The sequence below is a fragment of the Dipodomys spectabilis genome, unplaced genomic scaffold, assembly GCF_019054845.1.
Source record: "Dipodomys spectabilis isolate Male_0828 unplaced genomic scaffold, ASM1905484v1 ptg000301l, whole genome shotgun sequence".
Classification (NCBI taxonomy): Eukaryota; Metazoa; Chordata; class Mammalia; order Rodentia; family Heteromyidae; genus Dipodomys; species Dipodomys spectabilis.
The window spans coordinates 7,829,121-7,901,209 of NW_024870978.1; the positions used below are offsets into that span (position 1 = coordinate 7,829,121).

The window sequence follows — 72,089 nt, forward strand, 5'->3', positions numbered from 1 at the left end:
GATCATGTCATCTGCAAAGAGGGAGAGTTTTACGTCATCTTTCCCTATTTGGATCCCTTTTATGTTTGCATCTTGTCTTATTGCTGTAGCTAGGCATTCTAATGCTAAAATGAAGAGAAATGGAGAGGGTGGACATCCTTGTCTTATTCATGAGTTAGGAGGAAATGGCTTTAGTTTTTCACCATTAAGTTTTATGCTGGCTGTATGTTTGTAAGTTTGTCATACACAGCCTTTATTGTATTGAGGAATGTTCCCTAGATTCCTAATTTTTCCAGAACCCTCATAACAAAGGGTTATTGAACCTTGTGAAATGTTTTTTCTGCAACTATTGAGATAACCATGTGGTTCTTACCCTTGCTGTTTGTGATGTGATGAATTATACCAGATTATTTGGTTATATTGAACCAACTTTGCATCCCTGAAATGAATCCTGTTTGATGCTGGTGTATGATTTTGGGGATGAATTGTTCAAGTCAATTGGCCAAAATTTTGTTGAGAAGTTTTGCATCAATACTCATCAAAGAAAGAGAACAAAGAAATGGGTCTATAGTTCTCTTTCTTTGATGAGTCCCTGCCTGGTTTGGGGATGAGGGTTATGATGGCTTCATAGAATGAGTTCGGTAGTGAACTTTCTCCTTCAATTTCATTGAAGATTTGAAGGAGTATTGGTGTGAGCTCTGACATGAAGGCCTTGTAGAATTCCGCTGTAAATCCATCTGGTCCTGGGCTTTTCTGAGATGGGAGGTCTCTTATTAGTGTTTCTATTTCAATATTGATATGGGCCTGTTAAGCTGGTTTAACTCATCTTGGTTTACTTTCAGCATTACAATATTTGCTAGGAAAATGTCCATTTCTGCCAGGTTCTCTAACTTACTAGTATAAAGGTTTGAGAAATATTCCGTTATAATGTTCTGAAGCTTAGTTGTTTCTGTGGTGATGTTTCCATTCTCATCTCTGAGTTTATTTATTTGAGTGTATTCTCTTCTTTTTCTCATAAGATTTGCTAAGGGTCTGTCAAATTTGTTAATTTTTCAAAGTACCAATTCTTTATCCTTTTGGTTCTTTCTGTTTTCATATTTGGATGCTAATTTGTTTAATTCTGACTTAATTTTAATGATTTCTTTCCATCTACTGTATTGGCGTTTATCTTGCTCCTCTTTTTCAAGGTGGTTCAGATGTTGTTGGTTTCAGATCTCTCCAATTTGTTGATGTAGGAACTCAGAGCTATAAACTTGCCTCTGAGTACTGCCTTTGCTGTGTCCCAGAGGAGCTGGTAATTTATGTGCTCATTTTTGTTGAATATCATGAACATTTTAATTTCCTTTCTCATCTCTTCCATGATCCACTGGTGATTCAACAGTGTGTTGTTCAGCCTTCATGTGTTACAGGAAGTTCTTTGGTGGATTTTGGTGTTGAGTTCTAACTTTATTCCTTTGTGGTCTGGGAGAATGAATGGTATAAATTTAATATTTCTGAATTTGGACAAGTTTGTTTTTTGACCTAAAATGTGGTCTGTTTGGAAAATATTTTGTGTGCTGCTGAAAAAAAGGTGTATTCTGATGCTGCTGGGTGATATATTCAGTAGATATCTGTTAAATCTAGCTGATCTATGCAGTTGTTTAGATGTGCAGTTTCTCTACTGAGTTTTTGACGTGTTGATCTACATAGTCAGGATAGTGGTTTGTTAATGTCGCCAGCAATTGATGTCTTTGCATCTATGTGAGATATGAGGGAAAGCAGTGTTTCTTGGATAAATTCTCGTGTTCTCTTCTTTGGCAAATATATATTTAGAATTGTAATAATCTCCTGGAGGGGAGATCCCCTAATTATTATGTAGCGACTTTGGTAATCTCTTCTCATTAATTTTAACTTGAAGTCTATTTCATCTGATATTTGGATTGAAACACCTACGTATTTATCGGAGTCATTTGCTTGGTAGATTTTGTTCGGGCCTTTCACTTTCAAAAGTTGTTTGTTTTTATGGGCAAGGTGTTACTCCTGAAGGCAGCAGATAGAGGAATCTTGCTTTTTAATCCAACTAGACAGTCTATGTTGCTTAATTGGAGAGTTAAGTCCATTAATGTTCAGAGTTAGGACTAAGTGGTATTTGGGAGTATCAGGATACAACTGTAACATCATTATGGATGTTGACACTGGCATGGAATTCATTTCCTTTTTTATCTGACAAATGAATATACAAAATAACATAACTTTAACTAAATATCAAGACCTAACTAAACATATTACCAGAAAAGTCATCATGCAAGCCTTATTGCAACTAGGGTAAAAGAAAAATCTGTCATACTCATTCTGTATTTCTTTTACATGTTGATTTTTTTCTTAAATTATTTACTTTAGCTCGCATCTTAAAAACATTGTGTTAAATGATGTATATTTTGGTAATTAATTTTGGATGCCTCCTTAAATTTTGTTTTGAGTATAATGTCTCACTTCATTTACTAACTCATGAAATGATGCTGATTACAAAACAAATGCTAATAACCACTGTTTATAATACACAAAATCTCATAAGCAAGATTTCATGAAGCATTGGTTAACATTTTGATTTCATGGTCTCATGATGATGAGGCCTATCTGCAGGAGTACAGTTGTACCTAGATTCCTCAGCCTAAATTTAGCCACAGTTAAAAAATGTTTATATCTTTATCTGTCATCCATCAGAGATTAAACTTAAGTATAAAACCTAAGAAAATGGTAAGGTAAGAATTTAGCTTTTCTGGACATAAAGTAAACAATATGCCTCATAGAGTAACTCATTAGTTTAAAGTCAAGCTGTTTCTCCAAAACCTTCTAAATACTTCCTTACAATGTATATTATTCTAAAGAATGGAATGGGGAATGTGAGAAGAAGACTAACCAAGTATTGTCTTCAAATATACATAATTTGCATTTACCTCCTTCTTTTCGTTATAAGCATTTTTGATAAAACTCTTTGAATAATTGTTTTCCTGGTCTGCTATAATATGTCTTAGTTGCATATACCAACTACATTCAGAAAATGATATGTAGTAATTAGGTAAGGAAAAGATATTCAATAAATTGCAAAAAGTATATACCTATAGGGATAATATTTTGAAGAGTGCATTTGAAACATTCTAATATAATTATTAATTTGATTGTACAATTTCACATTGACAGTAATGAAGTAGATTACTTTAATGCTAATTGGACAAGATTGTCTTTCTAAATGAGCAAAACCAATATCTCCTTCTACTTTATCAAGGAAACAACTGAGCAAAAAATGGAAATTAACATATGAATCTATAACATCTTGAATGAATTTTTGTTTATTAACAAATATTAATTTCACAAAGTATTTTATTGTGTTATATACATCTGTCCATATAATGTAGCTTGGTAAATTATATTCCTTTTATTAATTTCATTATCCTATTTTTATACTCACGTTTTATTCTGTCATCATACTAACATAAAATATTTGAATATATATACTCCACAATATTTCTCTTCATCTCGTCTCTTACTTTTTTCCAAATTTAATCCTTTCCAACTTTTACACCTGAGACATTCATTTTATTTTCTGAGTCTAGAGTCTGCATATGAGAAATCTAGTATTTGTTTTTCACACTATGGCATATTGCTTTAATATGAAGGTTTCCAGTTCTAACTATTTTCTTGAAGATGAAATGATTTCCTTATTATGTGTGGCTAAATAATATATCATTGTGCATATATGCATATATATTATAATTTCTTTAGTCAATCAGTGATTAAGGAACATGTAGGTTGATTCTGTAGTTATTTATGTTTTTTATGTGGGAGAAGGAAGGATGGAAATAATGATGTTTGGACTGAGATACATGCTCTTTAGGCAGGCACTCTAGTATTTGAAACATCTTTCCGCTGCTCTTTCATTAGTATTTCAGTAATGCATTATATTCAAAAAGTAAAATTTAATTACATTTGCAAAGGAGTTCTTTTTCAGTATCAATATTATTTTTTATTACAGTTTTACATTTAGTATGTCATATGAGTATGGGGGTGTATGTGAGCATGAAAATGCATGCATGTTTGTACATGTAGCTGACTCTAAGGAAATGGACACTGTGAGAAACAGGATTCAAATAAAAGTTTGAGACCTGTAAGTTGATAAATTAGTGTATAAGTCCAGTTTGTGGAATGTGATTTCAAGATCATATTTTTTAGGCTTCATACCAACAACGTAGATGTTTCTAATCAAAAATCATAAGGAATAAAAAGCTACTCTGTTTCATAATCATTGTCTTAGTACTCTAGACATTTTTTATTAGTGAAAAATATGATTGGTCAGTAGTAAGCCTTTAGAAACTCTACATTTTCCCCAAAATCTTCAGATGTACTATTTGGAAATAAATTACAAATATATTTATAAACATACAGATACAATATGATTTTATATATCTAAATATATGTATATAATATAAAAGTATCATATATTTAGTTATGATTTAAATGTGTATCTTAAATATTTATTTAATTTTAAATGTAATTCATTTCATCATATATATATATGATGAAATGAATTACATTTAAAAATAAATATATATATATATATATATATATATATATATATATATATATATATGTCCACATATTTTTTTGGTAAGTCATGTGGCTTGAACTCTGGGCTTAAGTGCTATCCCTGTGCTCTTCAGCTCAAGGCAAGAGCTCTACTGCTTGAGACGTAGGTCTACTTCCAGTTTTCTGGTGGTTTATTGGGGATAAGAATGTCAAGATAAGTATTCAAATGTTTTCCCCCCTTGGTATTATTTCTAACATATTTATATGATGTTTTCTTTGTTGCTTTGTATGTCCTTCCCCCACGGCATAACCCCTGCTTTCATTGTAGTTTATGTTGGTATAATTTGTGGAGGGGAATGGAAAAAAACAACTTGTTTAAATAGGGATACAGGGGGACTCATTGCAACAATGAAATATGCAAGGTGTTATATCGAAAAATGAACTTTACAACTTTGGCCGGGAGGTGGGGGTAGATGGGAAGGGATGGGAAGGTGAAACAAAGGAGCAAGCAACAACGCTTGATAAGAAATGCACTCATTACCTTGCCCATGTAACTGTAACCTCTCTGTATGGTACTTTCACAATTTAAAAACAAAACAAAAATAAAACCTGAGAGAGTCCAGGACAAAGATTCCAGAAGCAGCAGGAGAGCAGATTCTGCCCAACACCAGCAAGAACTGACAAGGAACAGATATCTTCATCCTGCAGATCACTGAACAGAGACAGGCCAGGAACCAAGACTGTGGTGTGAGTAGAACCCTGACATCCTTACTCCTCAGCGAGCAAAGGAGGGAAGGCCACCTCTCCCCCACCACCAGAGATCTCCATTTTTGATCCTGACGAAGCCCCACTGAGCAACTACCACCAACTCAGGCCTTGGTCGAAAACAAAAGAGTCATTTAACTGCTCACAGGAACCTGACCTGACCTGCCAGGCTCAACTCCACCCAGGGCAAAGTCACACATCCCAAGCAGAGATTGCTTGGCCTCCAGAGGAGTGACTTTCTACATTGGGTAAACAGAGTCAGTGGTTGCCTCTCCCTACAGCAGACTAGATAATCAATTGAAATTTATTAAACAAAAAACCTAAGAATGTCTCTAGGCTGAGCTCTGTGAGTGTCTCAGGAGCTAACCCTTCACGAAAAACCCTTCAGGCCTCAACCCTACCCAGAACCTAGCCTCATCACAGCATCTCCAAACCAGAGGAAACAGCCATCTCCCTCTTTTGTGATACTCAAAGCAGATTTCCCTCACACTGAACTAGCATGGGAGGCAGATCACAAAATCCTGGGTAATGCAGAGCATTTTTCTGCCTGCTCAAACAAACTAACTTAAGAAACAAATCAAGCCAGTGGAAAAACAACCACCACAAGCAGACCAGAGACTCTACCAAGAGACTGGCTAGGGACCCAGTGGGGATACAGGATTTTCCGATTCCCACCAAAAAGAAATCAAAGAACTCTTTTTTTAACTTTTTTAATTTTAATTTTTTTGAAAAATATTTTTTCTATTAATCTATTTTTTTCCTCTCATAAATTTTTAGGTGTGTGTGTGTGTGTGTGTGTGTGTGTGTGTGTGTGTGTGTGTGTGTGTGTATGTTTTTTATTTTTTTGACCTTTTAGTCCTTTTTTAATTCTTTACATTTTTTTTCTATTTCTTCCTTTTTTACATGACTTAATTGCTGTTCTGCTCATCCCCAGATATATACCTGCCATTGACTATTAGACCTTATGCCCCATTGTGTACATACTTAATCCAGAAGATTATCACTCAATTGACAACCTCAGGCTTAACTTCTTCATTAGCAGTATTATATCTTTATACCTATATAATTTTCAAGTAATTAATTTTAGGAAATTTTATTTTTTAGTTTTCATACCTCTTTCTATCTCTCCCCTCTTCTCATCCTATCCTTTTCTTCTCTCAATATCACTTCTTTAAACTTATATAATTTTTACCTGTTTCATTTTTAAATTTAAATTTTTGTTTTTCCATTTTTTCTTGTTTTTTTGTTTGTTTGTTTTACTCACTCTCCTATCATTCTGTCAAATCCATTTCCCTCTCTGCGATTAGGATTTGGTTAAATTCACTCTTTTTTTTAACCTCTCCACATCCCTCTAATCCTATTTTTCAACACATTTCTCCTTAAACCTAAAAATTTCTCGTTTGCCAAATTTATATTTGCTGTTTTTAGCCCATAAATCCATAGTTGTTTGATGTGGAATAGATCGTATCTGATGAACTAGATTGTATCTGCAGCCATTTTGGTACAGTACTTTGCTTGTTGCTTGGCTTAAAACAGTGTTCTAGCACAAAATTGGTGTTACTTTCATACAAAATGGGCAGAACAAGCCAGAAAAACACAAGAAAAATGGCAGGTCCGGGTATCTCAAGTCCCACTCATGACATCTGGTAACAGAACAATTCATGAATAATCCAGAGCAGAGTTCCTAAAGAGATCTAGAAATACTAATGGTGAACATGGTGAATGAAAAGATTGAAAATCTGCAAAGGACTCAGTATGAACATGATAAGGAGAGAGAGGAGGCAAAGCAAAGGTTAATACAGGAATCTCGTGAACATGAGGAAGCTACTCAAAGATTGATACAGGACTTGAGTGAACAGGTTTAGAACAGTCAAAGAGAAATTAAGGAATTGTGTGAACAGGCTGAGAACAGTCAAAGAGAAAGACAAGAATTGCATGAGGAGACTGAGAACAGTCAAAGAGAACTACAGGAATTGTGTGAAGATGAGGAAGCTAATAAAAGAGTAATACAGGCATTGTGAGAGTGGGATGAGACTAGACAAAGATCAATAGAAGCATTCATGGAATCCACAAACAGACAGCTGAAGGAATTCACGGAGATCACAAATGGAATGCTGAATGGAGCCCGACAGAAGGAATGGCAATCCAAGGAAACATAGCCAATCAACTAAGTGATTTGAGAATAAACTCTGAACACCAAATTAAGGAAGTAAAAAAGTTTATACAAGATCTAAAACAAAGCTCCAACAATAAATTTGAAGACATCAAAGCTGACCAATTAGAAGGAAAAGAAATAAAAACCAAAGTAGAAAGCCTTGACAGTAGATTTGATCATGTAGAAGATACAATCAAGGGGATTGAAGATAGCCTAGATATTATAGTGAAACAACATACAACTATGCAAGACAAATCCAAGTAATATAACAGATCTATTCAACATTTTGAAGACACCATCAAAAGTCCTAATCTGAGGATAATGGGTATAGAAGAGCCCATAGGGACAGAAGTTAATGGTTTAGGAAATTCATTTAACAGGATGCTAGCAGAGAACTTCCCAAACATGCAAAAAGTTAGGCCTTTTCAGATACAAGAAGATTTTAGAACCCCAAATAGACCAGACCATAACAATACATGCCACCATGACATTAAAATCCACAGAGGATCAATTCAGACCAAGGAAAAGATCCTTAAAGCTGTCAAGGAGAAAAGATCAACCACTTATAAATGGAAACCAATCAGAATAATCTCTGCTTTGTCAGCAGAGACAATTAAAGCAAGAAGAGCCTGGAATGATGTATACCATGCCCTAAAGACAAACAACTATCAACCAAGATACTGTACCCAGCTATACTCTCCTTCATAACCTAAGGTCAAATAATAATTTGCCATAGCAAAGAAAAGCTGACATAATATATCTCCACTAAGCCAGCCCTACAAAAGATACTTAAAGATTTCCTCACATAGAAAACCAACAAGACCACAATAAGAGCAAAGATACCGCACAAAAAGTGAGAATCCATGAACCATAAGAAGAACACAGTTGCCTCAGCGCCCAAGAAGTTCGATAACATGGCAGGAACTCCCAAAAACCTCTCAGTCATATCTTTCAACATTAATGGGCTTAACTCTCCAAATAAGCCACATAGATTATCTAACTGGTTTACAAAGCAAGATTATTCTATCTGCTACCTTCAGGAGTCACACCTTGCCCATAAAAACAAACATATTTTGAAAGTGAAAGACTAGAACAAAATGTACCAAGCATTCTTTGTGGTGAGGTGGTATCACAAAGTTGTTTTGATTTGCATTTCTTTTATGGCTAGGGAGGTTTAGCATTCCTTCATGTGTCTACTGGCCATCCTTCTTTCCTCTTCAGAGAAGTTTCTCTTTAAGTCTTTCGCCCATTTATTTATTGTACAGTTGTTTCTTTGAGGATTTGTTGGGGATTTAATTTTTTGAGTTCCAGGTATATTTTAGATATGAGACCCTTGTTCATTGTATGGATAGTAAATATCTTCTCTCAATCCGTGGGCTTTCTATTGATCTTGCGAGCTATATCCTTTGCCGAGAAGAAGCTCTGCAATTTCATGCAAACCAGTTTGTCCAAACTTTCATTGATTTGTTGTGTTTCTGGGTCTCTATTAAGAAAATTTCAACCTGTGCCAAGGAGACTTAGGGTTTGTCCTATTCCATCCTGTAATATTTTCAGAGTATCTGCTTGACTCCGAGGTCTTTGATCCATTTGGAGTTGATTCTGGTCAGGGTGATATATAAGGATATAGCTTTAGTTTTTTTACAAGTGATTAACCAATTTTGCTACATCATTTACTGAAGAGGCTCTTTCTTCCATTTTATATTTTGACCTCCCTTATCTAAGATTAGATGGCTATAGGTCTGTGGGTTCATTTCTGGGTTTTCAATTCTATTCCATTGGTCCTGAGGTCTGTTCTTGCGACAGTACCAAGCTGTTTTGATTACTATAAATTTGTAGGAGGGTTTATAATTTGGTATTGATATTTCTCCAGCACTGTTCTTTCTGTTAAGGATTGTTTTTGTTATTTGGGGTCTTTAATTGTTCCATATGAATTTTTGGATTTCCTCTACTATTTCCTTGTAGAATGAGATTGGAATATTGATAGGTATCACATTGAATTTGTAGATAGTCTTGGGGAGTATTGCCATTTTCACGATGTTGATCTTTCTATTCAAAGAGCATAGGAGGTTTTCCCACTTTCTAATATCCGTTTTCATTTCCTTTTTCAGATTTTTAAAGTTTTCATCATAGAGGCCCTTCACTTCTTTCGTTACTTTAATTCCTAGGCATTTGAGTTTTTGTGGGGTTATTACAAATGGAGTTGCTTTCCTTATTCAGTCACACTTTTCTCATTGTTGGCATACAGAAAAACCATTGATTTTTGAGGGATAATTTTATATCCTGTTATTTTGCCAAAGTTTTGAAGATGCTGGAGGGGATTTGAACAGAATGGAAAATTACTGCAATGTTTGTGGGAGTGTAAACTTGTTCATCTACTTTGGAAAATGCTATGGATATTCCTCAAAAGACTCCACATAGAGCTCCCGTGTGACCCAGCAATCCTACTTTTGGGCATTTAAGAATATGATCACAAACGAGACCATACTAAAACTACCAGCACAACTATGTTTATTGAACATTATTTACCATAGCTAAGATATGGAACCAACCCCGATGCTCCTCAGTAGATGAATGGATCAAGAAAATGTGGTATACATACACAATGGAATTCTATGCCTCCATCAGAAAGAATGGCATTGACTCATTTGTTAGGAAATGGAATGACTTGGAAAAATTATATTAAGTGAAGTAAGCCATTCCCAAAGAAATATAGGTCCCACGGTTTCCCTTATTTGCAATAACTACTATATGTGTGAGACAAACAGAAACTGTCAGACAACTTGATGTTAGGTTAAATGAACCACATGTTAAGGATTCAATTTTTTTAATTTCCTGTGATTGTTTCTAAGATGTTTATAAGATGATTTCTTTGTTGCTTTGTATGTATCTCCCCCAGAGTATAAGCCCTGCTTTCACTGTATTTGGTGTTGATATATTTTGTGGAGGGAAACGGAAAAAAACAACAACTGTTTAAATAGGCTTACAGGTGGACCCATTACAATTATAAGATGAACAAGAAGTTATATTTGTAAATGTACTTTACAACTTCAGTGGGGTGGGAGGTGGATGGGTGGGGATGGGGCGGTAGGGGCCTGTAGGGGTGGGGGTGTGGAAATGGGAAGGGATGTTATGGGGAAACAAAGGATGAGGCAACAATGCTTGATAAGAAATTTACTCACTATCTTGCCCATGTAATTGTCAACCCTCTGTATAATATTTTCATAATAAAACAAAACCAAACAAAACAAACAAAAAATCTACCAAGCAAATGGCCCCCATAAACAGGCGGATGTTACAATCCTAATATCTGAAAAAATTGAATGCAAATTAAAATTAGTCACAAGAGATTAAAAAAAAGTTTATTATATACTAATTAAGGGTTTCTCCTTCAGGAGGATATTACAATTCTGAATATCTATTCACCAAACAACGGAGAACCCAAATTTATGCAAGAAACACTACTTTCTCTCAAAGATCACATAGATACAAAGACATTAAATGTTGGGGGATTTAACACACTACTATCACTACTAGATAGATCAACTCTTCAAAAACTCAATAGAGAAACTGCACATCTAAACAACTGCATAGATCAACTAGTTTTAACTGACATCTACTGAGTATTTCAACCAGCAGCATCAGAATACATGTTTTTCTCAGCAGCACGTGGAACATTTTTCAAAATGGACCACATTCTACGTAACAAATCAAACTTGTCTAAATTCACAAATATTGAAGTAATACCTTGCATTCTTTTAGAATACAAGGGAATAAAATTAGAATTCCACACCAAAAGCCACCAAAGAGAGTCCTGTAAGACATGGAGGCTGAACAACACACTGTTGAATCACCAGTGGGTCATGGAAGAGATGAGAAAGGTAATTAAAATGTTCATGATATTCAACAAAAATGAGCACACAAATTACCAGCTCCTCTGGGACACAGCAAAGGCAGTACTCAGAGGCAAGTTTATAGCTCTGAGTTCCTACATCAACAAATTGGAGAGATCTGAAACCAACAACATCTGAACCACCTTGAAAAAGAGGAGCAAGATAAACGCCAATACAGTAGATGGAAAGAAATCATTAAAATTAAGTCAGAATTAAACAAATTAGCATCCAAATATGAAAACAGAAAGAACCAAAAAGATAAAGAATTGGTACTTTGAAAAATTAACAAATTTGACAGACCCTTAGCAAATCTTATGAGAAAAAGAAGAGAATACACTCAAATAAATAAACTCAGAGATGAGAATGGAAACATCACCACAGAAACAACTAAGCTTCAGAACATTATAACGGAATATTTCTCAAACCTTTATACTAGTAAGTTAGAGAACCTGGCAGAAATGGACATTTTCCTAGCAAATATTGTAATGCTGAAAGTAAACCAAGATGAGTTAAACCAGCTTAACAGGCCCATATCAATATTGAAATAGAAACACTAATAAGAGACCTCCCATCTCAGAAAAGCCCAGGACCAGATGGATTTACAGCGGAATTCTACAAGGCCTTCATGTCAGAGCTCACACCAATACTCCTTCAAATCTTCAATGAAATTGAAGGAGAAAGTTCACTACCGAACTCATTCTATGAAGCCATCATAACCCTCATCCCCAAACCAGGCAGGGACTCATCAAAGAAAGAGAACTATAGACCCATTTCTTTGTTCTCTTTCTTTGATGAGTATTGATGCAAAACTTCTCAACAAAATTTTGGCCAATTGACTTGAACAATTCATCCCCAAAATCATACACCAGCATCAAACAGGATTCATTTCAGGGATGCAAAGTTGGTTCAATATAACCAAATAATCTGGTATAATTCATCACATCACAAACAGCAAGGGTAAGAACCACATGGTTATCTCAATAGTTGCAGAAGAAACATTTGACAAGATCCAACATCCCTTTGTGATGAGGGTTCTGGAAAAATTAGGAATCCAGAGAACATTCCTCAATAGAATAAAGGCTGTATGTGACAAAAACCTACAGCCAGCATAAAATTTAATGGTGAAAAACTAAAGCCATTTCCTCTTAACTCAGGCACAAGACAAGGATGTCCACTCTCTCCACTTCTCTTCAATTTAGTATTAGAATGACTAGCTACAGCAACAAGAAAATAGGCAAATATAAAAATGATCCAAATAGGGAAAGATGAAATAAAACTCTTCCTCTTTGCAGATGACATTAGCTTGTGTTTAATGAATACCACAGTCTCCACTCCCAAATAACTCAAGCTGATTCTAAACTTTGGCAATGTAACATGGTATAAAATTAACCCTCAAAAATTCAATGGCTTTTCTCTATGCCAACAATGAGAAAAGTGTGGCTGAAATCAGGAAAGCAACTCCATTTGTAATAGCCCCACAACAATAAAATACCTAGGAATTAACTTAACCAAAGAAGCTAAGGATCTCTGTGATGAAAATTTTAAAAACTTGAAAAAGGAAATCAAAACATAAATTCGATAGTGGAAAAATCTCCCATGTTCCTGGATTGGAAGGATAAACATCGTGAAAATGGCAATACTTCCCAAGGTTATCTACTAATTGATTGCAATACCTATTGATATTCCTACCAGATGCTTCAAGGAAATAGAAGACGCAATGCAAAAATTCATACGGAAAAATTAAAGGACCCAAATAGCAAAAACAATCCTTAATAGAAAGAACAGTGCTGGAAGAATATCAATACCAAATTTCAAACTCTACTACAAAGCTATAATATTCAAAACAACTTGTTACGGGCACAAGAACTGACCTCAGGACCAATGGAATAGAATTGAAAACCCAGAAATGAATCCACAGACCTATAACACTGTAATCTTCAATGAAGAAGCTAAAAACTATAATGAAAGAAAGACAGCCCCTTCAGTAAATGGTGCTTGCAAAATTGGTAAATTACTTGTAGAAAACGAAATCTATATCCTTATATATCACCCTGCACCAGAATCATCTCCAAATTGATCAAATACCTCGGAGTCAAAGCAGACACTCTGAAAACTTTAAAGAATGGAGTAAGAGAAACCCTAGGTTTCCTTTGCATAGACCAATATTTTCTTTAAAGATACCCAGAAACAGAACAAAACAAAGAAAGGATGGACAAATGGGATTGCAATAAATTGCATAACTTCTGCATGTCAAACACATAGCTAGCAAGATCAATAGAAAGCCCATGGATTGGGAGATTTTCACTAGCCATACAAAGAACAAGGGCCTCATATCTAAAGTATACCTGGATCTCAAAAACATTAGATCCCCCAACAACAAATCCTCAAAGAAACAACTTCCCAATAAATCAGTGGACTAAAGACTTAAAGAGAAACTTCTGTGAATAGGAAAGAAGGATGGCCAGTAGACACATGAAGAAACGCACAACCTTCTTAGCCAGAAAAGAAATGCAAATCAAAACCACATCGTGATACCTCCTCACCCAAGATACAATGGCTATAATCAAGATCTCTAATAACAACAGATGCTGGAAGGGATCAGGACAGAAGGGAACCTTACTGCATTGTTGGTGGGAGTGTAAACTTTTTCAGCCACTTTGGAAATTAGTAGGGAGGCTTCTCAAAGACTTTACATAGAGCTATCCAATGACTCAGCCATCAGATTTTTGGGCATTTACCCAAGAGATCACAAACAAAACCATACTAAAGCTACCATCATAACTATGTTTATTGCAGCATTATTTACCATAGCTAAGATATTGAATCAAACAAGATGCCCCTCAGTAGATGAATGGATCAAGAAAATGTGGACTATATACCCAATGGAATTCTATGCTTCCATCAGAAATAATGACATTGCCACATTTGTTAGGAAACACAAAGAATCGGAAAAAGTATATTAGATGAAGTAATCCGAGCCCAAAGAAACATAGTTCCCTTGGTTTCCCTTACTTGCAATCCCTAGTATATGTCTGAGACAAGCGGAAACATTCAGATAAGTTGATGTTTGGCGAAATGTACCCCAAAGTAAGGATTCAAATGTTTTTCTTTCTTATGATTGTTTCTAACACATTTATAAGATGATTTCTTTCTTGCTTTGTATGTCCCTTCCACAAGGTATAACCCCTGCTTTCACTGTATTTTATGTTGGTATAATTTGTGAAGGGGAAGGGAAAAAACAAATGTGGATTCATTGCAGCAATGAGATGTACAAGATTTATGTCGAAAAACGAACTTTACATCTTTGGCTGGGGGGGGGATTAAAGGGGAGGGGGAGTGGGGAATGGGAAGGAATGGGAAGGGGAAACAAAGGAGGAGGCAAAAAAGCTTGATGAGAAATATACTCATTCCCTTGCACATGTAATTGGACCCACTGTTTACTATATTTTCACAATAAAAATTATCTGAAAAAATTGTATGAATGGATAGTGCATATGATTTTATTTTTCATTACAAACATAGAATGTAGTAAAAATTTTCATAGCAATTACACTGCACTAGGTTGAGGTCAGATTCAAATGTAAATAATATACTGTGTTCATGTACAGAATTTGAGCATCAAAAATTTTAATATGCCTGTGGTCCTAAAACCAATACCTTACTGATATTGTGTGACAAATACAATTTCCTATAAGTACAGAAATTTTCCTTGTATCTTTTTAATACATATTTTTTATTGTAAATGTCCTGTGCACAGGGTTTAGAGTTACATAAATAAGGTAATGAGTACATTTCTTACTGAATTTTTATCCTCTCCTTGTTTTTTCCCATACCGTCCCTTCCCTCCACACCCCCCATCCCTTCCCTCCACCCCCCCCGCATCTGATAGAATGTCTTGTACATCTCATTGTTACAATGGGTCACCTTGTATCCATTCCTTGTATCTTAAATGAAGAAATGCTGGCTTGATTTATGCTGATTCTACTTGTATAGATACACCTAAAATCACTCGCCATGTCCAAGAGCACATAAATCATATGCACATCACTTTTTTTCATTTTGTTATAATTGTGTTATACACATTTATTGACAGGTTACAAATTATTCTCAAATTTTAATGCATTAAAATACTTTCTTTTTTTCTTTTTTTCTTAGCTAGGAAATCAGCAAGACCTCAGTAAGTATTCCTCACATAGGACTTTTCAAATGGGTTGGTGAAATGTTTAGTTGAGCTCCCATCTTCTGAGGACTCACACTTCTGCTTAGGAATTGATGCTGGCTATTGGAAAAGAGCTCAAGGAAGAATGTCATTTAAAGACTTATAACTTTATTCTGCACCAGGGTATTTTCTTGCTACTTTGTTTGTTGAGAGTGTCTACAAGAACAAGCATTCCCTGGGGAGCAGGGAGATGCCCTATGAGGTTTTCTTACTGAGATTTCTGAGTGACTTGCTATCACTTGTACTGCATTTTGCAAATCAAATCTGTCAAAACCGTTTTAAGAGATAAGAGGAGTGGTAAAAGAACTTATAGAGATAAATACTTCTTCAACATATTTGGTTCCAAGCATTCTGTCTAAGGCATATTCAACAACTAGTGAAACTTGTGTTGTCTGTAGCTATGTGTCATTCTCTATGTGTGCATTTATACATGTGTATAGGTATGTGTGTATTTTTGTGTACAGTAACATGCATGTCTACATATAGATGGGCATATACACACATATATTCATATACAAATAAATATACATATATAAATATATGTGCATATATATATATATATATATATCAGTTGTTCATTGATTCAATCTATAGTTCCCAGCATATTGCCATTCTCACAAAGTGTACATGGTAAACTGCTCTGAGGATATTTGTTCTATGATAGGCATCTTTTGTACTCACTTCCCCCATTAACCTTGTTTTTCATCCCTGAATATCTTTTGTCTACTTTCCATAGGTTAGCATTGTTTTCATTATATGTATTCACTGATAATAGAAGAAAAAATTTGTTCGTAAAAGAAAAAGAACTTTTAGGTCAGAGGTTAAAAGTATCCTAACGTCTCAATGATTCCTATGAGATAAAATTTGTAATAGTAGTAAAAGTGAAAAGGAATTCCTAGATCTGTTGTTTTGCCATTTAGAATAGGAAAGAATAACATCATGTCACTGTAATAACTCTTAAAGAATGCAAGGGTAACTGATGGTCGCTATCATGTTTCCACAACACCAGTGGATTCTGAAGGATAACAGTAGACCAGCAGAAATTCTAATTACCAGATATGGAGCTTGAAAGAAAAAGAGAGGAAATGAGACAGTGAAAGAGAAAGAGAAATATCACAATACTGAAAGTGCATAACAGATAAACAAGAGCTGCATGAGAATATTCATACTGCTATCTTTAGACTCTACATCTACATTTGGAGATATTTGATGTATGATAACCCATCAACATGAAATATAAAGTTATTTTGATAAAAATAAAAATGATTCAGAAGAAATTATAAATGCAAAAACAATCTTCACAGAAGCAAATTCTCAGAAATATTTCATCACTTTGAAAAGGATAAAGTGGCTGAAGTTAGTAGTATGACAATTCACAAAGACATAAAAAGATATTAATATATTTCATTATATATCCCAAAGAAGAAAGCAATTATTGTTTAGATGATTTTTTAAAACACAGTCTCTCAGGTGTTGGGAAGGTGGCTCAGTGGTAGAGTGCCTGCCTTGCGTGCACTGGGTTTGATTCCTCAGCATGACATAAGCAGAAAAAGATGGAAGTGTGTTGTGGCTCAAGTGGTAGCGCTAGCTTGGAGCTGAGAGAGAGCAGCTAGGACCCAGAGTTCAAGCCCCATGACCAGAAAAATCAAAATATAAAACAAAACACAGTCTCTCACTTTTGTGGCCTCAACTCTGTAATACCACTGCTTCAGCCTAGGGCTAAGGTTTTAGGTATGGATATTTATCAACACTCCTGATTCAGACTCTACTTAATCATTTTTTAAATAAATATTTTGTTCTTAATTTTCCTCTTTGTAAATTCACATGCTCTATAAAAAATGGTTTGGCCATCCCAGTAACCTTCTCAATGTACCTCCTAATGACGACTTTCAAAAAGTTGTATTATACTACAAGGAAAACAATGCTATAAATAAGGAAAACCAATAACAAAATATTAATGATTAAAATAAAAACTAAAATAATTATCAGTGTTTTCAGTATTTGAAGGGTATTACCTATTAAATTTTACTATTTTCTCATATCCCTGTACATTTAAAACAGGTTAAGGTTATGATATTCAACAAGAGGTTTTTAGGTTATGAGTAATCTTTAAAGTTACCCACTAAGATTACTATTTAAGTCTCATCTAATCATTTGTATATGTCTTATATCATCATTTGTTCCTCGCTAACATATAAAATAAGGAAGCCAGGGGCTGGGAAGGTAGCTCAGTAGTAGAGAGCTTGCCTTGCATGCTTGAGGCCCTGGGTTCGATTCCTCAGCACCACATAAGCAAAAAAAAAAAAGCCACAAGTGGCGCTGTGGCTCAAGTGGTAGAGTGTTAGCCTTGAGCTGAAGAGCTGAGGGAGAGCGCCCAGGCCCATAGTTCAGGCCCCCGACCGGACCCCAAAAATTTTTTAAAACATAAAATAAAATAAGGAAGCCCTATAGTTTTAACAGAAACTGTATAGTTAACAAAGTCTTAACTCTTTATTCTGCTCCTTTACACAAAGACTTGGCAACTTCTCATTAGTAATGTTCCTATAAACTCTGAAATATACATACATAGTAGCATATGTCTGTTACCACAAATCTTAAATACTTTAACGAAAAGTTTTATTACCTGCCAAACAGTCCTTGTTTTAGCATATATAAGCAAATTCCCAAAATATATTTAAACCATTAAAACTTTTAACTAAACTTAACACTTGCTGCAGTGTTCATTATGACAGGTGCCTTGTATAGAATAATTGAATTCCTCCTCCTACACATCTCTTGAACAACAAATATCTGGAATTATTTTGTTTTTGACCTGTCCATCTTGATTTTATTCTTAAATGTGTGCTTATGTAAGAAGTATATGGTTCTAAAATTTCATGAAAATTCTTTTAAACTTACTTTTTGTTGAATTGTCTAGTTTAAGAAAATCAATTACACTTTATTTATAAAACATGTTCTATGTTCCATTCAGCATCACCTACTCTAACATTGGAACGATACAGAGAAGATTTGAATGGCCCCTGTGCAATGATGGCAGGCAAATTCCTGTACCATTCCATACTTTTACAACAACAGATGCTGGAGGGGATGTGGCCACAAGTTAACTGTACTACACTCTTGGTGGGAGTGTCAACTTGTTGAACCACTTTGGAAAGTAGTATGGAGGTTCCTCAAAAGACTTCACATAGAACTCCCCTAAGACACAGCAATCCCACTTTTGGGCATTTACCCAAAAGATCACAAACAAGACGGTACCAAAACTACCATCACAATTATATTTATTGCAGCATTGTTTAAGATAGCTAAGATATAGGACCAACCCCGATGCCCCTCATCAGATAAATAGATCAAGAAAATGTGCTATTTATACCAATGAAATTCTATGCCTCCATGAGAAAGTATGGCATCACCCAATTTGTTAGAAAATGGAAAGACTTTGAAAAAAATTATTAAGTGATGTAAGCCAAGTCCAAAGAAACATAGGTCACAGGGTTTCCCTAATTTTTAATAACTAATATATCTGGGATAAGCAGAAAAGGTCAAAATCTATGCACATATGACCAGATAAGATGTTGTTAAGGGAAATGAACTCCCAAATAGGAACACAACTGTTTTTTCTTGCTTGCTTGCTATTGTTCTAACGTACTTATAACAGGCTATGTGATTTTTTTTTTGTTTCTTTATATGTTTCTCCCTCATGCTATAACCCCTGTTTTCACTGTATTTGAATTTGGTGTGCCCACCTCTTGTACATACGCTCCTGTAATTTGGGGAGGGGAAGGAAAAAAACAAAATGCTGAAATAGGGATTCAGGTTGACCCATTGTAACAATGAGATGCACAAGACACTATGTTGAAAACTGAACTTTACAATTTAGGCAGGGGAAGTGGGGAGGGGAGTGTACTTGTAGAGGTGGGCAGGAAAGGACGGTAGAGGGAAAATAAAGGAGGAGGTAACGAAGCTTGTTAGGAAATGTACTCATTACTTGCTCATGCAAATGTGACCTCTCTGTACCGTATTTTTAAAATAAAAAACATATGAAAATGTTCTGAGATGAAAGAGTTTATTTCCTTTATTTTACTCATATAATATGGCTAACAAAGAAATTAATGCAAAACACTGATATGAAGGTATTTTGAATGAATGTGTATGTGTGCACGTGCACGTGTTCTCATGTACTTGCATGTATGTTGGTGTGCTCACAGTTTGAAAAAAGGGCGTCAAAGTCTTGCTAGGCCTGCTCTCTAGATTGGTGAGCTACTATATGAGCTACATCTCCATTCCTGGCCCTTTGCTAACATTAAAATTTTTGAAAAATAATCTCATGAATTTATTTTGTCCTGATTGGCTTCCACTGTTATCCACAGATCTCTGGATCCTGAGTAAATATGCCAAGTAGTTAGGATTACAGGTGTGACCAACCAGCACAAGGCTTTCAGAATAATTTTAAAAGTGGAAGAAAGTTTACTTCACGGGGGCTTGTTTTATCATCTCCTACTTATAAAGCATTTTGGAGTGATTATTTGTGATTTTTTTTTTCGTTTTTTGGATTCTTAAGAAAGTGATGATATTTAAAAATTTAGTACTTTTTAAAATGGAACCTGGAAAAATGGGACAGAATATATTTGTCTCTCTTATATGCTCAGCTCTGTGCATGATAACTCAATGTCACCAACACAGTCTGTGTTGAAGACAAAATGTAACAGAAAACAATCACCATGGCCAATAATTGCTATGGTATTATTTCTTCGACAATATGAACATTGAATAGAGAGTGTAAGAGAATGGAGAGATTTTACCTACCTTTTGTGTATTGCTGAAAGACTTTTGGAAACTTTGACTCATTTCCTTCCTCACAGTGTGTACTTGGGCCATGCACTTATTGCCTTTAATTACAATTTTCCCAACACTAAAATGGCAATAACATTAGCATTATAGAAAATGTTATCTTAAGAATTAAGGAAATTAAAACTTGTGAAATACTTAACATAAATTTCCATGAATGAGTTTTAAGTTTAGCCAGCAGTTTTTTTTTAAAATACTAAAAAGAATGCGATAAGTATTACAGAAATCATTGCATATAGTGAGCAAACAGAAGTAATGTTATCTATTGACCATGCTCTTCTTCCAAGGAAGCCAGGTGGATTATTTCTCATGCTGTAAATCAAACTTGTTATCTTATGTCTTGATAGTGTAAAAATATCAGGACAAAATAATGAAGGAATGTTGTAGACTGAGGTGAAGTCCATATGAAAATGTGCAAAACTGATAAAACATAAAAGTATCTGAGCATTATATTGTGTTTTACATCATTTAAGTTACATTGCAAAGTTAAGTAAGACCTAGAAGAATGGATTCTCTTTTTGATGTCCTATCATAAGTCCTTGGATGAACTCTTTCCTCATTCTTGTAAAGACATCATCAGATGAGAGGAACTATATTATTTTTTGTTTGCTTCTGTACATTTATTCTTCATTTGAAATCTGAACTACTTGAGACTGAAAGAAAATAAGGAAATTAGAACCGCAGTCTTTGGAAAGAACAATCAATGTGAAATAAATAAAATGCATACAACCTTGTAAGAGGTCTGACTAAAGTGAGTTATATAGTCTCAAGCATAAACGGAAAATGATTAAGCAATATCATGTTATTTAAAATGGAAAATCTTAGGAGTTGCTTAATATTGTTCCTTTCCAATACCTTGAATTAATTATTGATTTTGTATAGAAAGATTAAAGATGAGATTAAAAAGAAACTTGATTAAAAGTGGACAAAAGTTCTGAATAGACATGCTCTCCTTAAAGCCCTGAAAATTTCCAGTGGGTTTACAAAGTTCTTTAATACCACTTCTATGCTGGTTTAATTCTTTTTCAGCAGAAGTCATTAGAGAAATGTAATTCAAAATTACTATGATACTACTTCATAATTATTGTAACTTTTATAAAAAAATCAAAGGAATCGGATGTGGTGGTAAAGGCTTTTAATTCCAAGCATATAGGAGGTTGGATTTAAGTCTAAGGCCAGTCTGGAGTACTGAAGATAATAAAAACCTGCCCTTTATTACCTTATAATAAAGGTAATAATGCTGAGAGTGTGGAGAAAAGGAAATTTTCTACACATTTCAACAAAATGCAGGTTAGTATTCTCCTTGTAGAAAGTAATATGCAGCTTTCTAAAAACTTCAAAGTTGAAATATCATCTGCCCCACCAATCATGTGATTATTTCTCTATGAGTAACTCAAATATATCTGCAGTTCACTGTACTCATCATTCACAGCAACAGCCAAGATATAAATCGAAGTTCAGTGTTCAACTACAGACTAATAAAGCAACTGTGGTACATGCACAAATATCTTTTTCTGTTTCATCCTTAAAATAGCAAGAGACTTCTCCCATTAGCCACAACTTACAATGACCTGAAAGATGTATTCTAAATGAAGAAAATATTGTCTTCTGATCTTTGTAAACACACACACACACGCACACAGAAACACACACACACACACACACACACACACACACACACACACACACACTCACAAACCAACATCAAACATTAAGAGAGAAATTTTTAAAAAGTAAAGCAACGTGGAATTGCTGGGGCATTTAGGTCACAATGTAGAAGATAGTAGATATACAGGATGAACCGGTATAGAGTTGTAATGTACAACATGAGGATACAGGGGACAACACTGGCCTTACATGGTTTCCCTTATTTGCAATATCTAGTATATGTCTGAGTCAAGCAGGAAAAGTCAGATAAGGTGATGTTAGGGAAATGAACCCTACGATATGTATTCAATTTTTTTTCTTTCATGCGATTGTTTCTAACACATTTATAAGACTAGTTATTTGTTGCTTTGTATGTCCCTCCCACACAGTATAACCCCTGCTTTCACTGTATTTGATGTCGGTATAATTTGTGGAGGAGAAGGGGAAAAACAAATCGTTTAAATAGGGAAACAGGTGGACCCATTGCAACAATAAAATATACAAGTCGTTATGTCGAAAACAAACTTTACAATTTTGGTGGGGGTGGGAAGTGTAGGTGGGGGGCGGGGGAAGGTTCAGAAGGGATAGGAAGGAGAAACAAAGGAGGAGGCTACAATCCTTGTTAAGAAATGTACTCATTGAGAGTTCCGGGAAGATGGCGGAGGAGAAGCTGGAACCTGAACAAGCTCTCACATAGAAAGCAGTTTTAGAGTTCCAGTGAACAGTCCTAAGCCAGAGAATCACACCAAGTGAGCCATCACAGGACAGAGAGTTAGACAAGAGAGGGGAAGCCAAGACAAGGAGACACATCTGAGCGCCTGCCAGCAGCCGCCGCGGCGGCGGCAGGGTTGCCGCTGGGACCGCAGCCGCGGCCATACCTGAGCGCTCACACAGAGAGTCCGGGACAAAGGAGCCAGAGACAGCGGGCGAGAGGATTCTACTAAACACCAGCAAGAACCGACAAGGAGCAGACATCTTCATCCTGCAGTTTGCAGACCAGAGACGACCCAGGATCCAAGGCTCCGCATGAGTAGAAGCCCGACGTCCTCACTCCTTCTCAGGGAGCAGAGGAGGGAGGGCCACCCCTCCCCCCCCCCAGCACCGGTGATCTCCATCTTGGATACCGACAAAGCTCAGAGGAGCGGCTAGCTCCAACTCAGGCCTTGGAATAAAACGAGTCATTTAACAGGTCACAAGAACTTAACGGTGAAGTGACCTGCCAGACTCAGCTCCATCCAGGGAAAAGTCACCCAGCTCAGGCACCAGCCATTGGAGTGGCTTTCCTCACTGGGTAACCAGAGCCAAAGGCTGCCCCTCCCTCTAGCAGCCTCCACAATCAATTGAAAAACAGAACCCCTGAGAATGGCTCCAGGGTGGGCTCTGTGAATTTTTCACAAAATAGCCCCAGGGAAAAGCTACTGTTTGTTGAAAGGCCTCAACTCTACCAGAACCTAGCCTCATCACGCCTCTTTTGTGATTCTCAAAGCAGATCACCCTCCCATTAAACTAACCTGGGAGGGGGATCTCAAAATCTTGGGTAAAGCAGAGCATTTCTCTGCCTGTTCGAACAAACTGACTTAAGAAACCAATCAAGCCACAGGACCTCAAGCTGACCAGAGACTCCAACAAGAGGCTGGTTACAGACAAAAGAGAGATACAGGATTCTTCCCACCCCTCCCAAAAAAAAAAAAAAAAAATCAAAGAACTTTTTTTTTTCTTCTTTTCTTTTTTCTTTTCTTTTTTTTTTGGTACCTTATATATGTAAAAAATTTTTTTTCATTTTCTAAAACTTTTATTAATCTTTAATTTTTGTCTTTTTTGAAAAATAATTGTTTTCCAGTAACTTTTTTTTCCCTCTTATAATTTTTATTTTAGGAATACGTGAATGTACATTTTCCTTTCTTTTCTTGTCTTCTCTCTCTTTTTCTTTCTTTCTTAATTATCTTTTTGTTTTTTGTCTAGCTCTACTGAACTTCTGATCTTTTTTTTCTCCCTTTCTTATCCTTTCCACCTTTTCCTTTCTTTTGTTCTTCTGTATGTGACTTAACTCTTGTCCTGCACATCCTCAGATAAACCCATAGTTAACTAGTAAACCCTATCCCGCATTGTGTACACACTTAATCCACAAATTTATTACTCAATCCGAAACCTCTGAGACTTAAATTCCTTAATAGCAGTACTACCTCTATAATATTAAAATATATATAATATTTTAAGCATTTTTTAAGTTTTTCACATCTCCTCTATCTCCCTCCTGTTTTCTCATTATATTCACATTCCTCTCTAAATAGATGGTCTTTCAATCTCCATAACTATATTAATTTTTACGTTTCTAATTTTTTTTTCTCTGGTCTCTTTTCATTTCCCTTTCCCTTTCTTCTTTTTCTCTCCCTCTCTACTTGCATCCTACCCAACCTATTTCCTGCATTGAGATTAGGACATAGTTAACTCTCCCTGTGCCTCCCCACACCAATCTATTCCTAATTTTTACCCACATCTCTCCCTAACCCTAAAAATTTCTGGTTTTCCAAATTCTTTTCTGCGGTTCGAAGCCCATTAACATATAGTTGTTGAATAGATGTATCTGTTGAACTAGATTGTATCTGTAGACTATTGACTGTATAAATGCAAATGTTGGTTGATGGTTGCCTTAAGATAGTGTTCTAGCACAAAACTGGTGCTATTTTCATCTCAAATGGGCAGAGTAAGCCGGAAAAACACAAGAAAAATGGCAAATCCGGGTATCTCAATTCCCAATCTTGATAATCAGGGGTCAGATCAGATAATGAACAACCCAGAGGAGAGTTCCCAAATAGCTCTACAAACACTGGTGGCAAACATGATAAATGAGAAGTTTGACAACTTACAAAGGACTCTGTATGAGCGTGATAGGGAGAGAGAGGAGGCATCCCAAAAGTTTATACAGGAATATCATAAGCGTGAGGAAGCTACTCAAAAACTGATACAGGATTTGCGTGAACAACTTGAGAATACTCAAAGAGAAAGGGAGGAATGGCGTGAGCAGGCTGAGAACACTCAAAGAGAACTGCAGGAATCCCACAAACGGGAGGAAGCTAATCAAAGAGTAATTCAGGAATTGAGAGACCAGGTAGAGAACACACAAAGATCACTAAAGGCATTCATGGAATCCATTAACAAAGAGCTGAAGGAAGTCAGGGAGACCACAAAGGGAATGCTGAATGGAACCCAACAGAAGGAATGAGAGTCCAAAGAAACCATAACCAATCAACTAAGTGATTTGAGAACAAACACTGAACACCAAATTAAGGAAGTAAAGAAATTCATACAAGACCTAAAACAGAGCTTCAACAAAGAACTTGAAGCCATCAAAGCTGACCAATTAGAAGGAAAAGAGATAAAAAACAAAGTAGAGAGTCTTGACAGCAGGTTAGACCATGCAGAAGATCGAATCTCAGGGATTGAAGACAGCCTAGATGTTATAGAGAAAGAACATACAACCATCCAAGACAAGTCCAAGAAGTATGATAGATCTATCCAACACCTGGAAGACACCATCAGAAGGCCTAATCTAAGGATAATGGGTGTAGAGGAGCACCTGGAAACAGAAGTTAATGGTCTAGGAAATTTGTTTAACAGGATCCTAGCAGAGAACTTCCCAAACATGCAAAAAGATAGGCCTATTCAGATACAAGAAGCTTTTAGAACCCCAAATAGACCAGACCAGAATAGGACATCCCACCGTCACATTATAATCCACACAGGATCAACTCAGACCAAGGAAAAGATCCTTAAAGCTGTCAAGGAGAAAAGGTTAATCACCTATAATGGGAAACCAATTAGAATCACCTCAGATTTCTCAGCAGAGACAATCAAAGCAAGAAGAGCCTGGAATGATGTATGCCATGCCCTAAAAACAAACAACTATCAACCAAGAATACTGTACCCAGCTAAACTCTCCTTCATAACTGAAGGCCAAATAAAAACCTTCCATAGCAAAGAAAAATTGAAACAATACATCTCCACCAAACCAGCCCTACAAAAGATTCTTAAAGATGTCCTACACATAGAAAACCAACAAGACCGCAACGAAGGCCAAGAAACTGCACCCAAACTGAGAATCCAAGAACCATAGGAAGAACCCAGTTTTCGCAGCCCCCAAGAAGGTGGATAACATGACAGGAACTCCCAAATACCTCTCAGTCCTATCTCTTAACGTTAACGGACTGAACTCTCCAATTAAGCGACATAGACTGTCTAGTTGGATTAAAAAACAAGACCCTTCTATCTGCTGCCTGCAGGAGTCACATCTTGCCCGTAAAAACAAACACATTTTCAATGTTAAAGGCTGGAACAAAATCTACGAAGCAACCGGCCCCCATAAACAGGCGGGAGTTGCAATCTTAATATCAGATAAAATAGACTTCAAATTAAAATTCGTGAGAAGAGATAAAGAAGGTCGCTACATACTAATTAAAGGATCTCTCCTTCAGGAGGATATTACAATTCTAAATATCTATTCGCCAAACAATGGAGCACCCAATTTTATCAAAGAAACACTACTTTCCCTCAAATCCTATATAGATCCAAAGACATTAAATGTTGGCGATTTTAACACACCACTCTCCCCACTAGATAGATCAACTCGGCAAAAACTCAACAGAGAAACCACAGATCTAAACAGCTGCATAGATCAACTAGACTTAACAGACATTTACCGAACATTTCACCCAGCAGCATCAGAATACACGTTTTTCTCAGCAGCACATGGAACGTTTTCTAAAATAGACCACATTTTAGGCCACAAAGCAAACTTGTCTAAATTCAGAAACATTGAAGTTATACCTTGCATTCTCTCTGACCACAAGGGAATAAAATTAGAACTCAACACCAAAAGCCACCAAAGAAAATCCGGTATCACATGGAGGCTGAACAACACACTGTTGAATCAAGAGTGGGTCATGGAAGAGATTAGAAAGGAAATTTAAATGTTCATGCTATTCAACAAAAATGAACACACAAATTACCAGCTCCTCTGGGACACAGCAAAGGCAGTACTCAGAGGCAAGTTATTAGCTCTGAGCTCCTACATCAACAAATTGGAGAGATCTGAAACTAGCAATTTAATGACACACCTAAACCTCCTTGAAAAAGAGCAGCAAGATAAACTCCAATCCAGTAGACGGAAAGAAATATTCAAAATTAAATCAGAATTAAATGAATTAGAATCCAAAAAAACTATAGAAAGAATCAACAAAACAAAGAGTTGGTTCTTCGAAAAACTTAACAAAATTGACAGACCCTTAGCAAATGTTATCAGAAAAAGAAGAGAACACACCCAAATAAATAAACTCAGAGATGAGAATGGAAACATCACCACGGAAACAACCAAGATTCAGAACATTATAAGGGATTACTTCTCAAAACTTTATGCTAATAAGTTTGAGAACTTGACAGAAATGGACCTCTTCCTAGCAAATATTGACATGCCAAAACTAAACCAAGATGAGTTAAACCAGCTTAACAGGCCCATATCAAGCATTGAAATAGAAACAGCAATAAGAGACCTCCCAGCTAAGAAAAGTCCAGGACCAGATGGTTTTACAGCGGAATTTTACAAGGCCTTCAAAGCAGAGCTCACACCAATTCTCCTCCAACTCTTCAATGAAATTGAAAGAGAAAGCTCACTACCGAACACATTCTATGAATTCATCATAACCCTCATCCCAAAACCAGGCAGGGACTCATCAAAGAAAGAGAACTATAGACCCATTTCCTTGATGAACATTGATACAAAACTTCTCAACAAAATTTTGGCCAATCGACTTCAACAATTCATCCAAAAAATCATACACCACGATCAAACAGGATTCATTTCAGGGATGCAAAGCTGGTTCAATATACGCAAATCAATTAATATTATTCATCACATCAACAGGAGCAAGAATAAGAACCACATGGTTATCTCAATAGACGCAGAAAAAGCATTCGACAAGATCCAACACCCCTTTATGATGAAGGTTTTGGAAAAATTAGGAATCCATGGAACATTCCTCAATACAATAAAGGCTGTATACGACAAACCTACAGCAGCATTATACTCAATGGTGAAAAACTAAAGCCATTTCCTCTTAACTCAGGAACAAGACAAGGATGCCCACTCTCTCCACTTCTCTCCAATCTAGTATTAGAATGCTTAGCTACAGCAATAAGACAAGATGCAGACATAAAGGGGATCCAAATAGGGAAAGAAGAAATAAAACTCTCCCTCTTTGCAGATGACATGATCTTGTATTTAAAGAATCCCATAAACTCCACTGCCAAATTACTCAAGCTGATTCAAAACTTTGGCAAAGTAGCAGGTTATAAAATTAACCCCCAAAAATCAATGGCTTTTCTGTATGTCAACAATGAGAAAAGTGTGGCTGAAATTAGGAAAGCAACTCCATTTGTAATAGCCCCACAAAAAATAAAATACCTAGGAATTAACTAAAGAAGTGAAGTACCTATATTATGAAAACTTTAAAATCTTGAAAAAGGAAATCAACACAGAACTTAAAAAATGGCAAAACCTCCCATGCTCCTGGATTGGAAAGATTAACATCGTGAAAATGGCAATACTTCCCAAGGCTATCTACAAATTCAACGCAATACCTATCCAAATTCCAACCTCATTCTTCAAGGAAATAGAAGAGGCAATCCAAAAATTCATATGGAACAATAAAAGACCCCGAATAGCAAAAACGCTCCTGAATGGAAAGAACACTGCTGGAGGAATATCAATACCAAACTTCAAACTCTACTATAAAGCCATAGGAATCAAAACAGCTTGGTATTGGCATAAGAACAGACCTCAGGACCAATGGAATAGAATTGAAAACCCAGAAATGAAAATACAGTCCTACAGCCATCTAATCTTCGATAAGGGAGCTAAAACAATAGAATGGAAGAAAGACAACCTCTTCAGTAAATGGTGCTGGCAAAATTGGTTAACTACATGTAGAAAACTTAAGCTAGATCCGTATATATCACCCTGCACCAGAATCAACTCCAAATGGATCAAAGACCTTGAACTCAAAGCGGACACTCTGAAAAACTTACAGGATGGAATAGGAGAAACCCTAGGTCTCCTTGGCTCAGGCCGAAATTTTCTGAATAGAGACCCGGAAACACAACAAATCAAAGAAAGGTTGGACAAATGGGATTGCATAAGGTTGCAGAGCTTCTGCGTGGCAAAGGACATAGCTAGCAAGATCAATAGAAAGCCCACGGATTGGGAGAAGATCTTTACTAGCCATACAACGGACAAGGGTCTCATATCTAAAATATACTTGGAACTCAATAAATTAAACCCCCCAACAACAAATCCTCAAAGAAACAACTGCCCAATAAATAAGTGGGCGAAAGTCTTAAAGAGAAACTTCTCTGAAGAAGAAAGAAGGATGGCCAATAGACACATGAAGAAATGTTCAACATCCCTAGCCATAAAAGAAATGCAAATCAAAACAACATTGAGATATCACCTCACTCCAGTTAGAATGGCAAAAATCAAGAACTCTAACAACAACAGATGCTGGAGGGGATGTGGACAGAAAGGAACCTTACTTCATTGTTGGTGGGAATGTAAACTTGTTCAACCACTTTGGAAAGCAGTATGGAGGTTCCTCAAAAGACTTCACATAGAGCTCCCCTATGACCCAGCAATCCCACTTTTGGGCATTTACCCTAATGTTTTCAAACAAGACCACACTTAAGGTACCAGCACAACTATGTTTATTGCAGCATTATTTACCATAGCTAAGATATGGAACCAACCCAGATGCCCCTCAGTAGATGAATGGATCAAGAAAATGTGGTATATATACACAATGGAATTCTATGCCTCCATCAGAAAGAATGACATTGCCCCATTTGTTAGGAAATGGAAAAACTTGGAAAAATTATATTAAGTGAAGTAAGCCAGGCCCAAAGAAACGTAGGTCCCATGGTTTCCCTTATTTGTAATATCTAGTATATGTATGAGTCAAGCGGAAAAGGTCAGATAATGTGATGTCAGGAAAATGAACCCTTAGATGTGTATTTTAATGTTTTTTTTCTTTCATGCATGTGTTTCTAACACATTTGTAAGATTATCTTTTTGTTGCTTTGTATGTCCCTCCCCCACAGTATAACCCCTGCTTTCACTATATTTGATGTCAGTTTAACTTGTGGAGGAGATGGGGAAAAACCAGTTGTTTAAGGATACAGGTGGACCTGTTGCAACAATGAGAAGTACAAGTTGTCATGTCCAAAAAGAGCTTTACAACGTTGTTGTGGGGGGGGGGGGAAGGAGAAGGATTGGGATTAGGGGTGGAGGGGGGAGGCTGGGAAGGGATGTGAAGGGTAAACAAAGGAGGAGGCTGCAATGCTTGGTAAGAAATGTACGCATTATCCTGCCCATGTAACTGTAACTCCTCTGTACAGTATGTTCACAAATAAAATTAAATTAAATTAAAAAAAAAATCTTGAGATGTACAACAACTTCAGAGACTTATTAACAGGAATGCCTGTCTTTGTGATGACTTCTCTTCCTCCTTAAGGCTGGATTGAGGAACAGGTTAGATGAATCAAAATAATGCTACAATGAAACGCAGATGCCCCTCAGTGAATGAATGGATCAAGAAAATTTGGCATACATACACAATGGATTTCGACTCATCCATCATAAAGAAGGATATTGTACCATTTGTATGGAAATAGAAAGACTTGGGAAAAACTATTAACCAAAACAAGACAGACCCCAAGAAACACAGACCCTAAGAAACCCTCATTTGTAGTAACTAAAATGTGTCTATAAATCTACAAGTATACACACTGAATGATTTTTTAAATACATTTGGACATAATAAATTATGCAGTTCTCTAAACAGTCACACAGTGAGGCCAAAAGAGGACATGCATAGGCGCAGATAACAAAGGCTCAATAGCTATGTGCATATGATCATATAAAATAATATCTTACGAAATAAACTCTAAAAAAAAGGAAAAAAAAAAAAAAAAGAAATGTACTCATTATCTTGTCCATGTAATTGTAACCCCTCTGTACAGTATTTTCACAAAAAAAAAAAAAAATAGAATGAAGCTAAGTAAGTAGGAGTTGTTCTTCTGAGTAGGGGTTGCTCTTTTAGTTGTGCTTCCTTCATTAATGGATAAGATGAACATAATTCTTTAAATATACCTGCCTGTTTGCAGAAATAATAACAAACACTATACCAATAATGTTGCATGCTCAATATAGAACAAAATGTCAAATTAAAATACATGATATTATCCTTGGTGTAAACTAATTATTGCAAATAATGGAAACCATGGGACCTATGTTTCTTTGTCCAGTTTACTTCACTTAATATGATTTTTTCCAAGATCTTCCATTTCCTTAAAAATGAAATGGTACCTTTTTTTCTGATGAAAACATAGTATTGCATGTACGTATATCTCTCTGTTGTGTGTGTGTGTGTGTGTGTGTGTATGTGTGTGTGTGTTTCACTTTCTTGATCCATTCATTTACTGAGGGGCATCGGGGTTTATTCCATATCTTAACTAGGGTAAATACTACTGTGATAAAACATAATTGGGCTGGTAGCTTTAGTGTGGCCTTGTTTGTGGTCACTAGGGTAAATGCCCAGAAGTGGGATTACTGGGTAATAGGGGAACATTATTGTGTACATCAAGGATAATATTAATAGTTGAGCAGAATAGCTCAATAGCTATGTACATATGACTCTATAAGGTGATTCAAAGTTAAATCAACACTTGTTGATTTAACTTTTTGTTGTTCTTAATATACTACGTGATTTGTTTTTATCCTTTTGTGTTTTCCACACCTATAGTTCATCGCCTGAAGACACTGTATTTTAATCTGAAGCCCGGGCATTGTAAATATGTTGTTCTGAACTTGGAAATGGAAAGAGAAAAAACAAAATGGTGAGACAAAGGACAAAGGAGTAACCTATGCAACTGTGATACTCACAAGACAATATGTTGGAAATAATCTTGGGGGGGCGTTGGGAGAGAAGAGGGAAAAATTGGAGAAGGGGTAACAAGTTAGAAAAGAAATGAATTCCTTACCTTACTTGTGTAAGTATAACCCCTCTGTACTTTTCCTTAACAATAGAATTTAAATAAAAAATAAAATCTAAGAGAGCAGCAATACAAGAGATAGCAGAGGGGGGAAATACTGTAGTATAGTGCAGTAAAACAGCTGTTGAGACCAGAAATTTTACTTTTACATAGGAAGTAATAAACTAGCACACAGATTTTCAGCCTCATGTCAGTCATTAAAAAGGGGAAACAAAATGCACAATCAGCAAACCAATAGATATAAAATAGAAAACTAAGCAAGTTGAATGGATGACTTGGACCAAGAATAACAAATGACACAATTAGGTAACAAATAACAAGCTGGTAAGTTTAAAAAATATTACCCATAATTCTATTAAATGTTGTGTACATCACAATTTGTTAGCACTATAATTCAAATCACAGTTAAATAATACATCATTATTATAATGTTATTTATTTTTGATTTCTTAATATTGAATATTTAATATAAAATTTTAATTTTAGCAGCTATAGAAAAGAAGAAAGTGAAATTAATTTTAATGATATATTTCATGAATTGTAAAATTGAGAAACAGTAGAATTTAAAGAAATAATTTATCATTATTGTTTAATTTCTGTGAATTAATGTAATAATTCAAAGTGTATTCTACACTTAACACTCATCTTAACATCAAATAATAAATTATTTCACATGACTTGGTTTTAGGTGGAAGGATTTAGCACTGTGGTAAAATTCATACCACACAATACACGAGGGAATGTCCCCTCTCATCCAGTTTAAGTTGTGGAAATTTGATTTCTACATGAATGTTAAATTCATGTCTAGGTGACATATATACAAGTATATAGAATTATATGCATGAGGAGTACTTCAGATGATACTTAAAAGTCATATTCATTAATTAAATTTTTATTATTTTGTACCAAATAAATATTTATAGAGAGACTGAATTTCTGAGTAGATGATGGTGTATGTGGGCCAGATTATGCACATTGATGCTTATTTTATATTCCTGATATTGTTTCTACAGTTAGATTTAATTTTCCATAACTGGGTTAAGTTATTATATTGGATATATGAAAGTAATTTTTTGTCATTAATCCTTTGCCAGTTGTCTAATACTAATATAATTTATCCATGTGTTAGAAGTAATGGAAATAACAACAGATATAAGCAAGATAAATCAGTCTGAGGTAGAAAAGAATTTTCACCTTTATTTTGATAGCTGGTCCTCTTTTACACTACAGAATATTCTTGGGAAAATGTGCTCCATTCTGGCCACAACTGCAGAATATTATGGTTTGATCTATCAAAAGAGAAGGAAGGATGGGGAACCTCCCTTCCAAAAGTCTGCTCCCAGAGATGTGATCTGCTTTATGGTGGTTACTTGAAAATGAACATTTTTCACAGTCAACCTTGAAAAGCCATCTTGATAGACCATTTCTGTAAGTGGATTACTACAGACTTGTTCATGGCTTTGTAAAGATGCCAGATTTCCTCATTTTGAGACAATTTAACAGGAATTTAGTCACCTGTTTTTGTATCTTTCAGGGAAAAACCAAATGACCCTAAGCCAGGGAATCACTGGGGCCCAGAAAAGCTACTACCTTGAATAGTAATCCTAGACCTCTAAAACAAAACACACACGCGCGCGCGCGCGCACACACACACACACACACACACACACACACACACACACACACAATCAAACAATCAAACAAACAAAAAAATCCAGTTAGTACAGCCAGTCAGGGCTGCTATGACAGCCTACTTGAAGTCAGGCAAAAAAAGAGAAGCTGAGAGTTATTTAGCTGATAACCAATATATTTTTTATGAGGTAGACTGAAATGAGACCCCAGAGAGAGGGTCAGGAAGACTGATCAGAGAGACTAAAATTGGCCACACAATTGTTGGAAAATAAAATTCTTTGCAGAACAAATAAATCATAGTAAGCCTGCGCATATAAGAACAAGACAGTAAACCAAATTCCAGAAATGCACATTTTCTTAGAGGTCAGCTTAATGAATTAGCAATGGAAATATTTGAATTCTTAAATATTTGACCACATGTGGAAGAAGGCTGAAGAGAAAGAAAATGGCATCATTCTGTTAGGAGGTCCAACATCACATTAGGAAATAATCAAGCACAGCTTTGTAATAAAAAGAGTAAATAATTATTCCAAATGAGGGCTTCATTTGTTTTGATCTAACAGTTCTTGATTTAGGTGCTAGCAATTACCATACAATTGATCCAGTCCCACAGCTGAGTTAATACTGACCGCATTATTCCCACATGAAGGAACAGAGAAAATTTACAAATGTCTGATGAAATGAGTAGAGTGAAATGTTCTAATAATTATATCTGAGGTTTAGAAACAGGTGATGAGGTGGATTTTCTTTTCTAAAATTCCCTCATTTTTAGCCTGGTGCCAGTGGCTCACAGCTGTAATCCTACCTACTCAGGAAGCTAAGGTCTGAGGACGGCTGTTCAAAGCCAACCTGGGCAGGAAAGTTCCTGAGACTCTTATCTCTACTTAATCACCAGAAAACCAGAAGTGGCACTGTTGCTCAAGAGGTGGAGCACTCACCTTGACTTGAAGAGCTTAGGGACAGTGTCCAAGCACATACTTCAAGCCCCTCAACCAACAACAAAAATCTCCCTTTTCTTGGATCTTTTCCTAACATTCAACAAAGAAGCCATTTTATCAAGCACTACATTTAAGTCCTATTCTAGCTACTGCAAATAGAATGATTTGGTATCCTATGACAAATGGTTCATATTTGTGGAAACAATTACCAGCAGTGGTAACTTTTTCTCCAGTCCTTGAACTCTGGGCCTGGGCCCTGAACATGGTTATACTGGCAGCTTTCATTTGAGCTTGTTTGTTATTTATTGGATTACTGCCAATGAGGGTAATTACTAGGTGTAAAGGAAGATATATGTTTACTCTTTTCAGGAAACTCCGTACTGCATTCCACAGTGGTTGAACAAGTTTAGTTTCCCACCAACAGTGTAATAGAGTTCCCAATTGGTTACATCCATGCCAGCATTTTCTATTGCTAGTTTTCTTGATAATGGGCATTCTAATTGGGATGAGGTAGAATCTGTCTTGTTTGCTTGTAGATTTGTGGGCACGTTCTAGATACCATGAATGAATCCATGAAATCTGTATTGCTCGGAGTCTGCATTCCTTTCTCTTTTCTCTTAGTATAATTTTCCCAAGCCTTTCATTTTCCTTAATATTGGTGAAAAGTCATCCTTTCTGATGGGTGAATAGAATTCCAGTGTGTGTGTGTGTGTGTGTGTGTGTAAGTAAGATGATTATAGGCCCATGAGTTCATTTCTATGTGTTATGTTTCATGTGTACTTTTGTAATTCCATATTAAATTTGGATTACTTTCTTTACTGCATTTAAGAATATTTTTAGGATTTTGATGAGTATCGCATGGTCAATTGTTTGGGGCAATATTGCAGTTTTTGACACTTTAATTCTTCCACCCAAGAACACTGAAAGATTTTCCATATCCTTGAATCTCCTTCAATTTCCCTTTTTAGATTTTAATGTTTTCACAGTAGAGTTCCTTCACATTTTTAGTTAAATTAATTAACTCCTAGTTTTGCTGTTGTTATTTTTTTGTTTAGATTAGATTAGATTTTGAGGGTAATACATATGAGGTTGTATTTTGGATTTCAGGTTGGTTCTTCCCATTGTTGGTAACACAGAAAAACTACCGATTCTTGGTGGGTTTTATACCGTGCTACATAGCTGAAGGTTAGCATCACCTTTCCTAACTTCAGGGAGGAAGCTATAAGGACTTTTAATACAGGATCATTTCATCTGTAAAAAGGGATAGTTTTACTTCTTCCCTATTTGTATCCCCCTTTTTTTTTTCTCTTTCCAATTGCTCTTGCTAGAAAGTCCGCTACCATTTTGAAGAGTAGTAGAGAGTGGACATCCTTGTCTCATTCATGATTTTAATGTCTTAATGCTTCCACCGTTAGATAAATGCTAATTATCTCTATCATAACCATACTCTGTATTAGATTGAGGAGTGTTCCATGCATTCCTAGCTTCTCAGACTTTTTTAATCATAGAAGGGTATTGGAGGTTTTTAAAAGCTATTTCTATATCCATATAGGTGATCATGTGTTTCTCACCCCTGCTTCTGCTGACGGTTTGTGCTATGGTTATTGACAAGAATATTGAATCAAATTGTATCCTAGGATGAATCCTATTTGATCATACCATATGGCTTTTTTGTTAGTTACTGAAATTGGCTGGTGAGAATTTTATTAAGAAGTTCTGTAGTAATGCTTATCAAAGAGTTCTCTTTCTTTGGTGAGTCCCTATGTGATTTAGGGAAGTGTCTAATTCTATCTTCATAGAATGTGTTTGATAATTCCATTTCCCTTTCCATTCTATTGAAGAGTTAGACCTGCATATTGTAAGTTCTTTGCAGGCCTTAATTTCATGGTAAATTCATTGAGTCCTAGCCTTTTCTGGAATGGGAAGTGGTTTATTGACATTTAATTTTCATTAATTTTTATGTTTTACTTCTTGCTTCAAATTCAGTATAGGAAAGCATCAATTTCTTCAGGATTCTCCAGATTATTGGCATAAGGTTTTCAAAGTACTCTCTTATAACATTCTCAATTTTGCTTATATCTGTTGTGTTGTCTCATTTTTGTCTCTAATTTTCTCTATTTGAGTTAGTCCTCTTATTTTTTTATTATGAAAGTGATATACAGAGGGGTCGTTACAGTTACATAAGTAATGAGTACATTTTTTTAAGTGTTAACCCTTCCCCATTTTTTCCTGCTTCCCCCAACCCTGACATCCCACTCCCCCAAAGTTGTAAAGTTCATGTCTAACATAGTGTTAGAATCAGGTTAACATGTATAAGACAAAGGGTACAGAAATAAAAAACAGTGAGTACAAGGAATTACCCAAAAGGTAAAAACTAAATAGAAATAACCAAAAACAGCTCACTATACAATCATCTTGTATCATTTCTTGAAGCTCATTTCGATAAGCATCATTTTATATGGTAATATGCATATTGCTTTTGAGCTATTGTGACTATTGTAGACATATTCTAGTGTTTCCAAAGGATTGAAATCGGTGGCCTATGATTCTTTGGGTCTTGCTTGTTTGACTTATTATATTTTCGAAGTGATTCTATTTCCTTACAAATGGGGCAATGCCATTCATTCTGATGGAAGCATAGAGTTTTGTTGTGAACGTATATGACATTTTCTTGATCCCTCATTGCTGGCTCATAGGGGAGCTCAATTGAGGAACTTCCATACATCTTTACAGAGTATTTGAACAAGTTTACATTTCCACCAATACTGTAGTAATGTTCCTTTTTGGCCACATCCCCACCAGCCCAGCATCTGTTATTTTTAGTTCTCTTCATAATGGTAACTCTAACAGGGGTGAGGTGGAAACCCAATGTTGCTTTGATTCGCACTTCTTTTATGGCCAGAAATGTTGCATATTTCTTCATGCGTCTATTGGTCATGCATATTTCTTCTTCAGAGAAGTCTCTCTTTACATCTTTAGCCCACTTATTAAGAGAGTTGTTATTTCTTTGAGGATTTGTTTTTATTTGGGGGGGAGTTAACTTTTGGGGCTCTAAATATATTTGAGATATGAGGCCATAGTGTGTTGCAGAGCAGGTAAAGATCTCCCAATCTGCTGGATTTTTTATTTACTTATCTATATAAGTTCTCTTCTTAGTCAGATTTGGTATGGTTGTGTCAAGTCTGTTAATTTATTTAAAAAACCAACTCTTTTTTAAAATTCTTTCTGTGTTTTATTTTGTCTTTATTTATTTATTTCTGATTTTTTAAAACTTGTTTCTGTCTACTGCTTTGGGTTAGGGCTTGCTCCTGTTTTCAAGGAGTTTGAGGTACATAATTAAAATATTTGTTTGAGATTTCCCCAATTGCTTGATGTAGGCACTCAGAGCTATAAATTTTCCTCTAAGTACTGCATTTCCTGTGTCCCAGAGAAGCTAGTATTTTGTGTGATCATTTTTGTTAAATTCCAGAAACTTTCAGTTGTTTTCTAATCCCTTCAGTATCCCACTGGTCATTCAGCAACGTGTTATTCAGTCTTCATGGGTTTGAAAATGTTTTTTTTTTTTTTTTTTTTTTTTGCTTTAGCTGTTTAATTCTAAGTTTATTGTGTTACATTCTGACAAGATATGGGAATTCAATTAATTTTTCTTTCAATTTGGACAGAATTCTGAGTGACATAGGATATGTTCTATTTTGGAGAATCTTCCATGAGCTGCTGTGAAGAATGTATATTCTGACGATGAATGTATATTCCGTAGATGTCTGTTTGGGCTAGGTGGTCAATGTAGTTATTTAGGTCTGAAGTTTCTTGGTTGAGTTTCTCCTGGACAGGTCATTCATGGATGACAATGATGTGTTTAGATGTGTTTTCAGGTTAAGTAGTATTTGGTTGATGATGTGGAATGCTCCAGGATTCAGGGTATTGATATTTAGACTTGTTATATCCTCCTAATTGAGCATTGTCTTTATCAATATGTAATGTCTCTTTGTACTAATTTTAATTTAATTCTATTTTATCTTATGTTAGTAATTCTACTGCAGCCTGTTTATGGTGTCCATTTGCTTGAAAATATATCTTCCAGCCTTTCAGTTTGAGTATGTGTTTGTTTTTGTCAATAAAATATGTCTCTTGTAGATGCTAGATGGATGCGACTTGTTTTTTGATACTACTATTTAATCTATGTCTTCTATTTGGAAATTTAAGTCCATTGATGTACAGAGTTAAGACTGAGAATTTCCTGATAGTCTTGCTATGTTATACATCTGCTGTTAGGAGCTGTGCCTCATCTACTTTTAATATATTTACTTTGTTCTTTGATAAGGAGCATTTTACATAATCAGTTCCTGTTCTTCTTGATCTTCTCTATGTAGGATATATTTGATTAACTTCTATCCTGCTGATTTGGTGGAGATACATTGTTTTAAGTTGCTTTGTAATGAAATATTTTTATATTTCCTTTAAATGTTAAGGAGTTTGGCTTGGGACCGTATTAATGATTGGTAGTTATTTACATTTAATGTTTGTCGTATATCATGCCAGGGTCTCCTTTTTGCCATATCAGCTAAAAATCTGCATTTAATCTGACTGTATATTCTTTATAAATAATCAGTCTTTTCTCTGTAGCAGCTTTAAAAATTCTTTCCTTGATCCTTAATGATCCTCTAATGGATTTTGATGTAGTGGTTGATTGTTCAGTACTAGAATTCTCTGTTTGGTGTTTTAAAGGTTTCTCTTTTCTGAATGAGCCTATCTCTTTGGATATTTGGCATGTTCTCTGCTATATTTCTGTAATATGTTTCCCATCCATTTAGTTTCCTGCTCTTCTCCTTCTTGATACCTATCTCCCCGAAATTTGATTTCTAAATGTCTTGTACTTCTGTAAATATCATATCTTATTTCTTGTATTTGTTCTAAATGATAATTTCCTCTTTCCTGTTAAACCTATTCTGTCTTTGACCCTGAGATTATCTTATATGTCATTTATTTGCTGTGGAGACTTTCTATTTTGTTTTCAATTTCCCTGTCTTCTAATTGGTCCTTTTTTAGGGCTTCTATCTCTTTATTAAAGATTTGCTTTAGGTATTGTATGGAATTTCTGTACATTTTTTATTTGGTTGAGTGGGTTACAAAGGTTGTTTTCTTAGCTTTGCCTTCTCTCATATCTTTTAACTAGGCATCCATTTTTTCCTTGGACTCCCTTTACTTCTCAGAATTTATTTATCTTTGTTTCTTATCTCCACGAATTATTTTGCTAATCTTTGTTTGGTCTCATCTTGTTCACAAATTTCCTTGTAAAGGTTTTCTCTCTTTTCATTAATCACATTTTCAGCAGCATTTGTAATGTATTTTGATATATTTTCTAGGTCCTTGATTGTCTGTTCTAATGCCTGGTTATTTACTGTGTGAATTGAAGTACCTTGACATAATTTTTCTTGTATTTTTTTCTGATTGATTGTGTCCATTTGGAGGTTTTCTCTTGGGGAAACTATGATGTTAATTATAGACTCTCTATGTTCTTGGTTGATTTGCCAGATGTTGGTTTGGTTTTCTGTTTTGATTTGTTTTTCTGGAATTAGGTTTTTTCTATACAATTAAGTGCAGAAGTATAAATCAGTTATGGTGAGACGTTGTGATGTTAATACTTATGGTTCCAGTGACAGTTCGGACTGTCCAATGGTATGTTGAATAGCTCTGTGTATGGATGTGGCTTTCTCTGATTCACACTTCTGTTTCTACTTTTTTCCACGTGGCCCTTTTATTTCTACATTGCAGATGAGCTTTTGAATATGTTGGTCAATACAGTCACAGTAGTCACCTGCCTGGCTGGCCAGGTTTTCATAGATTTCTGTTTTCTAGTGAAGATAGTATAAAATTATCTTATGAATTTTATGTCTATAATTATATCTATAATTACAGCTGTATATCTATAATTATAGTTGTCTTGGTGTGACCCTCTAGAAGTGGAGTACCGGCCAGGACTCTGTTTCATTAGAGAGAGCTAGGGAAATTTTCTGTTGTTATTCTGCCATTGTTTTTCCTCTTCCTCAGATTTATTTTATATATTGTTGATTTTTTCACATAATTTAGGATTTGTGATGGTTGTATCAGGTTATTTTTGTTTTTCTGCTTGTGTTATTTTGAAGTAGTTATTTCAGGCTTCTATGAAGAGACAGAAATATTTGTTATTACATTGAGAGAAATCGAGAAGACATTTTAACCTATTTGCTACAAGTAAATTAATATTAAGCAAAGCTAATGAAAATAATCAATTCTTACTCTACAGAGTACGAGTATAGTACTCACGAATATCTTGGAGGAAAAGACTTTAGACTCATTACAATTGATGCCTTACATTGAAATTACTGGCTAAACATTCTTCTTCAGAAAGTCAAAAGCTCCATTTCTTTCATTTTAATATTATAAAATCATAATACCTGCATGTTGAATTGTTTTCCTCTGCTATTTTCAATTCCATTCTTCATCCGTTACACATCTTTGAATGACCAATTCCTTCAAATACCTATATTTCTTATATTGGGTTATAAATCTCAGTAATATTAATACGAATTTATCTCTGAACCTCATCTTGAGCTACATTTATATGTAATTTATGCAGTCTCAAGCAAGAAACCTATTTTACTCTATTTTATGTTTTAATCAATAAATGCATTCTCTTTAGAAATATGTTCTCATCTTTTATATTGCTCCAGTAAACATCATATGTCTAGTACTTTCAATGAAATATAAGGTTTGGAACTGGAAACCACTCCCCCCCCCCCATTATCACTTTAACATATACCCCTGGAGACTATTTTACATATAAATACATCAAAGTGCAATGCACATGTTTATATATAAATAGTATACTGGTTAAGACAATTAGACACAAGGACTACCACATCAATTCTCAATTGACTTAAAGGCACCAAATCATTGTGTTCATGAATATCACTATTATTAGAAAATGACTAGTCAATACAAAGTTTATATTATATTTGAAGTTTACAAAATGAAAATTACACCCAGATTTGCTGTCAATATCCTGTTTCCAGGAATATATTTTTTCAGCAAACAGGGAAATAAAAATAAGGGTTTGACACAGAATGTAAGATGTAGAAGTAGACTGTCTTTCCTTAAGATGATAAGTACCTGCAAATCATGTGATATATTCAAAAATACTATAAAATTCATAAGAGGATGTATGATCAGAAATGATAGGTAAGAAAAGTAACTAGAAAACTGTGTATGTAAATTGAGCTTTCAATATAAGATGGCAAGTTTTCAATATATGGGCCTATAGAAGGTGATTCTGTATTTCTAACTCACATACAATATTCTGCATTTTTCCACATACTCCCGTTCTCTTACCTCAGTTCCTGATCAGTATTCTTCTATTTCATGATGTCAATTCCCATTAAAATAACAAGGTGGATGTTGTTTTGGTCTCTAGATCCAATATATTTTAGTATTTTGGAATAGTATGAGTTCATGGAGTTTGACTTGAATGTCAAGATTGTAGATATTGTATTCAGGTTACTGTTAATTGGCCTGAAGCATACAAAGACACACAGTATACTAAAAAGAAGGGACTTAATCTCAGGGAAACATACAGGTCCAGGTAAGATCCTGAAGCAAAGAAAAATCAATGGAGCAAACACCAATCAACTATAAGTACAAAGGAATGGAACTGATCTCTAATGTTTCTGGGTGGCAGCTGTGTGTGTTTGCATGTGTGTGTGTGTTTGTGTGTGTGTGTGTGTGGAGAGAGAGAGAGTTAGAGAGAGAGAAAGAATTTTAGTGTGGCTTCCATATTTATAGTCCATAGAGCAATACTTATTAGGGAGGAGGTGCTCATATCAGAGCTCTGATACCATTGTCTTCATTTTTTTACTACGAAAAACACTTGCTTAATCTCTAGTTAAATAGGGAAAATAAACTAACATCTAACACGATTGTTTTGACAATTTATTAGTATATTGAAGGCGAAAGGGAGCAATTGGAGATCAGTTTAATGTTTCTCCCCTCAGTTGAATATTACACAGCAATAGATGTGATTTCAGGAGTCTCTTGCAATGTACTGACAGCTGAATTATTAATATGCTTAATAATATGAAACATATGATGGAGAAATAGATCAGCCAGCAAGCACAAATTACTAGTGATAAGACCGAACTTTTGAGCAGGTTGCCACATCTTTTAGGAATGTAATTCGTTCATATGAACTTCAAATTTTGTGGCTTTCCCTGTGTGATTAAATGGTAGGAAAGTACTGTAGGAAAATACTCTACTGTTCAGCCAAGTAGAAAATGCTCATGATCCCATCCTCATGTTACAAATTTCCATTCCATACCGACTCTATTTTAGAGTGCTTTCATTTAATATACTGCAGCACCTCATCCTTCCCTGTGGGAGACAGGAAAAAAGATAATTTTGTTTGAATATTAAATTACATAAATTAGTGGGTACAGGCATGATTTATAAAATTATAGAAGTTTGTAATAAATGTAAGTAGGGAACATGTCACAAACAAAAAATATAATTAAAATCACATGACAAGACTAGAAGTCATAGCATTTTGTGCAAGGAAACATACATTAGATTAGTTGCAGAATTTCTAATTTGAGATAAATTATATATTAAAGCATAATTCCCTTTACCTAAGGATTGAAACATTTTATTGAAAAATATATTTCTTAGAGATATTTTTGCTTCATAATTTTAGGGATACAGGTGAAACCATTGCAACAATGAGATGGACAAGTCAGTATGTCGAAAAACGAACTTTACAACTTTGGCCTGGGGGGGGTGGAGATGGGAAGGTATGGGAAGGGAAAACAAAAGAGGAGGCAACAATGCTTGATAAGAAATGTACTCATTACCTTGCCCTTGTAATGGTAACCCCTCTGTATGGTATTTTCACAATAAAAAAAAAGAAAATAATTTTAAGAAAAACATAATCCCAAAGTAATAATTTTTCGTATTATTTTCCTATTTCCATGTGATTTACCTCCAAATTAGAAATCCAGATATATGATTTAATTTAGTTTAACCGAAACTATTATTGAGTATAAGGTTCTTATACTCTCTACATTCGTCACACTAAGATCATCAAATATGGTGATTTTGAAATTATTAGTCTCTTTGTGAACTATGTTAACATTATTTACAATGTGAGTGAAATGTTTAAAAATAGTATTTATTTTAGTTTAATTACTCTGAAGAGACAAGAACTGATATAATAAAAGGCTAAAAATGATTAGTTTTTAAATTGAGAATTTAAGAAATGTTTTTGACCACACTGGTTCCTGGAGCTTTCACAACACCCTCATGAGATAATTTATACTGATGAAGCAAAAATCCTAGAGCTTAGACATTTACAAATACAAAAATTATGTCATTCTGAAAATTTAGATCACATATTAAACAGACAACTTAGCATTCAAATATCTGAATATAGTAATACATTGAATTGCAGGGCAAGTACTTGTTCTGAAAGGAGATAAAATTGCATTTATTTTTAAAAGTAAACCTAAGTATACATTTGAATAAAAGACAATGTTTAAAATATCACTCATGCAAGACAAAAGATGTACAATTCGTTGTTTTTCATGCCAATTATGTTCTCTAAACTTACTAGAAATACTAGATTAGTAACCCTAAATCATTGTTTTGTAAGGAAATAGAAATTTAGTTTCCTAAAACTCATTACTATAACTTTTTCTCAAGCAATTTCTAAGTAATTGTTTATATTTTTTGTCATAGATTCTTATTTGATTTTTATTCATTAAGTTAATTAATTAGCCAATAACAATATAAATTATGCATGAACAAAGTTTATCTAACAAATGTATTTCTTTCAAAAGACAAATGGCACTCTTAAAGAACACAGGAAGGGGGCTGGGAAGGTGGCTCAAGTGGTAGAGTGCTAGCCTTGAGCTGAAAAGCTGAGGGACAACGCCCAGGCCCAGAGTTCAGGCCCCACGACCAGACCACCCCCCCAAAAAAAAAGAACACTGGAAGGCAGTGTTATGTATTTATTAATTTTTAGTTATTTTGTTAATGGTTTTTAATTTTCAGAAGTGGCATTTTCATTATGCTCTTTCCATAATATATTTAAAACTTTTGATTATACTCCCTCTATTTCCTTTTTATTATTATTTTCTCCAAAGATCTTCTGCATTTCACATCAAATTACATCTTTATATATGCACATATAATTTAATTTGGAAAATTTTATGTGAACTGCAACTTAATTCAAGATGTACAGTGGATTAACAGGAGGAACAAAACCTTGAGTATTTTCAGTTAATTCTGAATTGAGCTATCATTATTATTTTGGTTAGGATTAGGATCCCAGACAGAATTAGAATTAGGGTTAGAGTAACAAAAAATTTAGGTTCAACACAGGATGACCCATTGAAACAATGATCCTCACAACACACATTATTAAAAATGAACTTTACACCATCCATCATCGGGAGGGAAGACTGAGGGAGGTGGGAGAAGGAAAAGATAGTGGGACAACTACAAAGAAGGGGTTAACAATGCTCTACAAGAAAAGAACGGATTACCTTACACATGTAATTGTGATCCCTTTGTAAGCCTCTTTACAAAAAAATAAGATTTAAAAATTAATGAAAAATAAAACCTGACATAGAAATAGAAATAGAAAATAGAAATAGAAAATGAAATAGAAAAACACTTTAGAACTTTAAAAATTTAGGTTCAAAATGCAAGTAAAATTTAGACCTACATGCTGAGCAAGAGATGATATTTGTGAAATAGAAGCTTGTTATTATCATTATGATTCAGTTATATGTAGGCTTAGGATTCTGAAAGGTGTTCCAGTTAGAGCTGGGGTTAGGATAAGATAAAAGATGTAAGATATTTTGTAAAACTCAACATATTTTACGAAGAATGAATGGCATCAAAGTTAAATGAACGAAAACAAGTGTCAGTGGAATTTTAACCATTCAGATATAATTTGGTTTAAACTGTGAGTTACTGTTTTAGTTCTTGTTAAGATTAGGGAAGGATAAGCTTAAGGGTAAAATTTACTTTTCCACTAAGAAGTAGAAGCAAAAAAATGAGTGATTCAATAGATTCCAAACAATTTTACTTACATTAACCATTTGTTGTTAACTCAGATTGTGATTAGGATTTGGTTTCTCGTTAAAGGGGGTTGAGGATAGAGTAAAGAAATGGATTAAACTTGTGGCTCATGCCTATTATCCTAACTACTCAGGAAGTTCATTTCTGAGGATCATAGTTCAATGCCATCCCAGGCAGGAAAGTCTGTGAGAATTTTTTCTCCTTTTAACCACCAGAAAACAAGAAAAAAAGTGGTGCTGTGTCTCAAGAGGTAAAGTGCACACCTTGAGTTAAAGAACTCAGGGATTGTGCCCATGCCTAGAACTCAGGGATAGGACCTAGGCCCAGAAATGATGCCCCACTACCAACAAAAAGAAAAAAAAGGAATGGGATAAATGTTTAGTAAATCTGAACTTATTTTAGGTTCTAAGAATTCAGGAAATGATATTAGAAATACATTGTACTTCCATTATCACAGCTTTTCCTGAATGTTCTAGTTAAGTTTCAGATTAGAAAAATAACAAAATATTGAGCAAAACTACAAACTATTTTAAGAAAGATGAGTTGAATCAAAGAAGGGATTAATAAATATAATATATTTGTGTGGCTTTTAGAATCCAAATGCAATTGGTTCTAGGGTTAGGGTTACTTTTCTAATTTATGAACTAATGAATTAAAGGCACAATTCTTTCATTCTTACAAACCAAGACAGTCACGTTTTTGAAAACAATTTCAATTTTCTACCTGAAAATGTGTCTTAAAATATTTTCCAACCAAATTAAAGAATAGTGAACAGGGTGTCATTTATTAAAATTAGGTAAGTTGATGATAAAGCTTTCAAAAATATCCAAACACATGGGATAAATCTCAGACATGGTTCTGGGAAAACAGATATTCTACTTGCTCTAGTTGGGAAATTGTTTGTTTGTTTGCTTGTTTGTGTGTGTGTGTGTGTGTGTGTGTGTGTGTGTGTGTGTGTGTGTGTGTGTGTCTGTGTGCACCCACCACAGGTCTTCAACTCAAGCCTGGGTCTTGTCATCAGCTTATTCTGTGCAAGTATGGCACTAAACCTCATATCTATAGGTTTTCTTCTGGCTTTTTAGTAGTTACTTTGAGATACATATCTCATGGATTTTCCTGTCAGGACTTAATCTTCTGATCCCCAGCAATCCTTGTGTTAGTGTGTTAGTGTTTCTTTTTTTTTTTTTTTTTGGGTCCGGTCGTGGGGCCTGAACTCTGGGCCTGGGCACTGTCCCTCAGCTCTTCAGCTCAAGGCTAGTGCTCTACCACCTGAGCCACAGCGCCACTTCCGGCTTTTTTCTTTTTGCTTATGTGGTGCTGAGGAATCGAACCCAGGGCCTCGAGCATGCAAGGCAAGCGCTCTACCACTGAGCCACGTTCCCAGCCCCACCTTGTGTTAGTGTTTCTGTGGGTGCTACCACAAAGTGACAGTTCATTAAACTGGGAGCAATATGTAGTACTTTTACTAGGTACAAACTAACCAGTTCATTAATGTGGGAGTAACAGGATCACATTAGATTGCCTTCAAACACATTGTTTCTAATGAGTTTAACTGAAGCCAAAAATATAATCAAAACCTATTAGCCACAATGTATGAAGTAGCACATATTTATGATGTAGAATATGTACAATGAATTAAATCCTGAATCAAAAGTCTTTGCTGGGTTTGCAGCAAAGAAATAGAGAGTCATTGAAATGAAGTCCAAACTGGAGGTCTGTAGTGAGCAGCAGAGCATCTGCTTAGTGTGTGTCCAACCCACAGGACCATAAAGAAGTAGAAGAAAGTGAAAGTGTAGGAGAAAGAGGAAAGGAAAGGAGGAGGAAGGGAAAGAAAGAGGAAGGGTATAGCAGGAGGGAGAAAAGGAGGGGAGAGGGAAAAAGTAGAGGGGAGGAGAGAACCAAGAGGGGTTCATTACCCTGGGTAAGAGGAGCAGGAGAGGAGGCAGGAGGAAGAATATAAATGCAATATAACAACAAGAATTGTTGGAAAACATTTTGCATAAGTGATCTGCATGTGCATGGCAGGATTGATTTCTAATCAGAGAGAGATAGCACAGTGACAATATGCGTGTTACCTGTTGTTCGGTTATTTTATTCATTCTTCAGTGAGGAATTCAGATGAAATCCTGAGTTTGGTGTTTTACAGAACACTTCAGGATTTCTTTTTCATGAATCAAACATGGGAAAGAACTAATGCAACCTCCCTTAATTCAGAAAGAAAGTTTTAGTGGATGCTTTTCGGGTTTTCTTTTTTTGTCTTTTCTTTTTTCTTTTTTTGCCAGTTGTTCAGTGCTCCAAGGCTGTGCCCTGGAGCCCTTTCCAAGTCCCCATGTGAGCATCCATTCCTGTAGTCTCTATGGTTGTGGGTGCCTCATCAGATCACCCGTTGAGAAGTGTGGCCCCTTCCCTTACAGTGGATGTGCAGTGAGTGTATGTGTGTGCATACTCCCCAGGATTGTCAGATTAACCCCGTCCTCCCTGCCCACCTAACTTCCCAGTCTCAGTTTTTCCATTTCACCCAGGAGCTGGCAGCCATGGGGCTGGAATTGATTCCACTGATGCCCTCTCCTCCAGTTGTGCTGGTACTGCTCTGCAGTGGTCCTGGGTGCGAGTGCCATTCCAGGGAAACTCTGTTATAGGGTTACTGCCTGCACCCATGGTTGTGGGATGGGGAGACACTATGTTTGTACACTGCACAGTCCATGTGAGAAGGAAGGTTGGGTGTGCAGCCAGCCAACTTGGGGCCAGGCAGTGCAACCTTGGTTCACCTCATCAGTCTTTAAGTTCATCTGTGGACTGGAGACGTGTGCTAGCCCCTCTGCCAGTGGGCTTGTGAAAGCTGCAGAAGCTCAGCAACCTGGATCTCCTTCAGCGTCTCTATGGACCTCCATTTTCTGGTCTCTGTGGACTCGGGTACAGGGCCATGCCTGCATATGTCCATCACTGCCAGAGGAACCTGGACTTGCAGAGTATCAGCTGCAGCACCGGGAGCACGAAGCCCCTTTGGCTTTGCTGTGTAGCCTCCTCCATCGTCCTTCTGAACCACATGGGCCTAGCTCTGGGTGCCATTCCAGGGATGCTCTTTTTGGAGGCAATGGGCTCACCCCGTATCATCGTTGGTCTCCAAAGCAGGGGAATCGATTTGGCCTTGGCAATGTAGGCTGCACAGGTGGAAAGCAGGACTTGGGGTCTGCCCTGCCTATCCCCATGGCTTTGGCACCTGAGTCTGGATTTCTTGGATTGGTCAATGATGGAGCCTTGTTGGCTACCATCTACTGCAACAAGTCCTGCACTTGCTGCAGCACCAATGCAGTGTCTTGGACCCCCTTAAGGACACCACATGGACATCTGATAGGTCTACATGGGCTGAGTGTGGGTTTCATCCAAGGACTTCATTAGAAAATGCTACTCTCCTTCATGGTACTGTAAGCAAGAGGTACCACATATAATTTCTACTTTCTAACATTTTCCTTCACTGAGATAAACAGAACTGGGACATATAAATAAGTTTTATAAAAAAAATATATAACCTATATCACTTCAACATGTTAAAATATTGCAATATTTTTTATCCAGTAAGAATTCTGTCTGTAATTACTTATTTTACTTTTGAATGTAAATAATATAATATATTTTGTGTGTATTTTAGTATTCTAGTATAACTTCATTTTCACTACTTCCATACAATTTTTTTTCAACTTCTGAGATTTAATCATGTGTTTTTTGGATAAGAGTTTTGTTGTAATTTTATTTCCAATTGCCATTATGGCCTTATAAATACAAACAATAAAATCCATTCTTGCTAGTATCAAGTTTAATGATTTTAGACTTGAGACTCAAGGATATATCATTATATATCATACAGTAATGTGTATCACTTTGTTTAAAATTGCTCCATAAAATAATAAGTAATTCAAGCAGCAGCCTCTTAATCTGGCATGCTTGTCCCTCTGGTGAAGTAGGATCCCAGTGGGAGCCTGCCCAACTCGGGCCCTTGTGGGCACCTCGCCTGGGACTGTGGGAGAAGATCAGGATGCACCTGCTTTTGGGCTTGGGAAGCAACACTGAGGCTGCTGAATGAATGACACCACTGACGCAAGACTTGAGTCGCATCTAGCACCCAGCTGCCCCACGGGCTTGGGTCCTGAGGATCAGCCCCTGGGAACACACGCACCGCATGGCCATCCTAGGAAGGAGTGCAGACCGAAGAGAATCCACTCTGTGGATTAGCTTGTACAGTTTTTATCCTTCATGGCGCAGGGGAAGATTCTGCTCCACTGTGGGGAGAAGACAAAAAAGACAGGCTCGGGGGGGGGGGGTGATGTCAACTTTTGTATTCAGGCTGGCAAGGAAACTTTCCTCCACCCACTCTCCAGCATGCTCAGGAAGCCCTTTTATGGTTCTTGTCCATGGAGTAGCAGCCAGGGACACACACATCCTGTATTCCTGGCTGTTCTTTTGGGTTTGTATGTTAATTTATACAGAGAGCCCCTCCCTCAGACAGCAGAGTTATATTCTGGGTTTTGTTAAACATTCTGCATGTGAGCATTCCCAGTGTTTGGTTTTTGTATTGTTGTTTATAAATGCGTTGTGAAATTTGGGTTTTATGTGTTGAGGTGTGGGAGGAGGAGACAGATTATGAACATAGGTTCCTACAAGCCTTTCATCTACAAAAGAAAACAGATTGTCTCTAAAAATGCCTTTCAGGAAATAAATTTGAGGGGGGGATAAAGGCTGTTTTCTCATGAGATCAAAATGTGCTATTTTTATATGCATATTTTATGGTTCAAAATACAATTAAGTAATTTACTATCTAGTAACAATTTTCCAGACCTAAGACTTAAGTGTCATGGGAGCTAGAGACAGGTTGTATTTTTAGCTTTATCCAAAGATTACTTTGTAGAATCAAAGTGGTAATACAGAATGAGAAGCATGATAAACTTCTTTGCTATTCAAGGTTTTTTATTGTTCCATATGAATTTTTGGATTACTTCTATTTCATTGAAGAGTAAGATTGTGATATTGATAGGTATCACATTGAATTTGTATATATTTTTGTGAATATTGCCATTTTCATGAGATTAATCTTCCCAATCCAGGAGCATTGGAGGTTTCCCACCTCCTTAGTACTGCTTTTATTTTCTTTTTCAGGTTTTTAAAGTTTCCATCATAGAAGTCCTTCATCTCTTAAGTTAAATCTTAGGTATTTTATTTTTTGTGCAGCTATTAAAAAAGAATTGCTTTCCTAATTTCAGCTGCACTCTTATCATTTTTGGAATACAGGAAAAGCATTGAATTCTGAGGGTTAAATTTATACTACGCTAGTTTGCGAAAGTTTCTGATCAGCTCAAGTGACTTGGGAGTGGAGTCCACGCAGTTCTTTAAATACAAGATCATGTCATCTGCAAAGAGGGAGAATTTTACTTCATCTTTCCCTATTTGGATTTCCTTTAAGTTTGCATCTTGTCTTATTGCCCCAACTATCATTCTAATACTAAGTTGAAGAGTAGTGGAGAGAGCAGACATTTTTATCTCATTCCTGAATTTATAAGAAATGGCTTTAACTTTTCACCATTAAGTATATGCTAGCTGTATGTTTGTCAATCCTTAGCAGAAAAAACACCACTGGAGCACTATCATTTCCAAATTTCAAACTCTACTAAAAAGCTATAGTAAAAGAACAGCATGGCAAAAAAACAGAGCTGAGGACCAATGCAATAGAAATGAAGACTCAGAAATGAACCTACTGACCTATTGCCACCTAGTCTTTCACAAGGGAACTAGAAAAATAAAATGGAAGAAAGACAGCCTTTTGAGTAAATTGTGTGGGCAAAAGTGGTTAAACATCACCAGAAAACTAAAGCTATATCTCCCTGCACGAGAGTCAGCTCCAAATGGATCAAGACCTCAAAATAAAAGAAGACACCATGAGAACATTACATGAAGGAGTAGGAGAAACTCTAGGGCTTTTTAGCCTAGGCAGAAATGTTCTTCATAGAGAACCAGAAACAAAACAAATCAAAGAAATATTGGACAAATGACATTGCATGAAACATCAGAGCTTCTACAAGGGAAAGGACATAGCTAGCAAGATGAATAGAAAGCCTATGTTCTGGGAGAAGATCTTCACAAGTCATAAAATGGACCAGGTCTTATATCTCAAATATACTTAGAACTCAAAAAAATTAATTCTCCCCAACAGTAAATCCTCAAACAAATCCTCAAACTGCTCAATAACTAATTGGGCTTAAAGACTTTAAGAGAGATTTCTCTGAAGAGGAAATAAAAATGGCCATTAGACACTTGAAGAAATGCTCAACTTTTCTAGCAGTAAAAGAAATGCAAATCAAGACAACATTGAGGCTGCATCTCATTCTAGTTTGAATGACTATAATCAAGAAATATAATAACAATAGTTGTTGGAGGGGATGTGGCTAAAAGGGAACCCTACTGCATTTTTTATGGGAGTGCAAACTTCTTTAACCTCTTTGGAAAGCAGTATGGGAGTTCTTCAAAAGACTCCACATAGAGCTGCCCTATAACCCAGCAATCCCACTTTTGTGTATTTACCCAAATGATCACAAACTAGGTCATACCAAAGCTGCCAGCACAACAATGTTTATTGCAGCATTATTCACAATAGCTATGATATGGAACCAACCTCAATACTCCTCAGTAGATGAATGGATCAAGAAAATGTGATATATATATATATGTGTGTGTGTGTGTGTGTGTGTGTGTGTGTGTGTGTGTGTATACAATTATATATATATATATGTATATTTATATACATATATGTATATAAAGAGAGAGAGAGAGAGAGAGAGAGAGAGAGAGAGAGAGAGAGAGAGAGAGAGAGAGAGAGAGAGAGAGAATGGAAATCTATGCCTCCATCAGAAAGAATGACATTGCTCCATGTGTTAGGAAATGGAAAGACTTGGTAAAAATGATATTAAGTGAAGTAATCCAGGCCCAAAGAAGCATAGGTCCCATGGTTTCCCTTGTTTGCAAGGACTAGTACATGTCTAGGACAAACAGAGAAGATCAAAGGCTATGCACATATGACCATATAAGATGATGATAAACGAAATGCACCCCAAATCAGAGACACAGTGGGTTTCCCTTTCTTGCTTTTGTTTTTAATATACTTATAATGCGCTATGTGATTCCTTTGTTGGTTCATCCCATCACGGTATAACCCTTGTTTTCACTGTTTTTGATTCCAGTGTTCTGCATCTTGTATATACATTTTTGTAATTTGGGGAGTGTAAGGGATATAGCAGAATGCTTAAATGGGGATGGAAGTTCACCCATTGTGATGATGAGATGTGCAGGACATTGTGTCGAAAATGAATTTACAATGTCAGGCAGGGGTCAAGGAATGAGGAGTTGGAGAGGTGGGGAGGGAAGGGATAGTAGGGGAAAAACAAAGGAGTAGGTAACAATGCTCGATAGGAAATGCACTCATTACCATACTCATGTAACAGTAAACTCTATATGCAGTACTTTTATAATAAAAATATATAAAAACTCTCTGCCCGGTGTAAATTTCCAGCGCTGCCCTTGGCATTGCATTTTTTTGCCTTTTCTGGCTGTGGTTGTCCACCTTCCCAGTGGATCAGTAGTCTTCAAGGCATCTTGGTCATGAACTGGGACTTGGGTTATCCAGTGGTGGTTGGAACCAGGCCAAGGACAGGACAAAACCACTTCCAGGACATGGCTTCTTAATTCCCAATGCAACTAGGATTGCAAGCAGAATTTCTCTGAATTTGACTCCAGAAAACAATCACGGAACCAAAAGGCAAGGTCACCAAACACCTACCCTCCTCCCCCCATTCTCTCCTTTCTTCCTCCATGGAAAAGTACAAAATAATTTTGCAGGTTTTGGCACACAAAAATTGCCCACCACCTCTCCTGGTAAACTAGGTTTCAAGTCACTAAGTCATGTAAATGGATAATGCGACACTCATTATTCTGGACATCATCTTCAGATTATTTGATGCTTTAATTGGTTGTTGGTGGTGGTGGTGGTAGGGGGCCTGAACTCTGAGTCTGCGTGCTGTCCCTGAGCTCTTCAGCTCAAGGCTCATGCTCTAACACTTGAGCCCAGCACCATTTCCACTTTTCTCTGCTTATGTGGTGCTGAGGAATTGAACCCAGGACTTCATGCGTGCAAGACAAGCACTCTACCACTGAATCTCCTTCCCGGCCCTAATGATTTAATTCTTTAAAATTTATTTTAGTCAGTCATAGGGATTGAAATCAGGACCAGGGTGTAACATATCCCTGAGTTCTTCAGCTCCAGGGAAGCACTCTACCACTTGAGCCACAGTGCCACTTACTGTTTCTAGATAAGCAACTCTCAGACTTTCTTGCTAGGGTTTTTCTTGAACGGTGAATTTTAAAATTATTTTTCTTCTACTTGTTTATTGGATCATTACAGTTTTTCTGAAATTTAAAGTTTTCTGTAAACCTTTGTTTTCAAGTAATCCCACAGCATTAAATATTACATTTAGAAGCTATCCTGTAGAACATCCTTTATGAAATTCTTATGTTAAGATGAAATTCTTATTCTTTGTAGAAAAATTCCATTAAAGTCCAAATGGGAAATATGCTCATTTCAGCAACCTTGAGTCTCCTTCCTATTTTTTTCTCTCTACTATCTTTTCTTGTTCTAGAACAAGTGTCATGGACTGTCCAAACATTCAAAGGAAGCTTATTCCAATAATTTTATAGAAAAGGAATGTGGCCTGCCTGCATCTCAAGGCAACTTTGAGTAGGTTAATCTGAAAATTCACACTAGTGAATTTTCAAAGTTATTTTGATAACTTTTTAAACCATTCATTAAAGAGGTTCCAAATAGCAATAATAAAAAACAATGTTCTGCTTTCTAAGAATGTTTTAAAAGCTAGTAAGTCAACAAAAAACATTCTATTCTTCCAAGATTCCATGGTGAATAATTTCTCTTTTATTATAACCCTGACACTGACCTCTCCCTTCAAACTTGTAGCTTTATTCAGTTTTCCTGTTCCAGCTTTCGTTTAGGTACAAGCATCCATAATCTCCTTATAGTATATGACAATGAAATTCCATTTGTTTTTAGAAAGCTCAATTAATATTGCCAAAGGCAGGCTCATGAGCATATCACAGAGCATGAACTATTGAATATCGTTAATGTGATCCTATGCAACTATTCCACCAATTAATATGAGTACCACATAAATTGCATCTTCATAAAATTTTTAAAATACAAAGTAGTTACATATCTATGTCATAAAATAATTCAGACCACTAAGCTAAACCTTTTATATCATCCCCAATATTTTTTGTAAAATTTTCTTTTCTCATTAACATTCATCTTAGGGCCTTCTTTCCTAGCAACAAGTTATAAGTCATGTCCTTGGATTTTAGTCATCTCTGAGTAACATCTTTTCTTTCCACTGCCGGTTAGTCCCTCATGTTAAATACCTGAGGAATTACTTGTCCCAATGTGCCTGTAAGAGGAGTATCCAAGTCGACTGCCTGTAACCACTCATCACTTACTTTGTTTGGGGATGGGGTATCAGAGACAGGGTTTTCAGGGATCAGGTGGCTGAACCATGGTATTATGAATTATGGGTAGCAGAAAAGAGTAGTAGAGACTAGAATACCAGGGAAATGGTAGTTGTGATTGTAATTGCTGAGTTGCAGTGGCAGGAAATTGGGTAGCAGCAACAGCTAATACAGGCATACAAAACTGTTTAGCAAGGACAAGAAAGCATCAAAAAAGTGAAAGAGTAAAAGTTGTGAGGGATTGTGGGGCACAATCAGGGTAACAAGGTCATGGGTGTGAAAATGGGTAGCCAGTACTATGGTACAAGCAATTGGAATGGTGGGCTTATGTGGTTCAAAGCTCTGGGTTTGCCTCTCCAGTATTGGCTGTTAGATCTTTAGGGAACGACCTCTAGCAGCTCATTATCAGCTTGTTGTTTTCACGCACGTGCCATCTATAAATATCTACTCCAAGTAGATTGCATTCTTTGACACCAGCTATATTATATTTGCCCTAAGCATCCTGAGAGACCACACTCCACAATGCTGCAGAACAGGCTCCACATAGTGAGTTGCAATCACCTCAAACAACACTTGCTGCTCCTCTCCAGTGTCAATTATCATGATAGAAAGGGATCTGAGATGTGCTCAACATCAGTGTTCCGAGAAAGCTGCCAATTCTTACCCTGGCATTATGGGAGCTCCCTAGAAATGGGCAAGAGCACTTGCTGATGCTCTTCCAACTTCTCTCTGTGTCTCTGGACAGCCAGACTGTTCTACCTCAGATGGGATACTTTGATGTCCAGCAGGCCTCAAATTAGCTCTATCTTCTCTCTCTAGGTGCTCATCATCTTCAGCTGCCTCTCCTTTTCCCTCTAGGTAGCTCGCTTCATTTCCACTTCCTTTGAATTGCGCTTCATGTCAACCTGTGGCTATCACACAAAGCCCTTCCAGTTTCTCATCTATCTCTCTAGCTGTGAATCTGGCACAACAAGCTACATGTAACTTTTTTATCTGTTTATCAAGATTTCAGCTGGAATCCCAGGTGGTACTAGCTAACTGAGAACATGAGGAGCACCTTAAATACTCTCCTGCCATTCACTGCTCATTGAGAAAGATGCAAATGTGTTGTGGTCAGTCTCTCCTTCTCCATTTCTTGTTCAGTAGAATAAAGTGAAGTCACAATGGAGATACTAGACAGCTGCTATGTCAGCAAGTGACCCAACCAAAGATAATTTAGTGAGGGGATACTTATCAAATATAGTAGGATAAATCCACTTATTTGTAGGACACTACTAAGGGCTTTCATCAAACTAGTTATTTTATGTCCCAATTGGCAGACCAATCTAAGGCTCTCCCCTAGATCTTCCTGATCTGAAGGCCTGAGGACTCCTACATACAACACAGACCAAATGACATGGGTGAATAGAAAAGTAGGTGAGTATGGATTAGTATTCTGAAGGTGTGTTAAGCTGTTGTCTTGTCATGATTACCATTAAATCAATGTCCTTTCTCTGACCTTCACCATATCTCTTTATTTGGCATAATTGATAGGTTTCTTAGTGTGTCATTTTCTCCTGTTAGTTCAGTGCACAGGTTAAAACATTAGCCTGCCAAACCATGGGTTTCCATTATCATAGTAGACGGTTTGCCTTCTAGGAACTTCCATCCAGATAATTCTCTTCTTGGGCCCTCATATGCATATGCTCTGAGAAGTGAATGTCTCACAAACAATGAAACATAGTTGCTCAATGATGATTAGCTAACACAGAGACTCAAGTAGTTTGGGTCTGGAGCCTTTCTGAGAGGCCGTGTACTATATACTGTGGGAAACATTGACAGAAATTCCTCAGAGCAATACCACTGGCAGCAAGTGAGCACTGACTACTACTCAGCCCTTACTAGTTCTACCTTGGGTATGAACACGTGAACAACCCTGATTAGCTTATTACACATGGCCCCATCAATGAAATCGTTTTGAGCATAGGAAAAAACCTCCATTGGCAGTACACATAAGAAGCAGATTATACCCCACACTCAAATGCTCCAGGAGAACAGAGTGTAAGGCTGTCTACACAATTGAGAAATAGGATTCTGAGGGTGGGAAAGGATGAGTTTAGATAGCAAACATAGAAGTAATTATAAGTTTCTGAATTCCTAACCTAACTTCCTTCTGCCCCTCAGATCAAATTCAGGAAGTGGTGGAATGTTTATGATCACAAAATGAAGTTTTTAATCCCAGGCCCAAACTTTAGGTGTTCTTGTTACATCTTCTCACCTGCCCCTGATGTAAAAGGTCAGAAAGGCAAAGGGGAAGGGAAGCCCATGCTCAGGAATATAATTGGAGCTTACAAGTCACTGAAGTCTCTGACTTTCTATGTTGAAGTTAAGATAAAAGGCAGCTTGAGTTTCTAAGAACTCAGTTTCTAGGCTATATGGCTCCTTCAGAACTTTTTTCCCTCCTCCTGTGTTTTGAGAGCAACAGTTAGTATGGTACTTCTGTCTCTTAGGTACAATCTTTCTCTTCACACAATGGTTAAAGTAGACAATAGGTGGAAGCTCCTATTAAATCCAAAAAGAATAAAATAGCACACAGTAAGTGCTTCCCCTGAATTCCTGCATCCAACATGTTCCAAATTCTACAGACAAAGTGATTATGGGTGAGTACTAACAACTTCCAGAGAATGGTGAGCTTAGAACAATTTTCCCTAGCAGGTTCTGTCCAGGTTATTACTATGGCTAAGATCTACTGGATCAATGAACTTATAGACAGTGCAAGACAGAAAAGTCTATGATATTGAGTCCCCAAAGAAGAAATTGGACCAAGAAGAGAAAACTTATCATTGCTGGAAAAGGAGGAAGACAACTAGGAGAATGTTTCTCTGAATACAGACATGGATATAATTGTAACAAAAATGTAAGTTGTGGCTCATCAGTACAAACTATCAAATCAAACCTCACTAAAGCTAAAAATAAAACATAAAAATAAAAAAAGCTATTTGGATTTCAGTACTAACATGTATTTTAAGGAGTGTGTGTGGGGGTGGTGGTCTGAGATTAAATATGGGACAGCATTGGTTCTTAAAAATCATCATATTGACACTATCCTTTAGGTTTCCCATTCAAGTCTGGTGGCTTTCTAGCTCTACCACTTGAAAAACACAATTCTCGCTTTCCTCTGGTTAACTGGAGATAAACATGTATTGGATATGTCAACCTGGATTGGTTCAAACTATGACCTTCAGATCTTACTGTATGGAATAGATAATGTATGAGAGTGAGCCACTATGCTTAGCCCAGTATTTCCTGTTAGTTACTTAATCTTTCTGAATCTCAGCTTCTTCTTGTTTGGAAAGTGAAAAGAATTACTTTGTGGACCTTAGAATCTGGTGGGAGTTATGACTGGGTGCAGGAAGTATAAGTGTTCAGGATGTGTGCACAGAGTCTGACACTCTCATAAAACTACTGATGTTTATATGAAATGAATTCCTGGAATTGGAAACAAGAGGGATTTTTTTGTTCTTGTTTATACATTTATGGGCATTGAGGGCGCCAGAGATATTCAAAGAGAACAGGGAAACAAATGCAGCAGTTGTATTCTGTAGATATTATGTTCACAATGAGGTATAACACTGTGAACAGGGACAAGAGGGAAAATCAGAGAGAGAGTGCAATGGAAGTGATGAGATTGTCAAACAAGAAATGAACTCACCTGACTTACAAAATGGTGATCCACATGTACACTACCTTAACAATAACAATTTTTAAAATCCGGGTTTCTGATTCTTTCCTCCACTTTTTGTAGGTACCCTTGAGACTCAGAACCACCGATGGAGTTTTTGATGGTCAATTTATATGATAATGAATATAGAGCCAGAATATCTTAAGCAATATTATAAAAAGTATTTCATTCTTAATACCAGTTTCTCTTTGAGTGGCAATTCTATATGTTGTTGGTCGAGTTTTTTTTTACTTTTTTTTTTAGTACTTGCCAGGTGTTGAAATCCTTCTTAAAGCTTTGCGACAGATGTCTGCTATATCTTGGCACCCTACCAATAACTAAAATAGTAATCAACCTTTGAAATTAATGTACTTGAGTATGAGTTTTATTTATTTATTTTATTAGTTGATGTTGGTGAACTCTGGCCCTGGTTGCTGTCCCTCAGCTCTTCAGATCCAGACTAGTGCTCTACCACTTGAGCCACAGTACCACTTCCACCTTTTTCTGCTTAGATGGTGCTGAGGAATCAAACCCAGGGTCTCATGCATTAAAGGAAAGCTGTAACCATTGATCCACCTTCTCAGCCCTTATGAGTGGTATTTTTGTGCAGGGGTGTATCAAGAAAATCTATTGAGCAAATGTATTATTTGCCAATAGACATATTCAAAATTATGAATTATCTGATATTTTAATAAATAAAAATGTTATCATTGTTACTAGGAATTTTTTGCTCCCCATGCTAAAAGCATGGAGGTGCTATTTTAAACTAAAACTACAAAAAAAATTTTAAGATCTTGATACTAATAAATCTGTCCAGGTGTTATTACATTAAACAGAGAATTCGAAATGATTTTTCTTTATGAATACAGAGATCAAAGGTCTTATAATACTTATTTCAAAATACAAATTAAAGGGAAAATCAGTCAGGAGGTAAAATTTATATTGAATGTTAATTTTTAAAGAGGAAGAGAAGATCCTACATGGCAGACTAAAGTCAAAGCAATATCAGAACTGTATATGCTCAATAATAAATAAGAAGCCTTAATTGAAAAATTGAGCTGGAATATGCACATAGGGCAAAGACAAGCAATCAGAACCCACCACCAACAAAGAAACATCATAATGTATCCCTCAGAAAAAAGAAAAATTGCAGACCAGGGCTCAACATCCTTATCCTTGATTTCAAGGATAACCCTTGATACACATACACCCCCCCTACACACACACACACACACACACACACACACACACACACACACGAATATATGCAACAACTCAACCTACTCACATCCATTCAATATGAATCAAAGATCTTCCTGTAATATTTGAAACTTTAAAAGTTTTAAATCTTGTAAATAATTGATAACAGATGCATAAGCAATTATTTTCTGAATAGGACTTTGATATGGAAATGAGAATTCATGGTGGTTATAACTACTTAAATATTTCTGAATCTTGAAAGAATTAAAAAAGAGACAATCCGAATTTTGGGACTATATTTCTACCAGCTATTCTGCAAAGGCTTAATAAGAAGTTATGAAATCCAAAATTAAATACCAAATTAATACAACTAATACTTGTGTAAGTGAAGTGAAAGACACTGATCAGAGTCCTATGCTGCCTTCAGTTCTCAGCCGGCTGCACACTGTGGCACCTTTAATTCTGCTGGGCCAGGCCCACAGTTGTCTTCCCCAGAGCCATGGCCATGTTGGTATTGGGGCTGGAGCTCTGTGGATAGGAGGGGAGGCCACAGGGGAGGCTGAGCTTGGGTTGGGGCTGGGGGTAGTAAGGAGAGGACGGGAGGCTCTGGCAGAGGCTGGTGAAGGGAGGAAGGAGGCAGTAAGCCAGTGGCTCAGAAAGCAGCAGCCCCAAAGGCAGCTGGGTTCTGGAGAGTGTTTGTGAGGCGGGAGTTTGGCCCCTGGGGCTCGGTGGCTGGGTGAGGAGAGGAAGGAGTCTCAAATCATACACAGACAATGAGAAATGAGACAACCGTGGCTGAAGAATTTCAAGAACAAAGGCAAGGACTTTTAGATAAACTCTGGGGGCTGGGAGGGCAGCAATGCTGGGCCGGTGGTGGTCATGCTTCTCTGGAGGTCCTTGGAAGTGAGTGAGGGCCAGCTTTGCTGTGGGCTAGGCCTCAGTCTCCCCTTGAAGCAGGCATCAGGAATTGCCAGCAGAGCCTCAGTCTGCCCCACAGACATGGCCTGGCATAGGTGCTGCAGACCAGGCAGCTTCTGGGAGGCTTTGTGCAGCAGGGCAGAGGAAGAATGGCTGGTGGGCACTGCTCCATACCAGCCAGGCCCAGGGCCACTGCAGAAGATCTGGCTTTGGATCAGGACCAGGGACTGACCCCCAGACAAGTGGCCTCTGGTGACCTGCATGGTGGCTGCCACGTGTGGGCTGGGAACTTCCTTAACATGGCTGAGGAGTCTCCACAGAGAGGTGCATTTGTTCTTGTGCCTCTCCCATCTTTTGGATTCCCGCTGTCCTCAAACCTCGTGCCATGTCCAACTATAAGCGTCAACTTCTCCTGGCCTCTGAGAGGCTATCCTGGAGATGCTCACTGGGCTTCCCCCTTCTGTTTCACCATGCATGCAGGGCTCACAGGGTGCCATCCTCCAGGCAAAGTGTACTCCCATTTCAGCTTGGCCACCCCTGCATAAGGGAACACAAACTGCATTCTTACACAGAAAGCCAGGGGAACACAAGGCTATCCTGCAGTCTAAGTCATCCTTTGACTCCTCCTGTTCAGGTGTGGGGCAACTGTGGAGCCAACCACCCCATCACGTTTGATAATTTAAAAGGAAGAGGAAAAAGCTTCATTGTCACAGATAGAGCTGCCCTTGGAGTTCTCTATGTACACTAATCTTGTGCTGAGATAAAGATCCCCAAAGACCACCAAGGAGCCAATTCCCATGCGAGCACATAAGAGTCATTTATTGCAAGCTCGAGCCTGGACTCACAACTGTCACCATCCCAGCGGGTCAGAGTTGAGAGCCCCGACCCTTCAGTTAACAGGGTTTTTATAGGGTATAGGACTGAGGTAAGGGGGTTCCTAGCTTGGCAGTTTCATTATTGGTTGACATTTAGTGAGTGAATATTATAACAATCTTATTGGCTAGCGTGCACAGGCTAAGCAATAAGCAGCAAACTATGTTAACTATGCTATCTTAAGAAACATCTGTACTTTTAGCTACCTTCCTGTCATTCGTCGTCCATATGAACCTGTCATCCATGGCTATTGCTAGGGGAATGATGGGCAGAACGTTATTGGGACATTTCCCATTTTTTTCCGGGAACCTGATTTATAACTTTCAGTAAAAGTCTTTCAGTAAAGGCCTTCACAATGGATACTTTCTGTAAAGACTTTCAAAATGGAGTCTAAGTCCAGAATGGCTGTACTTTGGCTAAAACTTCTCACTGTGTGTGTGTGTGTGTGTGTGTGTGTGTGTGTGTGTGTGTGTGCGTGCGTGCGTGCGTGTTTGTGTGTGTGTGTGTGTGTGTGTGTGTGTGTGTGTGTGTTTGATGTGAAAGAGTCAGCTGAGGTTTGGGGTCAAACACTTCTTCTTTTTAGCATTGAGTTTTGTATCTAGTGGTTGTTCCCGCTCCTGAATTCTGAGTTCTAAAGTTGTCCTTCCATATACTTTTATCCTTTGATCTTCTTGATATTCAGTTTCCTAAGGTCTGCTTGTGAACTTCAGCATTTGCTTCATGAAAGTGGTGCCTTTCTTTTAACTTTTATGAAGCCCTTTGCTCTCTTTAGATGCAGTTTGTGCTTTGTTAGTTGTTTTACTTAGCCCAGACTTTTATGGCCCAGGCTGTGACTGTTAATTCTGAGATTAGTTTAGGCCAATATGAGATACTATCCTTTCAGAATATATAGTGAAAGAAGTTCAGCATCCTTAATGTATTAATTTCCTTGCTTTAAAAACAAACAAAAAATCCAGTGAAATAAATGTACAATCAGTCGTTTTTGTTAATTGTGTACCATTGTAATGAAAAAAAAATCTTTTTACTAAAGTGAGTATTTAGAATGGGAAAAAATCGAATAATATAGTATTTAAGAATTGATCAAATACCAAAAGAAAAAGAAAGTCACTGATCAGAAATGAAGTGCAAATTTAAGATTTTAATAAGGAAATGAAATATTTGAGATTCTTATCCACATAGGAAATACATAGGAAAATAAATAGGAAAGTCTCTGAGTTCGCATCTTACACACCAGAATAGATATCACCACTCAAATAAATAAACTGCAGGAGAGGTTGAAATAAATCAGGAACTGTATTTGGTTTTGTGCCATTGTAAACTAGGGCAACCCATATGGCTAACATGATGGAAGTTTACATAATACCAAAAAGACACATATGTTAATGACCTTTACGGCAACTTGGATACATATTGAAGGAATACAAGTCAACATGAACATCCATGATCATGGCAGCAATATTCATAGCAACCAAGTTGTGCAATCAATCTAGATGCACAAGAAAGAAGGAATAAAGAAAATGTGCTATTCATAGCTATAAACATATTCTGTTACATAAGAGAAGTGGTTGTTTCTCCTGCATCATTGTTAAATATTTTGGGATATATACATAATCTTAATTTTGTGGCATTGTGTTTTTGTTTTAATGAGGGAGCTCCATATTGATTTTCAGAACAGTTAAAATATGTTGAAGATATCCTATAATATGTGTATATCAAAGCATTTTCTAAGTGCTGTTTTGATTTCCTTTTTCAAGTTCTTAAAGTTTTCATCATAGAGGACCTTCACTTCTTTGGTTAAGTTAATTCCTAGGTATTTTATTTTTTGTGGGGCTATTACAAATGGAGTTGCTTTCCTAATTTCAGCCACATTTTCCCATTGTTGTCATACAGAAAAGCCATTGATTTTGGGGGCTTAATTTTACACCCTGCTACTTTGCCAAAGTATTGAATCAGCTTGAGTAATTTGGGAATGGAGTCCATGGGATTCTTTAAATACAAGATCATGTCATCTGCAAAGAGGGAGAGTTTTATTTCTTCTTGCCCTATTTGGAACCACTTTATGTCTGCATGTTGTCTTATTGCTGTAGCTAGGCATTCTAATACTAGGTTGAAGAGAAGTGGAGAGAGTGGACATCCTTATCTTGTTCCTGAGTTAAAAGGAAATGGCTTTAGTTTTTCACCATTAAGTATAATGCTGGTTGTAGTTTTGTCATATACAGCCTTTATTGTATTGAGGAATGTTCCATGGATTCCTAATTTTTCCAAAACCTTCATCATAAAGGGGAGTTGGATCTTATCGAATGCTTTTTCTGCATCTATTGAGATAACCATGTGGTTCTTATTCTTGTTCCTGTTGATGTGATGAATAATATTAATTGATTTGAGTATATTGAACCAGCTTTGCATCCCTGATCTGAATCCTGTTTGATCATGGTGGATAATTTTTTGGATGAATTGTTGAAGTCGATTGGCCAAAATTTTGTTGAGAAGTTTTGCATCAATGTTCATCAAAGAAATGGGTCTATAGTTCTCTTTCTATGATGAGTCCCTGCCTGGTTTTGGGATCAGGGTGATGATGGCTTCATAGAATGTGCTCGGTAGTGAACTTTCTCTTTCAATTTCATTGAAGAGTTGGAGGAGTATTGGTGTGCGCTCAGCTTTGAAGGACTCGTAGAATTCCGCTGTAAAACCATCTGGTCCTGGACTTTTCTTAGCTGGGAGGTCTCTTATTGCTGTTTCTGTTTCAAGGCTTGATATGGGCCTGTTAAGACGGTTTAACTCATTTTGGTTTAGTTTTGGCATGTCAATATTTGCTAGGAAAAGGTCCATTTCTGTCAAGTTCTCAAACAAAAGCATAAAGTTTTGAGAAGTATTCCCTTATAATGTTCTGAACCTTGTTTTTTTCTGTGGTGATATTTCCATTTTCATCTCTGAGTTTATTTATTTGGGTGTGTTCTCTTCTTTTTCTGATAAGATTTGCTAAGAGTCTGTCAATTATGTTAATTTTTTTGAAGAACCAACTCTTGTTTTTTTGATTCTTTCTATAGTTTTTTTGGATTCTAATTCATTTAATTCTGATTTAATTTTAATTATTTCCTTCCGTCTACTGGATTGTGGTTTATCTTGCTTCTCTTTTTCAAGGAGGTTCAAATGTCTCATTATATTGTTGGTTTCAGATCTCTCCAATTTGTTGATGTAGGAACTCAGAGCTATAAAGTTGACTCTGAATACTGCCTTTGCTGTGTCCCAGAGTAGCTAGTAATTTGTGTGCTCATTTTTGTTTAATAGCACGAACATTTGGATTTCCTTTCTAATCTCTTCCAGGACCCACTCATGATTCAGCAGTGTGTTGTTCTGCCTCCATGTGTTACTGGAAATTCTTTGGTGGCTTTTAGTGTTGAGTTCTAAATTTATTCCCTTGTGGTCATAGAGAATGCAAGGTATTACCTCAATGTTTCTGAATATGGACAAGTTTGCTTTGTGGCCTAAAATGTGGTCTATTTTAGAAAATGTTCCATGTGCTGCTGAGAAGAATATGTAATCCGATGCTGTTGGGTGAAATATTCGGTAGATGTCTGTTAAATCTAGTTGATCTATGCAGTTGTTTAGATCTGCAGTTTCTCTGTTGAGTTTTTGCCGAGTTGATCTATCTAGTGGGGAGAGTGGTTTGTTAAAATCCCCAACAATTAATGTCTTTGGATCTATGTGGGATTTGAGGGAAAGTAGTGTTTCTTGGATAAATTTGGGTGCTCTGTTGTTTGGCGAATAGATATTTAGAATGGTAACATCCTCCTGAAGGAGAGATCCCTTAATTAGTATGTAGCGAACTTCTTTATCTCTTCTCACATATTTTAATTTGAAGTCTATTTTATCTGATATTAGGATTGCAACTACTGCATGTTTAAGGGGGCCTTTTCATTGTTAGATTTCGTTCCAGCCTTTCACATTGAAAATGTGTTTGTTTTTACGGGCAAGGTGTGACTCCTGAAGGCAGCAGATAGAAGGATCTTGTTTTTTAATCCAACTCGACAGTCTATGTTGCTTAAATGGAGAGTTGAGTCCGTTAATGTTAAGAGATAGGACTGAGAGGTATTTGGAAGTTCCTACCATGTTATCCAACTTCTTGGGGGCTGTGAAAACTGTGTTCTTCCTATGGTTCTTGGATTCTCAGTTTGGGTGCAGTTCATTGGCATTTATTGTGGTATTGTTGGTTTTCTATGTGTAAGACATCTTTAAGAATCTTTTGTAGGGCTGGTTTGGTGGAGATGTATTGTTTCAATTTTTCTTTGTTATGGAAGGTTTTTATTTGGCCCTCAGTTATGAAGGAGAGTTTAGCTGGGTACAGTATTCTTGGTTGATAGTTTTTTTGGTTTTTAGGGCATGGTATACATCATTCCCAGCTCTTCTTGCTTTCTTTGTCTCAGCTGAGAAATCTGAGGTGATTCTAATTGGTTTCCTTTATAAGTGATTAATCTTTTTCTCCTTGACAGCTTTAAGGATCTTTTACTTGTTCTAAGTTGATCCTGTGTGGATTATAATGTGACAGTGGGATATCCTATTCTGGTCTTGTCTATTTCGAGTTCTAAAAGCTTCTTGTATCTGAATAGGCCTATCTTTTTCATATTTGCATATTCTCTGCTAGGATCCTGTTAAACAAATTTCCTAGACCATTAACTTCTGTTTCTAGGTGCTACTCTACTCCCATTATCCTTAGATTAAGCCTTCTGATGGTGTCTTCCAAGTGTTGGATAGATCTATCGTATTTCTTGGACTTGTCTTGGATGGTTGTATGTTCTTTCTCTATAATATCTATGCTGTCTTCAATCCCCGAGATTCAATCTTCTGCATGGTCTAACCTGCTGTCAAGGCTTTCTACTTTGTTTTTTATTTCTTTTCCTTCTAGTTGGTCAGCTTTGATGGCTTCAAATTCTTTGTTGAAGCTTTGTTTTAGATCTTGTACTGACTTCTTTGCTTCCTTAATTTTGTGTTTGGTGTTTATTCTCAAATCACTTAGTTGATTGTTTATGGTTTCCTTGCACTCCCATTCCATCTGTTGGGCTCCAGTCAGCATTCCCTTTGTGTTCTCCATGACTTCCTTCAGCTCTTTCTTAATGGATTCCATGAATGCCTTTAGTGATCTTTGTGTATTCTCATCCTGCTCTCTCCATTCCTGTATTGCTCTTTGCTTAGCTTCCTCCCATTCATGCCATTCCTCTAGTTCACTTTGAGTGTTCTCAGCCTGCTCATGCCATTCCTGCCTTTCTCTTTGAGTATTCTCAAGCTACTCATGCAAATCCTGTATCAGTTTGTGACTAGCTTCCTCTCGCTCATGATAATCCTATCTAAAACTTTCGATTGCCTCCTTTCTCTCCCTATCACGCTCATACAGAGTCCTTTGTATGTTTTCAATCTTTTCATTTATCCTGTTTGCCAGCAGTGTTTGTAGAGCTATTTGGGAACTCTCCTCTGGATTATTCATTATCTGTTCTGTCCCATGATTATCATGAGTGGGAGTTGAGATAAGTGGGCTTGTCATTTTTCTTGTGTTTTTCCGGCTTACCCTGCCTATTTGGGACGAAATTAACACCAGTTTTGTGCTAGAACACAAACTTAAAGCAAGTATCAACCAAAGTCTGTATTTGCACAGTCAATAGTCTGCAGATACAATCTAGTTCAACAGATACATCTATTCAACATTGAACAACTATATATTAATAGGCTACAAACCGCAAAGAAGAATTTGGTAAACCAGAAATTATTAGGTTTAGGAAGAGTTGTGGGTAAAAAATAGGAATAGAGTGTGATGTGGGAAGGCACAGGGAGTGTTAACTAAGTCCTAATCTCAAAGCAGGAAATAGGTTGGATAGGATGAGAGTAGGGAGAGAGAATCAAAAGAAGAAAGAGAAAGGGAACAAAAAGAGACCAAAAAAATTAGAAAGGTAAAAATTAGAAATATTATACATGTACAAAAACAAACTTTTCAGAGGAGAATGTGAATATAATGAGAGAAGGGGAGGGATATAAAGGAGATGTGAAAAAAATTAAAAATAAAGATACTTAAAATATTATATAGGTATAAAGAGGTAGTACTGCTTTTTAACGAATTTAAGTCTCAGAGGTTTTGAACTGAGTAATAAATTTGTGGATTAATTGTGTACACAATGGGGGATAAGGTCTAATAATTGACTATGGGTTTATCTGAGGATGTGTAGAACAACAGTTAAGTCACATAAAGAAGAATGAAAGAGAAGAAAAGGTGAAAAGGATGAGAAAGAAAGAAAAACGATCAGAAGTTCAGTAGAGCTAAACAAAAAGCAAAAATAAAAAACAAAAACAAACAAAAAAAGAAAGAAAAACAAGAAAAACGCACACACACTTATACCCCTAAAATAAAATTCTAAGAGGAAAAAAAATTACTAGAAATCAATTTTTTTCAAAAAGTAAAAATTAAAGATTAAAAAAAAATTAGAAAAAAAATTTTTAATAAAGGGTACAAAAAAATAGTTCTTTGATTTTTTGGGGGAGGGGTGGGAATAATCCTGTACTCCCTTGTGTCCTTAACCAGCCTCTTGTTGGAGTCTCTGGTCTGCTTGTGTTCCTGTGGCTTGGTTGGTTTCTTAAGTCAGTTTGTTTGAACAGGCAGAAAAATGCTCTGCTTTCCTCAAAGGTTTGCGTTCCTCCTCCCAGGTTAGTTCAATGGGAGGCAGTTCTGCTTTGAGTATCACAAAAGAGGGAGATGGCTTTTTCCTCAAGTTTGGAGATGTTGTGATGAGGCTAGGTTCTGGGTAGAGTTGAGGCCTTTTAGCAAACAGCAGCTTTTCCTGGGGGCTGGTTTGTGAGAAACTCACAGACCCCAGCCTGGAGCCATTCTCAGGGTTTCTGTTCAATGAATTTCAATTGATTGTTGAGGCTGCTAAAGGGAGAGGCAGCCTCTGCCTCTGATTACCCGGTGAAGAAAGCCACTCCTGGTGCTGGCGCCAGAGCTGGGTGACTTTTCCCTGGGTAGAGCTGAGTCTGGCAGGTCAGGTTAGGCTCCTGTGACCTGCTAAATGACTCTAGTTTACTTCCAAGGCCTGAGTTGGTGCTAGCAGCTCCGCTGAGCTTTGTCGGTATCCAAGATGGAGATCTGCAGTACTGGGGGGGAGGGGTGGCCTTCCCTCTTCTGCTCCCTGAGAAGGAGTGAGGACGTCAGGCTTCTACTTCCACCGAGTCTTGGTTCCTGGGTCGTCTCTGGTCTGCGAAGTGAAGGATGAAGATTTCAGCTCCTTGTTGGTTCTTGCTGGTGATGAGTAGAATCCGCTTGCCCTCTGTGTCTGGCTCCTTCATCCCAGACTCTCTGTGATTCTGATATGGCAGGTACGGCCGCCGCCGCCGCCACTGCTGCTGCTGCCGCAGCTGCAGCTGCTGGCAAGTGCTCAGAGCTGTCTCCTTGCCTTTATTGTCCCTCTGTGGCCTAACTCTCTGTCCTTTGAAGGCACACTTGGTGTGGTTCTCTGGCTTAGGACTGTTTGCTGGAACTCTAAAACTGCTTTCTATGGGAGAACTTGTTCAGCCTCTACCTTCTCCTCTGCCATCTTCCTGGAACCTCCACTAAATTATTTCTTTTGGATTATATATCCATAACAAACTATTCACTGTGTATTCATGGTACTTCATGATAAAAGCCTGTGTTTATCAGCACAAGTGTCTTTGACATGGAATTGGTCTCCTTAAGCAATTACTCCAGGAGTAATGAAAAGTGGAAGCTGAATGATTTTCATTCATGTATTTCATGAGAAATTAAACTGATTTTTGTTTGGTTTAAAAATCACTTACACTTTCATTAGCCACACCCTTTTCATTTAAAACTATCTATATTCTGAAGCATTGTTATTGCCATTATAGAAAGATAATGAGGGTTCATCTGCTCCATAGCTCTTGAAAGTTAATGAATATGACAAAGAATATCCTCAGATATGCCTGGTGTAAAACTGGATTTGAATTATGTGTCTAGAATTGATCAGTCTTGGGTATTTGGGAAATTTGCTTCACCTTGTTGCTTACTTCTGTTTTTAATAAAATATTTAATTCATTTTCTAACTTGAAAAACACTCATAAGCACTACAATTACCCTAATGCAGGTGCAGTGCTTGGAATAGTGTCTGTGCATTCTGTAGTAGGTCCCAGAGAAGTCAGCTTCAATTAACATGGTCAGAGCATCCTTCCTGAATGCCTTAAGAAATATATACCCAATTGATGTTAATATCTGTGAAAATTTGTCTACTACAGAAAAGGTCTTTTCTTCATATGAACAATGAAAGTAATGATGGGGCTGTCCTGTGGCTTTTACTCTGAAGTAGTTTTGCCTAAATTTCACTTTGAATGGTAGCAGTAATATTCTTTAGTGCTACCCTTCATGTTTCTAGTTCTGTGTTCCATTTGGAATACTACTGTAACTTACTTTATAAACTTTGTTATCAGAATAAATAAACTACAACTGCTGAAGTTTTCAATAAAGAGTCATTACATTACATTTTATGAGCTTAATACTTTCCTGAAATTATGTCTTTGGGATTAGATATAGCTAACAGACTATTTTTTGTGATTTCTTATATGATTTATATAGATTTCTTATGTTATTCTTTTATGATTTCTTAAAGATCCATAAATAAAACTGCTCAGAACAGAAAAGAGTAGGTAAGGAGTCATAAACAATACTATTATGGTGGTCTTAATGGCTAAGCATAATGAATATGTAACAAAACTGTTGGAAGATTAATTTGCTCTTTTTGCTATTCTCTCCCCCTTCTTTGTAGAAAGGTTCTTACTATGAGGTGCCAAATGGTCTGGACCTTTCAAGCCTTGTCTCAGTGACAGAAATGATGGAATTAAGGACATGTGCTTCCATGGATGGCGTTTAGGAAGTTCACAATATAGCAATACCAATACACACAAAGAAACTTTTGTGAGTGATGTGTATTCACTTCCTCAATTACCAAAATTTAATTCACATGTGAAAACATCAAACTACTTACATTATAATATATGCAGTTCAACTGGCATTACTAACACCCCCATAAATCAGATGCAAACTAAAAGTTCTACTTCAAAAACCAACATTTAAGGCAGTGTTGGAAATATAAGAAGATAAACAATAAATCTAAAGAGTGAGATCTTTAGCACTGGCAATGAGCAGTGATAGCTCAATTGTTAACCAGGCTTGAAAAGTTCGGGTGTCCACTAACTATGTGGTTAGAGTTGCAGTGTTGACCTTAGTACCAAGATTGGAGGTAACATTCAAAGTCAGCTGAGGTTGCTGCAGTATTGTAGCTCAATACAGTGTGACCCTGCTTGATAATGGTAAAGCACAAAGTAGAAGTTAAGTCAATAAAATGTATAGGAAAGATTCTCCACTGAGAATATTTGCAGGGGTGATCATCACTATTGCATTGAAAATGTATTGCCCATCATTCTACTTTAAGCTCTAGCACGTTTCTGATCTGATGACAATTATAACACGTGAATGTGCCATGAGTGCTGAGAGGTGTATATTACTCTAATCTAGGTATAAATCCTCACAGGTATGGAATGGCCTGACCCTGATACTTCATTCTGTGTTGCTGAGTTTCATGGAGAAATGGTCGTAATTAGGCAATTCACACTCACCTAAGTGTAATTCAGGCAAATGGGTCATCACTCCAATGACGTGGTCTGACCTATGAAATAAATAACATTATGTCACAATGTATATGTGTTTCTGAAAATATATGCAATACCAAATACCAAATATACAAAAGGGACAATTATCCATCTCTTATATTATCAGAAGTAAAGATAGTCCTGAATTGCACTTTCTTGCTAGAGGATCACAGGTTGACTGCTGATGTTTGGTATCTTTCCAGGTGATCCTATACATTTGTCAATCTTCTTTGAGGAAGTATTTTTATGTGGTTTGTTTTGAGGTATTCAGAATATCAGTACTGTCATTAACCGCAACCTTGGGACAGCAAATATGATGGAATAC

The 72,089-nt window shown here is 36.6% G+C and overlaps 1 non-coding gene across 1 annotated transcript; it reads left to right on the forward strand.

The window, feature by feature from the left end:
• Nucleotides 1-18,529: 18,529 nt before the first annotated feature.
• Nucleotides 18,530-18,636, forward strand: LOC122127516. The gene has a single exon (XR_006151188.1). It is a non-coding gene; the product is annotated as a U6 spliceosomal RNA (small nuclear RNA).
• Nucleotides 18,637-72,089: the final 53,453 nt, after the last annotated feature.